The 60,948-nt window shown below is 37.2% G+C and overlaps 4 protein-coding genes and 1 long non-coding RNA gene across 5 annotated transcripts; 2 read left to right on the top strand and 3 right to left on the bottom strand.

The window, feature by feature from the left end:
• The first annotated feature begins 8,746 nt into the window (after positions 1-8,746).
• On the top strand, positions 8,747-11,726 carry LOC105044924 (myb-related protein 2). The gene is made up of 7 exons (XM_010923021.4): positions 8,747-8,922; positions 9,020-9,230; positions 9,341-9,417; positions 9,554-9,611; positions 9,691-9,778; positions 9,851-9,920; positions 10,671-11,726. The coding sequence occupies exons 2-7, from the start codon at positions 9,023-9,025 to the stop codon at positions 11,424-11,426; spliced, it is 1,257 nt and encodes a 418-aa protein (XP_010921323.1). The 5' UTR covers positions 8,747-8,922; positions 9,020-9,022; the 3' UTR covers positions 11,427-11,726.
• Positions 11,727-14,545: 2,819 nt separating this feature from the next.
• Positions 14,546-15,911, bottom strand: LOC105044923 (uncharacterized protein At5g19025-like). Its single transcript, XM_010923020.4, has one exon. It carries the CDS (start codon positions 15,296-15,298, stop codon positions 14,642-14,644), a length of 657 nt encoding a protein of 218 aa, XP_010921322.1. The 5' UTR covers positions 15,299-15,911; the 3' UTR covers positions 14,546-14,641.
• A 1,776-nt stretch (positions 15,912-17,687) lies between these two features.
• On the bottom strand, positions 17,688-25,494 carry LOC105044922 (uncharacterized). Its single transcript, XM_019850612.3, has 9 exons — positions 25,242-25,494; positions 25,054-25,171; positions 24,915-24,970; positions 20,417-20,545; positions 20,177-20,224; positions 19,998-20,095; positions 19,038-19,107; positions 18,847-18,957; positions 17,688-18,088 (listed from the first exon to the last, which is right to left on the bottom strand). Exons 1-9 carry the CDS (start codon positions 25,419-25,421, stop codon positions 18,032-18,034), a joined length of 867 nt encoding a protein of 288 aa, XP_019706171.1. The 5' UTR covers positions 25,422-25,494; the 3' UTR covers positions 17,688-18,031.
• A 4,357-nt stretch (positions 25,495-29,851) lies between these two features.
• On the bottom strand, positions 29,852-31,042 carry LOC105044921 (uncharacterized). Its single transcript, XR_012141220.1, has 3 exons — positions 30,858-31,042; positions 30,645-30,697; positions 29,852-30,154 (listed from the first exon to the last, which is right to left on the bottom strand). It is a non-coding gene; the product is annotated as an uncharacterized lncRNA (long non-coding RNA).
• Positions 31,043-48,725: 17,683 nt separating this feature from the next.
• On the top strand, positions 48,726-53,777 carry LOC105044919 (cyclic dof factor 2). Its single transcript, XM_010923016.4, has 2 exons — positions 48,726-49,000; positions 51,769-53,777. The coding sequence occupies exons 1-2, from the start codon at positions 48,803-48,805 to the stop codon at positions 53,161-53,163; spliced, it is 1,593 nt and encodes a 530-aa protein (XP_010921318.1). The 5' UTR covers positions 48,726-48,802; the 3' UTR covers positions 53,164-53,777.
• The last annotated feature ends 7,171 nt before the right edge of the window (positions 53,778-60,948 follow it).

The raw sequence follows: 60,948 nt of genomic DNA, 5'->3' as shown, positions 1-60,948 counted from the left end.
TATCTATCTCATATTATCATATCTTAAACCATATTATGACATCCCGAGCTATATTACACCAGAATGTCATTGTTTTTTCTAAAAGATAGAATATTTTCGTCATATAAAATTTTTAAATGAAAAAATCGATCTGCAACTATTAAATGTGCATTGAAAAGTGGTGACTATGTAGATCAATCGAACGAAATAGTGTATTTCATATCGAATTTTTTATGCGACCCACGGTGCATAAAGAATTTCTCAAATGTCCCAATACTTGAAAAATGAGTTTCTTGGACAAAGGATACAGGGATAGCTGTTCAACTCTGTTTTTATTTGAAAATACAATGATATATCGCTATTAACAAACCAATGCTACCCATGTCTTGCTTACATGCAAGTGAAAAATGTCCAAGCATCACTAAATTTATACTATTATTTAAATTATATATGCACACACCCCTTGGAGTACGTTGTCTTTTTTTTTTTTTTTCCCCGCTTTTCTCAATCAAAAGGATGGTTTGTTACAAAAATTTCCACGCATGCGTGCGTGTACATTACGCGCATATGTGTCTGCGCGCACGCGCATGGAAAGCTATACCCCTGTGGACGCCACCTAAAATAAATTAATTCTAATTCAACCCCCAGAAGTCAAATTTACGTTAATATAACGCAAATGAAACAGTAAAAACTCACGTGCTCACGCAAAAAACACAAACTTGAATATAAAAGGCTACTACCGTACGGTGATTAAGACCATAGAATGTGCTTACTGCCCCTTCAGCAGAAGAACCAAGGAAGACATAACCACAGGAAAAAAGGGAAACAAGTACCTTAGATTACAAGTTCATCTAATTTCATCATTAAATTGGAGCTAAGAAAAGAATTCAGATCACTATAGGTTCTAATGGACACGTGAACTAAAAGTCCCTTCATTTTCTTCTTTTTATCCGATCCAACTTATAATTGTTATAAAAATTAATAAAACTAGCTAATTATGAAGGGAAAAATATTCAGAGCTAAAACACCAAGACCCAACTAGAATTTGGACAGAAAACTAAGCTGCCTGACCAAGCCAAACCAAAATAACCGGCACGCTCTCTCTCCCTTCTCTTCTGCTCTTCACTTCGCTGGGGAAAACTTCGGCATAGAAACAACTAAGTCTGCGAATATGTCCACCATTATAAGAATGAGAAAGTATTGTGCACTGTATGCGATACAATAAATTTAACATAAGTGTACCATCTAATTATCTTAAAGCATGTAGCATCCTTAACGATGGAACATATATTTAATACTATCCAGCTTTTTTTTTTCTAATTTTCACAATAAAAATATTTTTTCTCTATACAACAAAAAAAAATAATATTATTACTTCATAATACTTTTTATGACTTCTCATATATGACGTTCTGAGCCATATATATAATTTTTGTATATATATGATATTTTGAATAATATATATAATTTTCTGATATCTTATATGATTTTCAATGAATATATATGATATCTCAAACAATATATATGGCATTCTATAAATATATATGACTTCCTATGAGTATATATGACATCGCGAACAATATGTATGACTTCTTGTGAATATATATAATATCCGAAACAATATATATGACTTCCTAACACCTTATATGACTTCTTATGAGTATATATGACATCCCGAACAATATATATGACTTTCTGTGAATATATATGACATTCCAATAATATATGACATCTTAACGTCTTATATGACATCAGAAAATCATATATATTATTCAAAACGTCATATATATTCATATAAAGTTATATAAGTATTATAAATAATATATGTTGTTCGAGATGTTATATATATTCACAAAAAATATATATATTATTCGGAATGTGATATATACTTACAAAAGTCATATAAGGCGTTATGAAACCATATATGTTGTTCAAGATGTCATATATTTGAAATATCATATATACTCACAGGAAGTCATATAAGGCATTAGGAAGCCTTATATATTGTTCAGGATGTCATATATATTGTTTAAGATACCATATATATTCATAGAAGTCATACAAGATATTAGAAAGCCATATATATTATTCAGAATGTTATAAATATATAAGAAATCATATATATGGTTTAGAATGTCATATATATTCACAAAAATCATACAAGGCATTAAAAAGTAATAGTATTATTCTTTCTTTGTTGTATAGAAGAAAGGGTATTTTCGTCATTGAAAATTAGGAAAAGAAAAAAGCTGAATGGTATTTAATGTCTATCCCATCTAAATGCACTACATGCCCCAATATTATTGGACATTGTGCTACTATTGCACCGCATACGGCACAAAAATTACTCTATAAGGATTGGCAGATGTGGGCTATAGAAATTAGTAAGCTGGCCCAATTGTGGGTGAGCCAATCAGGCAGACTAACTGGGCCACCCCAATTAAAGTGTTAAATGCTGGGTCTGGACTGGCCAAGCCTAATCAGAATCATTTTTCGAGTGGTCATCCATGAATCCAACAGTTCCCAAGAACAACTGTGGATTGGGGTTCATTGGATTTTTTTCTGCAAACCCACATCCCTAATGATGCATCAAGTATTATTTGAATTAGTTTTTCATGAGTGCAGTTTTCCATTTTGCCAATAATTTGAATTATCTCATGGTGCAATTAAGTATTATTTGAATTAATCTGCTCCATAGTTCGCATCTATGGGGGCCTTGGAGATCATGGTTTGGATGTAAATCTTGCCCAAGAAACAAACTTGGATCGACTTATAACATGATATCGAAATGTCGGTCACGCTGGTGAAAGAGATTTGGACATGGTTTAGAAGCTAAGAATGATAAGCTGCTAATGTTGGGCCTTAACTTTGGAGGGCATGGGCCTAAATCGATGCGCGACTGCCACTGCATGTATCCATCTAAAGTGAGTTTCTAAACAGTTTGCTCTAAACCAAATAAAGAGTTCTCTCTCTCTCTCTCTCTCTCTCTCTATTATATATATATATATATATATATATATCTGGTACAAATTCAATTCGAATTTGGAGGGTAAAGAGGGAAAAAAAACATAAGAAGCCAAATCCATCTCTTGCCCCATGTCCCCTTACTAAAGAAATGGATCTTCTAGATCTTTGTCCATCGCAGTCTCTTTCCTCTAAATTGTGTGTAATAGAGAACGAAGCAAACTTCAAGTTGACTGAACCTTTAGCTGTCCATCTCAATAATCAGCGAGATCACAATATCAAATCAATTATGTGCACATCATGAATTAAATGAAGGTAATAAAAATTTTAGACCGTTTGAATAAAGAGACTTTGGCATGAATATAAACGATTGACGTTTCCAACTTGGCTTGGTTATGGAGATTATATTATAAAAGAATATTGCCGTGAGATCTCTCATGACATGCACATGAATAATTCTCATACCCTGTCGCAAGAATAATTGGAACAACTTACAAAATTTATTACGAGCACAATTTGGTTGATTATAGAGTTGCCAAATCAGCAATTGTAGTCTTAGCGAACCTTTCATGCGTACATAATAGGCATTGAAGAACGATGCCCACCTTAAAAGTACCACCGTTTAGACGGTGTAATCCAATCTCTAATAATTTATAAAATTCAGAGATCTTCGTCACAGCATCGAACTTCCATAGCTGACAATTTCTTACTCATTACGAATTCGTTCAAAATTATAAATAAGTAGCACTTGACCAAGATAAGATAGGTTTTTAAACTACCAACCTATCATGTTGGAGCTTGAGCTATGGGAGCTCATTCCTTGTGCCGAGGGGAGAGAGAAGAATAAGCCGGAACTTTTGAATCGGATGCTGGAGGGAATAATAATCCATCCATCACCCAGAAAAAAATCTGTTGTCTTGAAAGCCACGGAAGTAGCTTCCTATACCCTGATTCCAATATCCCAAATTCCATAGCGCGTGGGCGATGGAGTCCACACACATTTCAGCCTCTCTTTAGCTCTCACCATGGAATGGAATCGGACCCTGTTCTCTACCTCACTTTTCCTCCTCCCTTTTTTTTTTTTTTTTTCAAATGGATGTATACCTCACGTCTCCTTCTTCTTTTCCAATGGATGTATCTTCTTGTAATTATATATTGAAACACAACAGTCTACTCAACTAGATGACGAAAAGAAAAGCTGTAATGGGAATGCGTTTAGCAAATTAGATAAATATTGAAACAGGTATTCCATCGGAAGATCATAACCATGCATACTGTTTTTCACGTGCATCACACATGTCGCACTCTGGTAGTGTATCTCTCTCTCTCTCTGTGTATTTTGTTATAGTTGCGTTTGGATAATGACATAATAACGACATAATAAATATGTAAGAAGGAGGACTTGAGATGCTCCATTTGGAAGGATTATTTTAGGATATATTTAGATAGTTGGACTTAAAATTTTATAAAATTTATAATCTAATCATCAAAAATATAAAATATAGGCCGGATTAAGCCTATTTTATAACTATCCAGAGCTTGAGTGGACTGGTCCGCATCCCATAGGAAAAAAAAAATTATTTATTGAGATCATTATTTTTCTCTTTATGTGATTGGGACCGGTCCAGTCAAAAGGTGATCATGGATAGTTGTAAAATAAATCTATCCCAGCCTATAATTTTGTATTTTTAGTGGTTGGGTTACAGATCTCTTAGAATTTTGGATCTAACCATCCAAGCCGACTCTTATTTGCAGCAATATGCTCAGGATTTTACTCTAGTAATACCTTCTTCAATTTGAATGTTCTATATTTTTTTTTCCCAATAAACCAAAATGCATCGCACATATTCAGAATGAATATATCTCAAAGTCATAAGATAAAACATCATAAAACTATAAGAATAAATTGAAGAATTCATTCAAAGCATGCCGCTAGAGTGATCCACAATAAATGATGCTATCCAATTCACCGCACTTTTCAAAGAGACATACTGACTCGCTGGCCTCTAGATATTCACCAAAACAGGGTAAGTCTCTATCTGCCGAACCTGTTCTATATGTCATTTTAACCACCCCACATGCTGCCTAATACTTCATGGCAGTCACGTAGCACATGACAGTAATTTTGATGGAGTACCAATGATTAGATGGACTGAGACTTACTGTTTATCTTGGCTTAATCTAAAGAGACTATAGACCTTGACCTATATTTATGACCCCAACTATCTGAAGTACTAGCTGACATAGTAAACACTAATCTATCTTTTTATTTATAATAATAATAACTAAGCAGTTTGTTGTGATCATGGATCAAGAGGTTGAATGACTTAGATGGTTGGCTTATGCCTCCGTCGTATAACTCATAAGCATCTTTAAACTTCAATGGATCTTTAGGCTTCAACGGGCTTGGATCATTTAGAGCCTCACGATTTTATCCTTTAAAAGATGCCTCACGTTGGAAGAGAATGTTTCAATCCATATAAGCCATATTCTCTCTTGACTCATAATCGATGTGAGACTAAAGAAGCTCTCTTTACACCACAACACAGCCTCCAGTTAAAGACGGCGCCAATGTTGTGGTCATGAGTCAAGAGGTCGAATAGCTCAGATAGTTGGCTTATGCCTCCGCCTTCGCATACGTGAGGTATTGTCCGCTTTGACTCATGACCATCTTTAGGCTTCAGTGGGTCTTTAGACTTCAATGGATCTTGATTATTTAGAGTCTCACGGTTTTGTCCTTTAAAAAATACCTCACGTTGGGAGAGAAGGTTCCAATCCATATAAGCCATATTCTCTCTTGACTCATCATCAACATGAAACTAAAGAAGCTCTCTCTACACGACAACACAGTTAAATAGAGAGTGATTATGTTCAATATAACTAGAAGAAATACGAGTTTATCTCCGCCTACACAAATCAATACATGAGCTAGAGATCTCAGCAGTGAGAAACCATAATGGTGGCCAAACAGAGAGAAAAGACTGCCGACGGTATAACTTGCAAAGGGCGGGAAAAAAAAAAAAATCCAGCCAAAAAGCAGGGGCTGCCATGCCATGTTGCTGCTGCTTGTGGGGTCTGCAACATTCTTTTTGGTGATAACTATGACAGTAGTTATCAGACACTGCTGCGGAGATATCTCAAAATTTGTATTTATTTCCCTATACCTGGACCACTCATCTCTGAGACACATGAACTGCAAAACCGCCACAGATCTCTTGTTGCCAACTAGTCTTCTAAGTTTCATATTTGTCCCCCCCGTTATCCAATTATTCCGGTAAGAGGTTTCCACCAACTCAACCAAGTTCATAAATACTGATAGGTCATGCCACAAATCTTTAGACTCGCAGTCACTTCATTTTTTTCCCCCTGATGTAATAGCATATATTGTGCATTCAAGATACCTTCGAACAGTAGTCAGTCTATGATAGTTTGTTCTAAATTTAATTTTGATCTTTGAGTTACCGAAATAACATATAAATATTGCCAAGTGTTTCAGGATATAGCCATATATTTAGAAACCTTGTATTGGAAATAAAAATTGATATAAAACTGCTTCAAGTAACAGCATATATCTGATTCCGAAGCAAAGGCATGTCTTCCTGTCAAGAAGGACAGATCAACAAGTGAAAAGAAGCCATAAGCCTGCTTATTCTTTTCATGGATGAGAAGGATTCTTTCAGCTTTGTCAATTTCCATCTTATTCTCTTGGGTGGCGATGGGGCATCATCATATGCCATAACGAGCATATTTTAAAGAAATAAGCAGTGATAAGAACTCTTAATGCCTGGATGTAGCCTTATTAATATATAAACCAATTGCAAGCAAGATATTCTCCATCAGCCCCAAATATAGCGACCTTAAGATGAGGGGCGATTTTTGTGCAGAATCTCACGCCCATGCCAAGAGAATCATATCAATTCCAGCAATAAAAAGATTCTTGATATGTGTGATGGCTGGTTGATCTCATTTCTGGTGGAGCAGAATATCAGTGTCTTGTACTTTTCTATCCTATAATTTGTTAACGAGGTCTCAATCTATAAAAGCATTGTCCATGACTTCAACAGGAAATACTTTCAGATACAAGGACCACCACTTCAGTTTTCAATGAGGAAACAGTTAAACATGGTTTGAATTTTCAGACAAAAAAATAGAGACATACATACCAAAATACTCTACAAGAGTCCTCAAGGACCACATAATTTTTCCAGGAGGAAACAGTAAAGGGTTGAATTGTCATAGAGATGAAAATAGTAGACAAGAAGTTGCTGAGTAAACCAGGTATTTATGCAGTGAACGAGGGTATTTATGCAGTGAACGAGCTGGTGAACCAGGTATCTGATATACAAGATGAGTAAGTTTCAAGCAAGAAATCTGAAGCAAACAAAAATCGCAAAGCATAAGACTTCCTCACTTTAACATTCAGTCAGAGCAAAAGAGTTCATTGCTTGTGTGATATAAGGAATTAATCACCTGTAGATTCTAATAACCAATTTTGTATAAAAAGAGAAGACAGCCACTGATGCAACCACCACCAAGGATTGACGAATGAAACATACATGAAGGACCAGGCCTCTGCCCTCCAGCATGACAAAATTGAAAATCATTCAACGCTGTCAGGTTAGTAATCAATAATTATATGATAGGTTCTGGAAAATTGATAGTCTAGCAAGGAGCTAGAGGTTGCGAAAGATTAGTCGCTACCATACGCCCTTGTGTAGGCCCCAACTTTACTCCTCATTCCTGCTTGAGCCATGGCAAGGACCATGTGCACATAAATCATACACATCTACGGCACATGGATGCTGTACACATGCATGACCAACCTTTTTATTCATATAATTATGCTGACATGGACAAGCCAACTGGTCTTTAGACCCAAGCTCTGAAGTATGAAAGTACGCATAATATCTTTTTTATTTTCATTTTTCCCTCTTTGCTTAAAACCCAGTACAAAATTTGGTATCGGAGTGTCTACAGCATTCCAATGGATAGCCTCTAAGTCCCTCATCTCCTTTTCTTTCTTGACATTTGAATAAGTACCAAACTTGACAGAGGAGACAAAAGAGAATTGCATGCTCATTCCATATTCCATTCCTTGCTTTCAAGCTATCTCAAGGGAGCATCTCTTACAGCATAGTTTTTTTTTTTGAAAAGAGATGTATCCAATTCTGCTTCCGGATGCGCCCGGTCAAACAGAATTTTCAAACTTCTATCATCGACTAATACCTATATTCCTCCACCGACTCTATCTGCTGAACTCTGAGTCTGTACTGATCACAATTACTTGTATCATTCAGGCTATTTATTAGGATCCAAAAGCATCACAAACCAACAACCAAACATGTCCCTTCAAGTCCCAAAGCAAACAAGGTTTCCACGTGCGATGGACCCCAGAGCTTAGTTCTAACATAAAGTTCAGGAATCTGGCAGCTTTGCAAGGTCTGAAGACATTACATGACAGATATCTAAGTCAAAAAATTCTCCTCAAGAGCATAAGGTTCCTTCTTTTCCTTACAGGGACCAACGTAATAGAAAGAATTGATTTTTATGGATCTATTCCTTTACACACATTACAAGTGAAAGCTGTTCCACAGAGTTGCTAGTGCAGAATAAAAGTGGAAGTGTTGGCCTGAGAATTGACAACGAAGTTGAAGAATAGGGTCCACAGATAGTAAAAGCAAGAAGGACAAGTCTCTTTTGGGGTTGCTGTGAACATTGGATTGGGCTGTCTTTTGTTCCAATGATTCCAGATTCTCCCCAAAACTTCCTTATAAGAAGAGCCTTGGAGGCATATCTCGCCATCGAGAGGAGATACAGAAGCTGAAGTTCATTTTCTGAACAACAGAAGCATTAAGGATGTTAGGTATGCATGCATTAACTTTCCATAAATACAGGTGACAACCTCCAAGCAAATCAGGCTGTGAGATATATGCAGATCTCAAATGGATAATAGGACCTGAAAGGCAAAAGGAAAGAGAGGTAAGAAGCAAAAATTCTAGCTAGTATGTTGTTACTTGAGCAGAGATGATCTGCCTTCTTTATTGATGATCTTAACCTGATGTCATTTTATAAGCAGAAGATGTATCATCATCATCATCAAGGTCACAGCAACCTCCTTGCTTCTAGAACAACCTTTCCTCCAGAGAGGCATTTGTTTTTGCAAGGCGGAAGTGTTCCTGGGGAGTCAGGACTAGTTCTCTCAACTGATGCCAAACCTAGATTGAAATGGACACCCGAGCTGCATGAACGTTTCATAGAGGCAGTCAATCAACTTGGTGGAGCAGATAGTGAGTATATGAAGAAAGAGAATTTCAGAAGAAATAATGTAAACATAGTTTACTGTAAAGACAAACGGACCCTGTCCTGTCAGCTAATTTATGATCATTGTGTCTTGCAGAGGCTACCCCAAAATCAATCATGAGGCTGATGGGCATTCCAGGATTAACTTTATATCACCTAAAAAGCCATCTGCAGGTGCTAACAGACTTTCTGATTCTTGTTAGTTGTTTGCACTAGACTTATTATTTATTGTTTGACACTTGCATTGGATTTTTTGATTCTTGTTTCACGTTCGTATTATAGGGACTAAGTTGATTTTTTGGGTTTACAGAAATACAGGCTCAGTAAAACCCTCCAAGCTCAAGCTAATGCTGGAACCACCAAAAATGGTAGGGCAGCCTCCTAGAGCTTTCCTTGAATTTTCCAAAATAGAAGAAACAATTTAATAACAGATTTCTTCTATGGCAGTCATAGGTTGCACACTTGGAGCAAATAGGACAGCTGAAGGCAATGGATCACTCATAAGCAATACTACTGCAGCATCCCAGACAAACAAGTAAGAGATAGAAAATACTCTAGAATGTTGTTAATCAACAAAAACCTTCAACTAATAGTTTGTCAATTTCAGAACCATGCTGATAAATGAAGCACTTCAGATGCAAATTGAAGTACAGAGGCGACTGCATGAACAACTTGAGGTAAGGGCAAGATATCATAGTTCCATTACTAATTGATAAAAAATAAGAAAGTCTATAATGTCTCCTTTGGAATAACATATTCTAGATTTTTTTTAATTAAATCAACATATAATCTCCTGAAACATCAAAATAAAATTAAATGACAAAAGCTTCGTTGTTGACAGGCACCCAATATTATCTTCTAGAAACAGACTAAAATTGGATATTCATTCTCTCTTTTTTTGATGGAAAAAAATTGGATATTCATTTTCATTAGGAAAGGCATGCTTGTTTTTGAAAAATCAATGGAAGGATTCAAAAATTCTTGTGAACTGTTTGTCCTGATGTAACATAGATGGTACAATGTCTGGCCTTGTTATGGAGAAATATATACGTAGGAGAAAAGTTAGAGAGAGAAATGCTAGAGATAAGAGGAGAAATACAGAGAATAATTGGCAGCTGGTTTCTCTTTACCATCACCATGTTCCACCTAAACTATTTTGTACTTTTTTTTTTGTTTTTTAGAGGAAAATAGTTTTTGCTCTTTAAAACTTACTTGCCATGTCATTAAAAACCTGTTATAATTAAACTATCTTTGGGTTATCAATTCAAAACCCATTTGTTCGGTTCAGGAACAAAAGTGGAAGACTGCCATGTAACACTATTAGAACATTTTGGCCATTCAAATTGAGAGATATGGTAATTGGTGTCGAGCTGTTGCCCTATTCCTGACTCCATATCTTAACTGAAACTTATTTTGGATTCATATAGGTGCAAAGACACTTACAGCTCCGGATAGAGGCACAGGGCAAGTATTTGCAGTCAGTGCTTGAAAAGGCCCAAGAGACTCTTGGGAAGCAAAATTTGGGTTCTGCAGGGCTGGAAGCAGCCAAAGTGCAATTATCTGAACTGGTTTCTAAAGTCTCACATGAATGTCTTAATACTGCATTTCCAAGCTTGGAAGAAATCTCTGGCCTGCATACCCTGCAAGCACATGGTGCTCAGTTTACTGATTGTTCGGTGGATAGTTGCTTGACCTCATGTGAAGGATCACAAAAGGAACAAGAAACAAATTATGTTGGCAGAGGATTGAGTACCTATCCTGGCAATTCACCCATTTGCCTGCAACAATTCAGAGCAGATACTGAGCTTGAACGGGCTCAACCTGCAAGGCATGCAGATTTCAATGAGCAGAAGACATTTTCTTCATTCATTGTACAAGATTCAGAAGGTACTGCTCTCCCTGCCCGGAGGGATTCTAGAACCCTATCAATTAACAAGAAGGCTCAAAGAGAGAAAGGAGACAGCAGCACTGTTTTCGAGGCACAACAAAGAGAGAGAAACAGCGAAGATGCTTTTCTTGAAGCAAGCAGAAAGAGACCTGCAGTCCTGCAAGAGAGGGAAAAGGAGTCAAATGGGTTTGGCTTGCCAAGTATGACAACCCAACTGGATCTAAATGCCCATGAAGAAAATGAAGGTCCTCCAAATTCCAAACAGTTTGATTTAAATGGCTTCAGTTGGAGCTGAAATAATGGCATGAAAGCAGGTCATGGCAGAGAGAGATGAACTGAAGGGATAATGAGAGGTTCATTTGTACCAACTCTTACATATACCATACATATTGCAACTGCAAGCTCTATCTTATCAGCCATCACAGTTAGCCAAAAATAAGTGATGGATATGGAGATGAAAGTTGATTAACAAAATGTATTTTCCAGGAAGCAGCCTGAGAGTGCATTATGAACAAGTGTGAAAGAGATTGTCCAAGGGAACATTATGTTCAGTTCTCCAAGGTTTGTCAATGGCATCATTGGAATGTTTTCCTAAGCACCATGGCTAAATCTTTGACCTCTTTTAGTTTATCAAAAAATAAACAGTGAATTCATATTCCCAGCACTACTCTAAAATTATTGCAATAATAAAAGTTAAAGATATTCTCATGATATAGCATATAAGAAACTTGATTTTCTGTAACTCAGTCATCAAAGTGTCACTGACTAGGATAGTAGAACCACTCAAAATCTTCAATATTTGTACTTGGTCAAATAAAGAATTATGTACAGATTAATCTCAAAAAGCAACCAAACACTAATTTTAGAATTCATATTCACATCGTCCATTTCAGAATGGTTGCTACACCAAAGATAAGGTGCTTACTCATTAAATAGCAGAAAATATATTCAATCTGAAGATAGCATGCAGATTTAATAGTACCGATAAAAATCAGATAAGCATGGCAGAGTTGGCAGTTAGTAGGTCGACTATATATTGCTTTGCATGCCAATACTGCATTTTCACTAGATCTTGTCAGCCGTAAGGGGGCTAAATGCTCCCAATGGGCACACACAAGTTCACCTCTAGAAATAATCTTACAGCCTTGCTTTTAGAACTATCCTCATTACAAACTAAAGCAATAACCACAGGGTATGATGATTATTAAAGTACAGGCAACTGAGTCAAATGTTCCTGCTCCTATCTTAGCACAATTTCCTAAAACATTTAAACCCACCATGGACATAATTCTAGATGAAATGACACCTACACAAATACAAAATAATACAAGTTAAAGCAACCATAATGCTTACTGCTGGATGATACCTTATACAACATCACTCAGCTGCAATCCAGATGCAACTATCTTCCATGAAATGAATCCAACACAGTTAAAATAATATCATTTGGATTTTCAAGCTATACATTTGGTTGCAGAACTCAGTCATTACTACTGCATTATGTATCCTTGATGTTGTTAAAATTATTTTCATTTTTTATCTATCATAATATTTCACCATAACAACAAAATAGCACCTCACAGTATTCATGTCTCAACAAAGAAATGCAGCATACAAGAATGCGACACCATCCAATAAAAACCCCCAAAACCATGAAGATTATTGAGTAATTCAGTGCATGCAGATTAACAAAATAACTCAAGAACTTGGCCAAAATTATTTCCCTTTTCTAAAAATAACAAAATCTTACAATCAATTAGAAACTTTGAGATGGAGGATTGATCTTCACTATTTGGCATGTATTTGTCATGAACTTCATGTTATTTAATGTAACATGGAAAGTCTAGCCTGCATTTGAACCAAAATGGCATGCATACAGAGGTTGTCTTGACGAAAATGAAAAAAAGTAAAGACAATTTTTTATGTAATCATGATATTTTGCAACTTCTCAATGGAGTTGCAAACATAGTCATACATCAATATTCCACCTAAATTTATTATTCTTTTTCTATATGCAGATTATTTAAATTAAATAGGTATCACTCAATTCCCTTGAATCATTCAGACTTAGATGTCATACGAGAGCTTGATTTATGTCCTGTATCTGCCTATCTGACAGTGATACTGTTTTTTCATTTTAAAAAATTCATTTACAAATAATTAACAAAATCTTATTATAATAAAAATTAGATGTAACATATTACAGGGTACAAGCAAAATCTTCTCAATGGAAAAAAGAAACAAAAGAAAAATTTGACTCAAAACAAAAAGATCAAAAAAAGAACTTATCTTACCTATAAGGTAATATATTTGTTTCACTTGCTGCCTTCCGCATATCACCGCATAGTAACAACTGGCAAATACATTTTCAACTATCAGCCTTCAAAACCATGCTCCTTTTTTTTTTTTTTTTTTTTTTTTTATGGTAAAAAGACGATGCTCTTTTAGTAGTATTGTTAGATACAAGGGACTGTACAATGAATGACATATAGTTCTATTGTGCATACACATAAACTGAATATACAAAGTTTCTCTCTCATACTACATGGGAGAGGTAAGACCAGTAGCAACAGAAAGAAAATTGGCAATAAAGTTTCACTGCAACATTCCAAATCTTGCTTTTCAATTGCATTATCAAAATTGAGATTCATCTCCCCAGCTTTTAGTAATACATTCAAGCATTCTTATTGAGAGATTGTGCATTTGCACATCCATCATTGAAATGTCATCACCTTATTACCTCCTACATGGTAATGTCATACACTGTCAAGTGTCAATCAATTGCTGAAGTCTGCAGAACTTGTCATGAACAACTGCTTGAAAAATTACAAGATTTTGGTCTTGCTGGGATAAACTTCAGCAGACTTCTTGGGAGAAAGAGTTGCACCTAAATTAAGATTTGTTGGGGACATGACTGTAACGGCAATGTATGCTGGAAATTTTGAAGGTTATACAATGGCAGAATTTGTAAAGCACAAATTTAATCCTCATCTTTAAAAACATTTAAAAGGTCTTTCCATACCACTCAAATGAAAATGGAACTCAACAGAATGCTAGTGTCCAATCCGCAAAACAGCACAAGTTGAAAATCTTTTGGTGCTCCCAAAATTGAAAATTAACAATATCCACCAGAAAGATGAGCTAATCTACTTCAGCAAGATGCCACTTTTATGCTAGATGATGATCAATTACAAAAACTGGAAAGTTCAAAGAAGATGAGGTCACCTTGATTCTTCAGCACTAGGCAGTAATAGCTAGTGACTGCAATAACAAGTCAGAAATATACTAGCTTGTGAACTAATATTAAGATCAAATTAATCCAAAGGGAAGTGCAAGAAGGATCCAAGACTACCAGCATGTAACAATTCCCAGAGCACATTGAAGCCACTAAGTCAAATTCAACATGAAGGAATATGAGTTATAAACGACTGGCATATTATTATAATCCAGGGTTCACAGCTTATTACTATGAAAGAACCAAATAACAGTAAACAAGAAATGTAAGACGGGCTACTTCTTAATTCTACGAACTTTCTTAGGCCCCCAAACTTCCATTCTGCCCTCCGGGCATCCACAAGGTGCGCGAAGAATAAGAACAGTACGGCCATTCGTGGGCGCCATCTTCTTGAGCTCAGCTTCCAATTCCTTGTGATCCTCTCCGAGATCCAACGGGCGGCCCCGCAACACCTCCTCCATCGCAGGCGGCAAGCATTTCACACACTTCTCCGACTCGAGCTGGATGTCGAATTCAGCTGCCTTGCGGAGACCTTTGCAGTATGGGTTCCCACATTTCCTCGACTTGAACAAAATCTCCCACACGGCGAGCGCAGTGACGAGCATCAGAACGAATGCGGCAGCATACGCGACCGGGGCGTGATAAATGACATCGCCGATGAGGTCATAGGTTACGGGCACGAGCTCGGAGGCTCCATGGAAGATAAACTTGAAGCATGGGAGGGTGAGAACACCGAGGGCGACGAGAACCAGGAGCAGCATCACGACGTCGATGACAGAGAAAACCGAGTGCTCGCAGAAAGGATGGGACAGAGGGTTCGAGGGCTTGCTCCCCTTCGTGAGGGGGTGGTTTTGGTTGTTGGAGTCCGCCGCCATGATCCGGCGCTGCTGGTAAGCTCTGCAGAACTCGATCAGGCTCCGGCAATCAACCATTGCTGGCGAATCGATCGATCACAATACGGCTGCGTGTCATGCACAAGGACTGATCCGTCACAAAGAAAAACCCTAGAATTTATACTTTTTTCTGAGCTCTTTGTGGTAACAAGATAGCGGAAGAAATCGAATGAAACAGTTTTGATTTCCCCAAATCAAAACGAACTGATGCTCCGATAATTCCAAGAACAGAGATTAATCTCACGTACCAACCGACTCGAATTCGATCGAAATCCACCAGGAAGCTCGTAAAGAAAAGAGAAAGTTGCTAGAAATCGATCGCGGGACCGAAGGATGGGATTCTCTAACGCGAGATTTCCTCCGTTCGACTTCCTTCCTCCTATCTCGGCTTGTTTAGAGGCCGCGAGCAGGGGAATGCGACTCGAGTCTCGACTTGATTCGATTTGACGTCCAAATGCCGTGCGGAAAAGGAAGGAAGGCGAGGATTTTTCAGGCAGAGAAGGACAGAAAGAGAGAGACTGATTGGGTAGCGGGAATTGAAATGATCACAGCGTATCCCGCGGGATGCGAGGGAAAATGGCAGTGAATCTTCTAGATCCACGTCAGCTGGTACTGTATCTGGAGATGACCGGATATGGTTAAAAGGCATCGCCTCCAAGGGGGCTGTTTTTTTTTTTTTTTCGTTAACGAAACCATGACTTTGTATGTTTTTTTTTTGGTGACACATGACCTTGTATGGTTGACGTTGGGATCTCTCAACATAGCTTTTTGAAATTAAGGACTAATTATGTACGTCAGCAAGAAAATTGACACTAATGCCTGTCTATTTGGTTGTCATTTTATGATCTAGTGTGTTAAACTTGAAATTTTTTTATTATATCTTGTGTCACTGGTTTTGATGGTCCTACCATTGTTAGTCCATGCCTTGGATTGGAAGCAAGGGGCAGTAATGTAAGACGGATCGATGGTCGGATGACGATTGGAAAGTGATTGATCACCTGGTGGTGACATCGAAATATGGACTAGGATTCGATTTGCTCTTAAATCCAGTTGTTTCCTTATTAAAATTTTCATGCATATCTCTATAAAGTCCAAGGGAGAATGTTTGTCAAACTTTTTCAATGAACTGCAAAGCACAAAATTGACATTTAGGTTGGTGTTTTTTCCTTCAAAAGAGTATCTGGCTGGACAATTACTTGAAGCATCCGATGAGGAATTGGAGAGGAAGTGCATACGTTTTCATGAGAACTCAATCCACCGCTAACATAATCTTCTAGAAACCATCCCAAATCCTCTTACTTTCACAATTTGAAGCTCTAGGCCTCCAGGACACCATACTCTTCCACCTAGAAACCAGCGGTCAAATTGAAGGCTGGTTTTATATGAATGGTATAACGCCCCCTGGCAACTTGATCAAGATGCCGAGTGTTTCCTCTTTTTTTTCTTTTTTTTTTTTTTTATAAAGAATACGTTGTCAAGTTCTTAACTTACCACACATCTCCGGCTTACACACGTTTTTTGCTATTATCATCAAAATCGAAATTGAAATGAATTAAAATGAAAATTTAAAATTATCATATTTTTTTAATGTATAAATTCATAACTAAAATAAAAATAAAATTTAAATACTAAAAGAAAGTAAGGATTAGATTTTGAAGAATCGAGACATTCTCATTCTCCTACGACATATATCTTTGACTCCCTTCAATCAAATGGCAGGGAGAGAAGTCACTCAGCCCAACCCACCCCAATCAGACATCCTAAGATTTTTATTGTGGCACGTAATAGAGAGGCATCATACGAGGCCTCTCCTTGACTAAAATCACACGCAAAGAACCCAAAAGAGAAGATGGGGACATTAGCTGCATTGCCGCTAATTTATCTTAACCCAAAGGGAGGCCACAGAATGCTACGTCAAAAAAGAGAGGACGTCTTCCAAAGTCCAAATCTCCTCGATCGTAAGCCCAAAGATAACAAGAAAACTTCGTCTCTGCGCGCACACCAGAAACAAAACTTCGTCTCCGTCGGCACACGAGAAAAAAGAACGGACCACGTGTAGGCCATGAACCTAGACGTAAAAACGTCTTTACAGAAACCAAGCGATCAAGTACTTGGTACTTTCGTTTACCAAAACAAAAAAAAAAAAAACTTGGTACTTTCCACGTGATTTCGGCTCATGCTTTTAACTTTGAATGATGTTTTAAATTCATTTCACCAGCATCGATCCAGAGAACATGTCACCTGGAAGGGTTGGAGTCACCTGATCAATATGACTAAAGATATTAGCTCGCACAAGGCTCAACAAATGAAGGCGTAAATCCAACAAGGGTTTAAACATTGTTGCTAGGTGAAAATTATCAACAGCAAATTAAGCCCGGCTAATTGACTTGGCCTTTTTGAGCTAAATAAAATATAGAAGAAACAGGTGTAATAAACTAGGAAGTATTAATCATAACGCTCCATTCAAATGACCCAGGCGTTTGGAGGAACATGCAACCAGGAATATTATATCAATTTTCAAAAATTCTGACTTAATATTTTCGAAGAATATCCTAATCATCTGCCACCAGGTACAAGTCTCACCCATTTAAGATGATCACCAAAAAGGGGCAGACTCGAGCTCGCACTTTGATGCACTTCAATCTTCCGGGTGGGAGAAACCAACAGTAAGAGAGGAAGATCACATCCCCGTAGCATAGCGTAAACAAGGATGGGCACCCTTAGCCATGCTCTAAACAAATCCCTAGATAAGTTGATGCAGACTATCCTTTTCTAGTCCTCTTCTTCATCAAACTTGATCTTCTTCGGTGCTGGTTGAATGACACCAACCTGCGATACACCGATAAAAAGGAGAAGCAAGCCATAAGCAGAAAATCGTGGACCTCTACCTTGTAATAATCAAGAAACAGCATCCAACTTTGAAAACGTCATATCTGAGCTAAAACAGCTATACCGTCTTACTTGACCCAAGTTTTATTACAGTCACTGTCCAAACGAGGAAGCTGGAATGCACTTAAACAGGAAACAAAATGCTAGCGTTAAATTAAACTCGTCCATTTGGCAAACCAGGATTCTTGTCTGCCAATCATGTATAAGCTTATTGTTTCAGAGGACACAGACAGGCACTGAGTGTGCTCCAAGCTTCAGCTTGTGAAATCCACAGTAACAAGTCCAGAATAAACTCATTGGGACTGAAGTCACTTGTGCATTCACATTCACTGATTCAAATGTTGATAGCAGGTTTCCAGTTAAGATGACTGGTATAGTATGTTATTTATGCCAAAACTCTCCTCATTAAACTTTCCATGATAAAGATTACCTGCAACCAATCTGGCAGAGAAACAGCATTTACTTGCTGGTTGCCTAATGTTCCAGTTAAGATGACCGTTATAGTATGTTAGTTATGACAAAACTCTCATTAAACTTTCCATGATTAAGACTAACTGCTACCAATCTGGCAGAGAGACAACATTTACATGCCTGTTGCCCAATGTCTTATGATGTTTAATTTTTTTCAGCAAATGAATAAGATTCAACTTCTTCAGAACTCAAATAGAAATAGCAAAAATATGGAATATTTTACTTACAAAATCTGGGCATTCATAATCAATACCAGCAGCCTTTATCTGCTTACGCCGCTTCTCATCTCGTTTTAAAATTCCTTGCACCATCCGCTGGTGTTCTTCCATGGTTCTTTCCTGAACATCAGAAATAAATGATAATACAACCACAGCACAGCCGAGCAGTTAGCCTCATAATCTAAAAGATTTAATATTACCTTGTTATGCCGTTTCCGTGCAATTGCTTTCCAATCCAATGGTTTGAATCTTCGGTTTACTCCTTTCCACCTATAATCAAAAATTGGAAGAAAAAGAAAACTATAACTAACATATAAACCACACAAAAAAGGCTGACATACTGACAATTGTGAGAATGTACAAAAGTCAGTGATATGGCCGAAGTATTTATTTTCAGATGATTAAGGTATGTCTTATTTCATTTTTACCACCATCAGCTAAACAAGACAATTGCATATACCATCAGTTCATACAATACATAAAATATCATATGCATCAAATTTATTATGACCCCTATCATAAATACAGTCATATATGGGCGCTATCACAACTACTGTCTTATATGGTGCCCGTGGAACTGCCACAACAACATATAGGTTATACAAGCCAATTATCTAAGCGTCTTCAAGTTTTTTAAAGTATAATCAGGACATTTAAAAAACAAAATTCTTTCAAAAAGAAAAAAAGCTAACTGTGAACAGAAAATCTTTTAACTAGTACTGATTTCAAAATGAGCGAGGGAGACAACATTTAAACTTGGGAAGAACACTGATTCTTTTGGGAGCACCGCATGGTAAGTTCCAGTTCCACTCGGAAAATCCTTGCAACAATATAAATTCCAGGAATCGTGAGGTAGAACTCAAAGAGTGCATATCAGTATTTCTCATGTTACCAAAAGCAATTCTAAGCATTGGTCTCTCTTACAAGTTTATAATTACTACATAAAAAGTGTTTCAGCTCTTAACTTATAAATCTCACAGATTTTCATTTCTTATTCCTATCAACTGCAAATCTGTCGGCATCAATTAATAATAAGACTGCATTAATAGTACTACAAAGTTGCACAAAATTCAATTTCAATGTCATTCAGGCCAAAACAATAGGATCACATCTAGTTCTAAACGACACTTCTCACAGATCAATTGCACATAATGGCTTACAGTTTTGGATGAACACGCTCTTGTGGAATAAGACTGAGTTGGAGATTATGCTCAAATAGTAGGTAATTGTTCATCTCATCAGCCACAACCTTGGCCACCTGCAAGTTACAACATGTATCACAAAAACAATATCTTTTATTGAAGACAGCATACAAATCTGCTAGAACAAAGTCTCTTACCTCAGGGTTTTCAAATTCAAGAAATCCATAGTGTTTTGATTTTCCTGTCTAGAAAATATGAAAAGAAATTGAAAAGAAGTAGAGAAATATTAGTGTCAGTTATATATAAGGTAAAATGCTCAATTAAAAATACATATATAAGAAAATTGCTTTACAGTCAGAAGGCATCATTTGGATGTTCTAACATTGGAAACTTTGTTCCATCAAAGAGAGAGAGAGAGAGAGAGAGAGATTGGAAACCTTGGCTTGGTCTTTTCTACATATGTCTGGTGCAGGCATGCAATTAAGTATCAGAGCTTTCCAATATCTAAGAATCGCAGTTGTCAAAGAACCTAGGTGATCCCTCCTCCAGCCCAAGGGATTAGCTGACTGCCTAGCAAATAGAATTTATACAAAATTCACCAAATAAAACACCTTTATATATTTGAATTATTAATCAAAACATGCTTTTTGCTGATAAACAGTCCATATTTGGGTCATATGCATGAGCTTTACTAAAAACTAATACTTCCAATATCACAGTTTTATAGTTGTCCTAAACTTATAAACAATATATAAAAGCATGCCAATAATATAAATGCATAAGATTATTATTAACAAGAGGATATTACTAATACAACTAGTAACAACACTAGTTATTGCACTATATTAAAGCTCCACATTGTAAGGAACTAAGGATATATATCACATATAAATCCAGAATAAGTTTCTAAGTTGAGCAGAAAGCTTATGATGCACAAATAGAACTCAATGATTGAATAAAAACCCATTAAAGATGTAAGCAAGAATCTCTTAGACAGAGGAAAATAAATGAACTAAATCAGGCAATAAATTAGAAAGAAAATTAGGAAAGAAACTGAAATAAAAATATAAGAATGTCATTGATATAACCAAGGTCCGCAATCTCAGTTCCAAGCACCATACTGGTACGTTACTAGTTCGATGTCTTATGATACAGTACCAAGACATTTTTTATTCACTTTTTATCATCATACTGCACGAAACAAGGCAGTATGGGCTGGTGCTGAGCAGAACCAAGTCAGCCTAGACCAGTACAGACTGGTTCCTGTACCGAACCAGCAAACCAACCTGGTTCTGCACCGATTCAGTATGGTATGCACCGAACCAGGCAGTTCGGGTTAGTTTTGCAGTCCTTGGCTGAAGCAATATGGTGATGTTGGTAAGATTATCATGGGGAACACCATGGAGAGCAGGTAGAGGGAGTCCTTGGAAACCCCTGTAACAGTATCATTTAGTCCCTCACAGCCAATGGTAAAAGAAAGAAAGAATGGAAAAAAAAAAGCCTCCTGTTTTGGAGAGCTTCGAACCTACCATTCTCCTTGGGGTTTAACAACATCAACAACAAGAAGTGGAAACTGGAAAATGAAAGAGAAATGGAGAGTAAGAGAAAAAGTGGAGAGATAGAGTGAGAGAGGGAGTGAGGAAAGTGAGAGATTTATTGACGAGAGAAAGAGAGAGAGAGAGCAGTCACCATCAACCATGAATCACTGTACAAGCCTGCCGACCACTGGGAAGGTTGGTTGAGAGTGGAAAACTTCGGATGGGAGGAGAAGCCCATTGCTAAAGTTTTCTCAGATGAGAGAATGATCTAATGGATCAATCCCCTTTGCTCTCTGTTTTTGTTTTCCATTTCCCTTAACCAGTTTGACCCTACCCAGTCTCAAGTCAACTGACTCAAGTTTGGCTTGCCACCATAGCCGATAGGTTGAGATAGGTGATTGTCAAGCAAAATCAGGTGGCACAGGCGACTCTCGCTCACCCAGCTGAATGCCTAAAACATTATGTGGTGGCCTATATGGTGGATAGTTCAGGCTGGCCTTAACTAGGCGATTTGGGCCTAGTCAGGTGCCCAGGCACTCGCCTAGGTGCCCTGGTGGGCGCCCATAACAACCATGAAAAGAATATTTTTGCTACAGACCAGTACCCAAGCACAGTATACATGTTGAAAATAGCTGAAGATGCAGAAGTCATACTTTGGACATTCTGACATTGGAAACCTCGGCTTGGTCTTTTGTACATGGATTTAAGTACATGTGTCAGGTGCATGCATAAAATATAGCATCAGACTATTCCAATATCTAAGAATATCTTTCTACAAACCAGTATCCAAGTGCCATATCCATGTCTGAGTGTGAGGTATCAGTACTTAATGCTAAACCAAAGGGTCTTGACTCTTGACAAGGTTGGGAGTTGGTGAATGAAAGCTCAACACCATAAAGCATTAAGCAGACTAAGGAAAATAAAGAACAGAATAGATGGAAAGGTGAATGAGAGATAACTTCACTATGATGCTTAATTTTAATCAAAAGATAAAAAAACCATATCATATATAAGAACTCAGTCCAGATTATAAGCTTTACTTTTTTATTTAGCACAGGTACACAATGCAATTTATGAGAAACAATTATATCATAAGCACAAGAAAAATAGCAAAGGAAAAAAGCTGGACAATCTAGAAAAGATCAAAACCAGTACAGACCTTTCATGATAGCGCACATATGGAGAATAAAGACATTACTTTTTTAATAATAACATTACACAGTTGATCAATTAACAACCTTAGACCATATTAAAAGCAATTTCCTGAGAAGCTCATAAATAAAAAGGAATTGTATAAGCTATACTTTTCTGAAGTAGTTATCTTTACCGAAAACAACCTGAAAATCTGAGATGTTCTAGTGAGGCATCAACGCATACATCTTGTAGGAAGTTAATGGAGATACTTGGTAGGAAAATGTCAGGTTCAATTGAGCAGAAGAATAAGACTGTTTGAGGAAAAACAGTGGAATTCATTAGGAAATGACAATAACTTAAATTGAAGAATCTCAGCATAGATCTTGTACTTTTCACTCCTAAAACTTGTAAAAACAAAGACAAGATTATCAGAGTGTTAAATAGCAAAAGGAGCACAAGTTCCAGCACGTGGCAACGGTTCTTACTCTTTCAATAGTTCGGATATGCAAAAATAGCTCAGGCTGATAACTATTACAAATATTTGATTTTTCCTTAGTTAATGCCAAATACTGCATTTGTGAATCAGTCCTCCCATGTAAGAAATGCAGCAATTCAAATATTCCTCGGAACTTGTAAAACAAATATGCCCCTCCTATATTTACTTGCTATGCCGCACAATGCACATGAATTCCTATGGTATATTTATTTAGGGCTAAGTTTAGAAGTAGCTAGAGTTTTCAATCATGTGCCTTCAAGATGGCAAAATGCAAAAACTCTGAAGATTTTTTAGATGATCAATAGCAAAGTTCTGAAAAAGAAAACATGATGTCCCAAGACAAAGGAAAATTAATGCTGAGGTAGTGTTGGCCTCTTCATAACCATCTGGTAAAATGTCATCTATCATACCACTGTATGACTATGGAGGTGGAAGCTTTCTTACTGTCATCCAGACTACAAAACTGTTGAAGCCTATTTACTATTCGAAGTTTAATAATTCTCCTATTTGGTGAGTCCCCAATTCTGCTGACAAAGCCCAGATTGTATCTTCTTCTTTATCATTTTGTAACTTTCCTATAGTAACAAGAGCGAAGCATTGGATGTCTCACTAAACAGTGTTATTCCTTTTCATGCTGCATCAATTACAGTTCTAAAACCAAGTGCTCAATGCCTCAACCTATGGAATTTAAAAAAAATTGATAGATGACTTTTCTAATACCAAAATTTGATTTAATTTCACAGGAACCCTTGAATGTTAAGAATCTCGTAGCTACAAAATGTGGAATCTTGATTTCAGTTAACATTTTGTTGCTTATCAAACTAACTTTCGAACTGAATTTGATATGAGAGAGAATAATTACATCATTACTCATTCCCTTGATATCTAATTTAGTATAAAAAAGGTGATGCATATCAATCAAAGCTCAATTAAGTGATTCGAACCAATTCAATTAAGCAGCTAGCTCAATAAAAGATCGGATCATGCACAATCTTCATTTTAACCCACAACAGAAGTGCCATCAACTGGTTTAAATTGAGAGATCAGTTGTTTACTGCAAATTCTTTGATGTAATTGTAAAGTTGTTTGACTTTGCACTTTAGACAGGTAAGAGGAACTTCTTGCTCCAACATAAATAATCAAATTTCACATTTATTTCAAAACTATTGCAATCTGCTTATGCAGGAACAGAGGTTAGGGTTATCAAAACCGGTTACTCATGCAAGAACAGATATCAGGGTTCGGTGCAAGTTGTGCAAAAGAGTCTTCTTTGCATAATCAGGCTTACTTGTTTCATTTGACACATTTTAGACTGCAAAATACTTTGAAAAGAAACAGCATAAAATATTTTACATAAGATTACTAAGTCAGAAATTATAAATTTAATTAGACTAACAATCAAATAATTTTGAATATTACACATATAAGTATACAACAAATTTTGCAACAAATTCAAATCAACTACTATATCATCACTCAAACAATTAAGTAGATGAAATGATCTCTTAACTTTTTAACAGGCATTTACATATTTAAGCAGAATAAAAGCTATTTAGCATAAAAAAGGCCACAGCTTTAATCGATTCAGCAACACAAAGCTACGTAAGAAGCTACACAAGCATTTAAGTGACCATTTTAAGTAACAGCTACAGATGCCCATGAATGAACAAAACCATCAACATTCACATCCACAGTTTTGTGCCTCCCAGGCGAACATGCTCATGTGGCTTAACATTTGACCAATTAAACAACAGCAAAACAGAGTACCTTCCTGTTGCGTGCAGTCCTTAATCTCTTGATTTTCCCAAATTGCCGAAAGAATCCTGTAATGATTGCAATTGTCAATATCCCATCCAAAAAGAACTAAGTTTTCTTGTTTGTTTCCATGCAACGCAAAAATGAGTACCTTCCATTTGCTCCTCATAGAATCCATGAGGTATGTGACCAATATACAACACCGTCGCGGTTTCTTTCACGGGTTCTTCTGGCTCAGAAATTTTCCTCCCAGGACCCCCTTCTAAAGGCTGGAAACAAAGCCATCATAAATAACAGAATAGCTTAGAAAAGAACCCCATTCATGAGATTGAAGCATACCAAGAAGTCAGAGGATTCATTGGCGCGCCGGGAGATGGATAGCTGAGAAGAATTCTTCCTCAGCTTCTTTATCAAAGCCTTCTTCGCCTCTGCACCCATTCCACTGCACCATAAAAAAATCACAAAGGTGTGATAAACGATGTGAGGGAAAAAACGAGTTTTTTTTTTGCAGAATTCCATATAAATTATAGTGAGGACAAGAGAAGAACTAGGGAAAAATCAATGGAAACACATCTAATCGGAAAATAACAAGAAACTTCCAAAAGATGGGGACATCAATCCGAATCACGTTCGGTCGGCCACAAACAGATTTAAATTTAAATTAAATAAATTTATATTATAAATAAATTAATCTATTTAATTTATTTAAAATTTAAATTAGATTTAAATTTTAAATATTTAATCTATTTAATATTTAAATCTTGTTGAAACAAATAATCTATTTAATCCATTTAAGATCTATTTAACATATTTAAAATCTATTTAATTTATTTATGATCCGCTTAATCTGACTTGTTTAATCCATTGAAGATCTGTTTAACCTATTTAGAAGCTACTTAATCTATTTCTAATCTATTTAATTCGATCTATTTAATTATTTTAATTAATTTAATTTAATTTAATTTATTTAATAAATAAATTAAACAATCAGATCAGATTATCTGTTTAATAAATAAATAAAATTTAAATTTGAATTTTTGATCTGTTTAATAAACAGATCAGATTTGGATTGATGATTTTTTAATTCGATTCGTATTGATCCGATCCATATCCAATCTGATCCGACCCAATTGCCACCCCTATCTCAAACTCTCCAAGCAGCGAAATAGAACCCGACTAGACCTATGCATACATCACGTAGGGCCAAGGGGAGGTTGGGCTGAATCCATAAAATTCTTCCAGGCCCTGGCCCATCAGGGCCACAAAAGCCCAAAATTGACAAGATAATAATTATTTTTAAAAAAGAGTTAATATCAAGATTTCTTGTTGTATGGCAAGTGGCCTGATACTTTCTCTCCTCTTTTTTTTTTTTTCTTCTAGAGATGGCAACGAATTATATACAAGTTGGATCGGTTAATATCCGTATCTCTTCATAGCTAAAAATTCTACTAGTTTATAACCCCATGTAATGTATGAGATGTAATTTTTTTAAAAAAATATTTTATTTTATTTTATTTATTTATTCAATTTTATTATATATATTTTTTAAAAATAATTAAAATAATAAAAAATATATTTTATACATAGTATAGATTATAAGTTATCAGACAAATCTTATGACATTCGACAATCCTGATTCTTCAAAGCCCTTCATAGATATATTATTTTTTATTATTTTTATCTTTTAATAATTTTAAACCTTTAATTTCCATCTCTCTTTTTTCTTCTCCTTCGATCCTTTCCTCGCACACCCCCAACTCTCCCAATAACATAGTTGACAAGATTGCTCGTCGGCCACTACCACCAATGGCAGTGATATTTTCGAGCTCAAATAGAGTAAAAATATACCAATACAGTGATAGGTGGCGGTTTTATGAGACATCGATCAGAAATCGGTTAGTGAACATGCCTCCAACCGATGGCTTGTGAAATATTTAAATTTTAAAAATTAAATTTTTTTTTCTGATATTAAAATTTTGAAGATTTAAATTTTAAAATATTTTTTTAAAAAAATTAGAAATATAAACTTTAAAAAAAAAATTTCATCTCTTCTTTTACTTCTTCTTTGATCCTCTCTTTAAGATTGGTGTCTCTAATTTGTGGAGTGTCGGATCATCAGTGTCAGTTCTTTGAATATGAAAGATAATTGAAAGTTTACAATTAATTAATATTATCTAAAAAATAATTTATAATTAATCTTGTCACATATTGTTACCATGTAGAATAACTATCTTTCATTTTCAGCTAGTGGATCTCAACCGTTGCTCCTGGGTTTCTTATTTAACCACCAAGTCTCAATGATTCATCAAAAAAAAAAAAAAACTAAGAAGTCTCAATAGTAGAACCCACAATAATCCAGGTCTTCATTTTTATACTCTTTTTTAGAATAATAAAGGATCTTGTGATTTTTTTTTTCTTTTTCTTTCTTCCTTCTTCTTCATAGTAATCAAGAATGTTCATTGTTATCATCTTTTTTTAGAATAATCAAGGATCTCGTAAAATCCTTCTTTCTTTTTTTTCCTCTTTTTCTTTTTCATCCTTCTTCTTCCTCTCTTTTTCATGAAAGAGAGGAAGAAAAAGCTGCTCCGAGCCCCACTGTCGCTGCAACTGCTTCATGCATGCTAACACCATCGCTTGCAATGTCTGTTTCATGTGCGTCAGTGCTGCCTCCGCTACTGCACCAACGGATGCCAAGGGTGTTGGAGTATTGCAAATGGAAAAGATCCGGATGTGTGTCTCAAGTATATGGGTTGCCCGTCTCGAGAGCACAGGTCATGCATCTAGGTCGGCAAGAAGGTTCCCCGACATATCTCAGACTCGCTCCCATTCTATCCAGTCGCACATCTTATGTAGAATGATCGAGCCTCCTGCTGCGCCATGCACTACTGCCATTGCTACACCACCCTCGACAACGTTCGCAATCGCACTTGTGCACCACTTTCGTAGGCGCTGTTGGCATGCTGTCATATCCACCGATCCCATTGTCCGTGGGCATTCGAGGGTTGGTACCTGAGAACCCAGACTCCTCTCCATCAACGACTCTAAGATTTCTTAGAATGGAAGCCAAATAAAACTACCAATCACGATACTCCTTACCCACATATCAAACGGAGGCTCTGTCAATGTAGATACCTCTATTTTAATATATATATATATATATATATATATATATATATATATATATATATATATATATATATATATATATATATGGGTATCAGGTTGGGTCAGATAGATAAGAGGGATCGAATCGGCTCTAAAGTTAATACTGGTATGGATAATATCTCTGTTTTCATATTTGAAACAATCTGAATATATATAAAAATTTGAGGATCTGACTAATATCCATATCCATATCCATATTTGGCAAAGAAAAATAGATATAGATCTGACTAATATCCATACATGTAACTCTATATAATTTTATATAGTATTTATTAATTTTAAAAAAATATATATAACCACATAAACATACTATCAACTTGATTTATCATTTATTTAGTAATATTTTTGATTATATAGTCATAAAGTTTAATTATCTAATTTATATTCATAATTAAATCTATACTTCCAATATCTGAATTGTATCCACATGTATTTAAAATAAATATGAAAATAAATTTTTGTATCCGAATAATATCCATATCCGTATTTGTATTCATCAGAGAAAACAAATATAGATATAGATACGTTGGTATCGATCCGACCTCAGTCCTAATCAAATTAGATAAGAAACTTATCGTGTAAATATTATAAAATAATTATAATTTTGAAAGAGGATTTAGATTAAGGTTATATCAGATTGGATTTGAGGTGGAGTATACTATTATCTATATTCGATCCGGATCCACTTCGAATATTTTTTTTTAGAATTCATATTCATTCCAGATTATAATCAAATATCCGATGGATAGGCTAAAATTATTATTTTTATTTTTTTCTTAGTCAGACTTGGGTGCAGTACATGTGCTAGGATTAGAGCCCGGCATTCCTATTATATCTTTTTTATTTCTTTTAAAAGAAACTATTTATTCCTTAGCAAATGCTTGAACTTGAATTAATCTAGCTTTGGCTCAAGATGGCTTCACTTCCTGGACGAACCATGCCTGCCTGAATGGACTTTGGTTTCTGCCATGTTCAAGAAGGCTCTCTCTCTCTCTCTCCCTCCCTCTCTCGTCATGTAAAATTTTTGAGAGAACTTTTTATGTAAACTAATAGCTGAATGGTCTGCCTTGTCCTGCACTCGTTTGAATCATAAAAGAGCTCCTGAGATTCCCATATGTGTAACCTTAAACCTAATGTGATAGCTTTTCTTTACAATTGGTCTTGCAGACTTTCATAATACGTCCATAAGCCGCCCAAAGCACGAAATCACAAAATGTTCTTGCATGGTTAAGAGCAGGTTGTCAGAAGTATCTGCACCTTGAAAGACCACCATTTAAACAACAAAGCCAGCCCCATGTAATAGAAAAAGGCTTGCCCCTGAGGCTGAGCTATCTGTGACATTACTCAGCTCTCCAGTAATCTCCTTCCAAACATGATTGGGAATAGTTAAAAGAGTAATTGGGGTTCCCTGTTTCTCGTACAGCCGTTGATAAACCTCAAGTTATTGCACTGAACTCTCTCTCTCCTTGGTACTACAACATGACATTTGCCAACTATTTCCATACTCCTCTGAACTCCTAAAATCCTTGTACTGTTTGATTGATTTTAAGACGAAGGATGATGGAGAAAGCTGCAGCAATGATCATCATCAACCCATCCTAACTTGGATTCCTTTAGGTCCTTGCACTTGACACGAGGATGAACGCTGCTAAAAATGCTTTCCCATTGTAAACACCATTAGAGCTCCTAAAAAGTTTCTGTAGATTTTTTCTCAAAGAATAAAGGCGCATGTTCATGTACGCAGGCTCAGAGAGAGAGAGAGAGAGAGAGAGTCAATTGGATGCTTGTCTACTCCGATCGAAGTCAATTTATTAATAGGGAAACCAGTCTCAATTGTACATAAAACCATGAAATCCAGTCACAGAAACTATGATGACTAAACGTTGCCATAGTCTTCAAGCGATGATCACTACCAGCCTAATTTACAACAGAAGGATAATCTATTGAGGCTCTAGGATTTAGGGCCCTGCAGGATTCTTAGGATCATGGCGGCCGTTTGCTGCAGGTGGATGGTAGTCATCTAATTCAATGTCCATCCTTCCATTCACAAATACCCCCTTCTCCTCAAGTGTTTCTCTGGTGGTCACCTGTGCCAAGAAACGTTGACTATGAGCATGCAAGTGAGAAGTTGAAGCAGGAATTTATACAGTTAACTAGTCATTTTTTATGTTAAAAAAGAAATCATAGCGTAGCTATAGGATGAGCGTGACGGAAGACCAATATTTTTAGAAAAGCTAGTTTAATGCTAAGATTTGCCAAATAGTCGACAAGTTACAACAACACAGGCTTGTTCCATGCAGTAAGATTCCAATCTTCATCTCTTCCTGTGAAGGGCTGTGTCTTTCCCTATTTTTAACAGAGATATTAGAGCTAAGAAAACTCATGACAACTAATACAGCCCTAAGATATTGTTAGATACAGGCAATAATACCGCCATCCTCAACAAATGAGGAAGTGAGAAGCCCTTCTTCAACCAGATCCATGCATGCGCGCTTGCGTGCGTGCATGTTTGCGTGTGTGTGTGTGTGCGCGTGCGCGCGAGAGAGAGAGAGAGGGAGAGAGGGAGAGGGAGAGAACCTGGTCTGCAACCTTTACTGTGACTGCTCCTTGGTTGCTTAATGCAAGGCTTCCTGCAAAGAAAACCCATGGAAGAGATTATCAGTTTGATTCTCAGATGAAATAACAATAAACCATATCACTGGCGGAGGGTAACAGAACCCCTTTTTTTTTTTTTTTCTCTCAACAAAAAGAAAAGAAGAAGACAGGAGAATCCAGGAAGAAGAACAATACTAGATAGAGGCACTGCATCCAGAGGAAGAAGGCATGACAAGAGCAACAACGGTGTCAAGAAGAAAATCAAGGGCTTTTTCTGATTCATTTTGTGCAAGAAACTTCTTTCCTCCTAATCCAGATGGATATTATATTAAGAAGAACCTTTGCTTGTTTTGTCAAGGGTGGCTGCTGGTGGTGTTGTTGTTTATATAGTGCAGCAAGAAAGGCAAAGGCCACATCTTGTGGTCAACTACCCCTTTATTTTTTCTTGGTGAGTGTGTTCAGATCTTTCCAACTTTCCATAATACCTTTTCTTCATGCATTTTCTCCTACTCCTCCTTTCTCTTATTCCTTTGTCTGAACGCTGATGACAAACATCATTCGAGTCTTGTATATGCTTCAAAATCTAACCCATCAATAATTAAAGTCACTCTCCAGTACAGTATATGCGTGACCATGAATTTGTTGTATTCACTAGTACTGTACCCACTCAAGAGCAGCACCATATGCATGTCACTGGCAATGAATGTTGAAGTTGCAAAATGATGCACTAAAAGAAAACTTGGAGAAAAGGGTCAATAGAAGTATCAAGTATTTTGGTAGTGGTTTATGCGGTCGCTTGTCCTAATTTCTACCTTTTGGGATCCATTTCATCAAAATAAATGATTAAAAGTCCGAGTTCGTAAAGCACTGGAATTTTCTAGTTTGTCCTACATTTTTCTTGTAAAATGAATGCGACTTACTGTTCTAGTCTTGGCTTTTGAATGAGTTGGTATGCATTTTCTTGGAAGCTAGTATCAGAATGAGATTTTAAAGATATTCTGATGGAGATGCGCTGACCTAACTAGAAGATTCCAGTCACTGAGGTGCTAGTTTCCTGAACGCAATTTCTTTTGGTAGTCTAAAGTTTTCACGTTTTGGCTGGTGTCCACGAAGCGCTAGTGGGTCTTGATTGGATTGCATCCAACAGCAACCCGTCCTCAAGTCATTTTTGAGCTCCTTCCAACTCAGTAATAGCTAAACTTTGCTCTAAAAACATGATATTTTACTTATGAGATATCCAATTAGGAACTTAGAAATTCACTTGAAGAAACTGAGTTTAAGCCAGAAAAATGATGAGACAACACCGAAAGTGCCAATTCTGCCATTTGCTTTACAGTTATCGAAGATTAATTGAAAAGAATTCAATGCCAAGTTTCTGCGATGCAAAGTACCAACAGGAGCCATCTTAAGAAACCGCAGAGGGATTAGATTGACAGGCATTGGTCCCAGAAAACTAGTTACAAGGTATTCAAGAGGTGGCAAAAGCTTCCAATCCTAATTCTGTCTAACAACACCATCATCAAAACACATCCATTCTGTGGACAGAAAATGTTTTGTACATTTAAAGGAAAGATTTACTGAAACAAACTTTCCTTTTGACAAAATAGAATTACTGAAGCAACAGACTGTCTGGAAGTCTCTCATCTCCAATTCATGGACATAAGACTGCAACAAAATCATGTAGGACTTAATCTCTAGACCCATATCTGGTTTTGTTCTAAATAAACCAAAAGTAGGGAAATAAATCCTTGCGTGACTATATGCAATTCAATGAATGAGTCCTAGCATGGGTATCCTAAGATTTGTTAAAGGCTTTAACAAAAAAAAGTTCGTGGAAGTACACCATCTTATTCTCCTACTCTCAAATGTCATGCCTGTGCACATACATAATTCAGCAAATGATGAATGACACGTTTGCACACATACATACTTCAGTGTACAACATCATGGAAGACACTGCATATGGTGCAAGATTCAGTGTATGAAGATCTTTTTGTTAGATATTATTATTGAGTACTGGGATGTTGGCTTTTGGAGTGCCAGATGTTTGGTATGACTGTTGAGGGATAAACGGTTCATCCATGTTATCCAAAAGGTGATGGGGTATTGATGGAGAGTCTGGCCCGCCACGAGGATTTGTGCGTTCCAGGATCAAAAGCAAAGAAGAGCACTAGCGTGACAGCAACTACCAAAAAGGTGGTGGCTGTTCATATAGAAAGTCCAAGCCAAGGGAATCAAATATCCACTTTTTTACTTGTAGAAGTTGGGGTTGGTCATTACTCTTGACTTTGGTTGTCAAGTGATTAAGTCCTTACACTGTCCCATATCTCTTTTGATGATATAATGACATGTTTCCCTAGTATGTATGTTTAAAAATTTGAGAGACTGAATTTAATAATTTGGAGGGGCTTTGGTTGTTGGGGACCATTTGAGTGGTGCCAAATTTTGCAAAGATGGTACACAAAACTGCGGTTGTTTGGTGCTGCAGTGATAGTAAAGTTTTTAAAACTAGATAAAGTTCCCGATCCTGCAGAAATCCCATGAAATCCTTCATATGGATGCATATGAGGTGGTCTAATTTACAGATGTTGTTTCTTTACCCAATAAGTTGTGATAATGGAACCACACCTGAAAGTTTATAGCCCATCTTTATCCAAATCAGAGCACTTGGGCCAGCTGCCCCATCTCTCAGAGTGTCTTCTTTATCTAGTGGGGAACTAAGAGATGGAGAAGTGTCTTTTGCTCCCACAACTCATTAGTGACTACCATCCTGTTTGCCTTTATCCCATTCATAAAGGAAACACACATATAGAATCTCACATTATGATTATGTCATCCTTCAAATGCTAGTTATGTTTGAGTTTCTTGGTAGTCTATCCTTGTGTCTCTGTGTTTCACAACCTTCTGCCAATGTTTTCTTCTTCTTTAATGTATGCTTACTCAGCCAAACACCTTCCTAGGCTTTGCTTGCAAGGACTATTCCAAAAGTTCCAGTAATCAAAATTGTGGAAGGTAATTTAATTATTTCCTTCTGAAGGATTAAGCTGAGGTCCTCTTCAAGTTTTTGACTTCAATAAACCAAATGCTTTGGAAACTTGCCAAGATTAAGACTGGGAGAATTTTCTGGAGTCCACCATCAAGTCAGTCATGGAACACTAAGATTTCACTGACAAGCAATCCCGATTTGATATCTTTTATGGAGTTTTAGAACCACAGAAATCACCATCAGCAAAGATATCCCATGACAAAGTTTCCATTTGAAAAGGGAGCATTTAAAAGTAAACCATGCCGGCCCATAGGATTTATACCCAAGGGACTGACACCGTTCAGCATATTAGATGATAGATGCAACCACTGACAAAGCACAGGCGTGTGGAACACTAAAGAACTATTAAAGGCCAAAAACAAGCTAAGTGGGGAATCTTCTTGTTCTGTGTTCCAACTGTACCAATGATCTCTTCAACCTTGCATGTAAGTCTGAGCATGACCAATGGCATTGTCAAACACGTCCTGGCTCTTTTCAGAGCTTGAGGAAGAATACCAACAACACCTGAACTTATCATAAACCAACACTAATTATCTTTACACAGAGGATGTCATTTCCTTCAAGATTGTGATTGTGGATGACTGATGTTGGCTGAGGTGGCGCAACATATATATTATCTTGCTAGTCGTCATGGTACCCTTCATGGAAAATTTGGCTGTCTTCAAATTCCATGAGAACTTGTCGAGTGATAACAATTTAAAACTGCACAGAATCTCCATAAGAAAGAAATGCACACTCCAATAAGAAAATATACTACGAGATCAGGAAAAAGTGCAGCATATACAATTCTCTCTCTCTCAAAAAAAAAAAAAAAGAAAAAGAAAAAATATAAAGGGCAGATTGGTGCACCAGGCTCCCAGCATTATAGAGTCTAAAGAGGGTCAGATATATATAATCTTATTCTTATTTGTGGATATTCTGCTTATGTATGTCAAACCCATAACCTCCAAGTCATAACAACTTTACTAGCACACGAGGCTCACCCTCAAAGAAAAAAAAAAAAGATTTGCAAAAAAAAAAGGCATGTGAAACTGTTGAGGTCTAATTATTTAGTGAAACACTATCAAAGTTTCAAACTTGAGACTGTCCCCCTGTTCAGTATGTCCCCTGTTCAGTATGAAAGATTGATTGGAGGAAAGATGGACAAAAGATGAAGGATGGATGAGGGAGAGGATTGATGAATCTTACATTCATCCTTTCATACGTTCGATGAAACTAAAATATGAAAAGATAGATGAGAATGATTCTTCCTTTGTTCAGTATAGAAAAAAAATGAAATGAAGGATGGATGATATTTGTAGATATTTTTACTAAACTATCCTTTGATACAAAATATTATTACTATTATTAATTTAAAATATTTATTTATAATAAATAAGTAGATCAATATATAAATTATAATCTTTATAATTTATAATTAAATAAATATTTAATTTAATTTAATAGATAATTTAATAAATTAATTATATATGAATAAATTTATATATATGTTAGTTACATAAATGAATAATTGGTTTATAATTCAATTTAAAAAGTTAATTAATTTTATAAAAATTATTAACTAAAAATAGTGAATATAAATAAAAATAAAAGATATTTTTCATTATTTACTTATAATATATGGAAATTATATGCTGAAATTAGATTAATTAGTAACAAAATTTAATAGTACTAGGTAAATAGTATGGGTAAAATAAGAATATATAAATAAAATAAATAAAAAAAATATTAAAATTTTGTCAAAAAATTAATAAAGAATAATTTTGTTAATATAAAAATTCATACTTCATATACTCCATCCATCCTTCCATGCATTCCCTCAATTTAGGAAGATACAAAATAGTGGGCTCAGATGGATGGATAATTCCTCTTTTTCATTTATTTTTACTATTTTTTTTTGAATTAAATGGCAAATAGATATTATTAATCCTTCCAATCTTATTCATCCTTCCCCTACCCCAACCAAATACAAGGTAAATGCTATCGTCAATTCACACGAACAGCATACAAAGTCAGCCCATTCATCATGAAGCTTAGAAAAGGAAAACAAGTTATCATTTGGTGAATATTGCAGTGATACACCGACACCATGGCAAATAATCAAATAAAAATGAAAATGAGAGAATACATTGTAATAAAAGACTGTTACGATAATATATATAATGGCAACATATCTTTCTTTCTCAATAGGGAAATTCACTCTCATTTTTTTAAATTACTTCTTAGAGTATCTGACACCAAAATCCTAGATCATAATGATGCTACACAGACATGGATATGAGAATTAGATTCAGACATGTGTTCGAGTACCTGACTAAACATAAAAATTATGGAATTGCATAAAAAATTAATAAAATTATATAATTATTTTAATATTATCTAAAAAAGTAGAATAGATTATTTAATAATGGCTTTTACATGTGTATTTTTCAAACTTTTTAATTTGTTAATTAAGAGATACAAGAAAAAAGGATATTTTACAAAGTTGTTTCAATATATCTACATCCCCCATCAATCACTTAAAAATAGAAGTTCACTTTCAACATTATTATGGTGCGTTGAATTCATTATTGGAAGAGTCAAACTATTCATATATTTTTTTTATAAAAAAAAGGAAAAAAAGAAGCTAGGATCCAAGCATCAAATAAGTTTCCATTTTGGATACACTTCCGGCTATTAGAAGTGTTAACTTGTGGATCTATTTGTAAACTGTAAAAGCTAGTAAAAATAATTAAGTATCTGATACCTGACACATATTCATTTCAGATACATATTTTAATACGTATTCTTGGAGACAAATATGAGTGTTCATGAAATGTAGGATAATAGCCCCTTATATTAGAATTTGTGTTAGGGCCTAGATGCTTTGCTTCTATGCAAATTTTTAGCATTACTACTATCATCCATAATCCATATGGCTGTAATAATTTTTTTTTTTTGGTAATGGCTATAATAAATTTTTTGCTATCATACCTCTTAGATGTTTCAACAAAATAGAATATTTTTTCTCGGCTAAAGCTCTATCCTCCAACTAGATGCACAAATCTTTCTAATTTGGACCTATCCGCATTTAAGATTTTAGATTATTATACACATTTTAGTGTCGTCTATGATCAATTTGCTTACACTTCAATCCGCAAGATCATCCTTTAAACCAACATCTCCAAGCTAGCCCACAATCTGGAAGGTCTCTAGACTCCTAATACTATTTTGTATCTAGTGGTGAAGCATCTGAAACAACAGAAATAGGAGGGTTTCCCAAGGTACTAACATCAAATTTTATAGACAAAGCTAGTTTTTTTTGTTTTTGCTGACCAAGTTGTGCTCCACTAACTTTTTTAAGTATTGCAAGACAATTATACCTGTAGAACTCTGCATGTGGATGACTTCTTTTTTTTTTTTTTTTTTTTTGGTATTCATATCATTCTCTCATAAAATGAATTGATGAATGTAACCATCTTTGTCTCCATAATTTTTTAGCAATCCATCACTGCTGTACTAACTTAGAATTTCTTTAAAATAAATAACTTAGATTTCCACTTTTTAGTTAATCATATAGAGTGAGTTTGGGGCATCATAAAATATTATTATTTTATCCTAGATATGAAGTCCGTATTTACTCCCCATATAATAAGTCTGCATGTTCTTCCACTTAAGACTTATTTGGCTGACAAAAAGAAGAGAGAGGAGATGTCGAAGGATCTTTTTATTTGATTGAAGTTTTCAAAAAAACTTTAAAAAATAATATTTTCATAAAAATAAATTTTTTATATTTTATGGGGAAAAATATCTATATGCACATGATTTTCCAATTTTCCATAGGAAAGGAATTGAATTTTTTTTTCAAAAATATTTTTAAATTTATGAATAAAATGAAATAAGATCTTTTTTTTCTATATAGGATATAATGGGTACGTTATATAACTTTTTTAGAAAAGTAAATATTCAATCACGTATAAAATATTCAAAAATATATTATTTTTTTATAATCAATAAAATATATCACAATTATTTTTTTAGACATCATATTCTTAAGAATCAATTTAACTGAAAAATATTCCAACGAAATGATTTTTTTCTTGAGAACCAAATTAGCTTTATTTTTTTTTTAATTCAAATAAAATATTTATGATAAAATTTAGCAATAGATAAAGGGAGAAATTTTTTATGCATCCTGAGTAGTACAAAATCGTATGTACCATCCATGATGATTGACTCACACACAAACTGATGATGCGTGCGTCATACACCTCCCATAACGCACAAAGAATTTCTCTAGATAAGGGCCTGCATTGCTGCGGTGGAGGAATCAAAGTGGTCCATTAGAGGCACCTTGGCCCTCTCACTTCGAAATGCACTAAAATTCCTTTTTGACTGAATAGCGTTTTGGTGGTCACATCACGGCAACTAATCTGAAATGTCAACACTTCCAAAAAAAATTCTCCATTTTGGAAGGTTCATGTTTGGGCAATCAAACACACCTCCGATGGTTGTGGTTTATGGCCTCCAAATTTGAATTATTTTTTTAATTATTTAAATTTAAATACTCTATCATATCTTAGATTGAGATTGTATAAAAAAATTATTATACTATTTTTACAACATCAACCATTAGACCATATCTTACATATTAAATACTCTAATTTTTTTTTTTTCATTTGCTGGGACAGATCTTGTAGTGGCTATTGTACAATTCAATGATGCACATCCACCAAAAATACAATCGGAACTTCCGAATCTTTTCTTTTTTTTTTTGTTATTTTTTATGATAAAATATATAAATTATGCACAAACTCGCACGGTTTGTATTTAAGTTGGTGACAAGAGGTTCAATTGGCGTGACCTTGCTTTATGTACAAAGTGCGGTTAAATGGTCAACCCTAGGAAATACCCAAAAAAGTTATATACTAGCTAGTGATCTTGGTTTGAAACAGATTTATACTATAGTAAAAGAAGATGGGGCTCTCCGTCTATCCCATCTCAAGGGAAAAAATAAAATAAAATAAAATAAAATGTGAAAAATTCTGCATCTAGACTTCCAATCTCTTGTCCATGTATAGGTAAAGCGTTCATAACTCAAGTGCTTGACTTTGACTCACACAACAAATACGTCTAACGTGCATTGTTGGTAAGCTATGGGCCTATGGCATACAATTTTGTGCCTTTTGAAAAGTTGCCTTGACCTTGTGCACAATATGCACCACTTCACCTATCTACTATGGCTTGTTTGCGTTATTCTATCCCTACCTAACGCTGACCGAACAAATTTGTTGGTACTTTTCAGTATTTAAAGGTATCTGAATTATAGGCATGTACATATAGTGGCACGTAACATCAATTTTTTTTTAAGCTTGTGTCTGGTTCGGGTATAAAATTGATAGAAGATTTGGAATAACTTTTATACCTACCAAGTATAAACACACCTATCCAAAACATAGTTATGCCGGTCAAATTTCGTTGCAGCAGGCATAACTATTCCAAGGGAGGGCGATCATGAACGGTTGCTTGAACGTAAAAAAGAGCATCATTCCAATTATCTTTTACTATTCAAAAAATGAAATCTCAAAAATAATTGGTATAACTATTTCAGGTAGTATTTGGATACTCTTTTTTTATTCCTGAAATAAGAATATAAATTTTCAGAGAATAGCTATTCATCCTTGTTATTTCAGATTTTTGTTTAATTGGAATTCTACTATTCCAACGAAAATAAGGTACAATTAATACAGTGTTATTCCATATACCTAAAATAAAGTGCAATTAATACTCATTAAAGACCTAGAATAAGCTATTCCATAGTAAAAACCTAAAATAAGCTATTCTATGGTCCACCATGAAATAGCTAAACTAGGGTAGATAGGAATAAAGGAGGGTTGACGAGAATTGCTAAATCAGGATGGCTAACCACGTCTTTTTCACCTATTTGGGAGAATAAGATGGAATAAACCCTTATTCCATCTAAAATTGGGACATCCAAATACTATCTATAGATAAACTTTTACCATACTCATTTTTCTTGCTTATGAGCCAAATGAACCCTAAAAAATCTAAGATCGCTACCATTTGAACTTGAAAATTCTAGAAATCACCTATCTTTGTCAGTTCCTAGATCGTCAGTGTTACATGAAAATTAGAACTGGTCAGATGCATACTTAGCCTTTACTACTATATGCACGCTTTTTTTAGATCGACACTTTCCAAACCCCATGTTGTGTATTAGTCCCAACTTCCGCGTACATAGGACTGATGAACTGAATTATAGTAGAAACATTGCATTAATCTTCAAGATTTTAAAGGGAAAAAAAATGCTACTCCATGCTGAACATCAAACTATTTTCTCTTTAATTATACATGTTTGTCTATATACGAATCATCTTATTGCAACTATTTTCTCTTTATATACAAGAGAGAAACAAAAAAGCGTAGTCAACAAAATTAAATTGTAGTTATGCATCTAGTGTGAAACCATGATATTAGCTAACTGACATTTTTTGGGCATGCAAGATTAAGAAAATTTTTTGTTAAGATAACTTGACAAGCCAGCGAGATATTCTAGAACAAATTCTATACCAACAACTCCAGCATACAATCTTGAATAAACTTGACGTCTTTCTTTGAAATTGTTCCCTTGACTGCAAGAATCGGATAAATATGCTGCAAATTTAAGGATTTCTGTTGAGCACTTGGTATGGCGACTCATCGGGATCTTAAAATTTAATATATACTTCATTTACATGATATTGATATTTGCTTCATTTATTTCTGTGGCATGCTATATTTTGTGAACATGTTGAATAAACCAAAAATTTGTTCTTATTCATTAGGCAAACTCAAGATGTTTACAACTTAGGAGGGTAAACAAAGCCACTATAATTGATAAACTAAATCCCATGAAGAGGATGAGAGACATAATTCTTTTTTTTTTTTTTTTCTTTTTCTCTATCTATAACAACTAATATAACTTAATTATAATCTTATTCTAAAATACTCTAGGCATAGGGCAAGATAGAGTATGTAACTTCCATTATTTTCGTTAATAGCTAACGACAATAATCAAAAAAGAATAACCATTTAATTGAAGCCTTGCTTGGTATCTAGAAACCATGAGCCCTCTGCTAAGCAAGCCTAATCTTAATGCATGAAAAAATCAGTTTATAGAATGTGGTTGAAAAAAGTCCTCCACAACGGAAGAGGTTTTGAGTTCACTTCGATCCTTTTTCTTCATTTGGTTATAATTTTTGTTTGAAACCTGAGGCTATTGTTTTCCAAATATTTGACCTACGCAACCCTATCATATGATAGTCCCATTGCTAATTAAGAAAAAAAAAAAAAAAGCACATAAAAACAATCATAGGGCTGTAATTGGACTGCTCCATGGATGACTAAATTTTAAGCCGGCCCAGGTAAAGTCTTTGAATGCGCTTGGTCCACAATTGGCCCATTCAAATACACAAAAGATTTAACGTTTGCCTATGGAATGGGTCGTGGGCCTAATTTTCCACTGGGCCCTAGCATACCTGAAGGTATCCCATTGCCTCAGAAATGACACCCCACGGGACGAACCAGAGCATTAAACCAAGATGATCATCATCCACTCTTTCTTGTAAACAACAAAAATTTAAGAAAAACAAGTGATCACAATGAGAGCAAGAGTAAGTAAGTGATTGTCTCTCCATAATTCGATGATCGCAACATGTTATGGAGTAATTATTGATTGGAGCAGGCCCACCGCTCAGCTGGTAGACCAGTCCAACTACGAAGCAACATGCAAAAACACGGATAAAAAAAAGAAAGCCGCGCAATATACATGAGTTTGTGAATCTTACTGAATAGTTGGACTGGTCCAGCAACTATGGTGGTAGATCTGGTTCCACTAAAAATTACACCATGTTACGAGGAAAGTTAAACTTTTAGCACTTTTTTTTCTTTTCCATGCTGCGTGTGAGTTCAACCCTGCATACGAGTACTTGGGTTGGTTTTCTAGTGAACCTTGGATTTTTTTCATTTAAGGGATTTCTCCCAATCCTTGGGCCAAAACTTTTTAGGAAAACATATCAGACAGGAGGAAAAAATGCAAAGAAGAATTTGGGACAGGGGAAAGCTAAACTGCCGGTTATGGCTAATCCTTCAAATACTTCAAGTAAGGAACAACAAGAAAATCAAGTTATTCAACAAGATATTCAAGATATTGAGCATGACAGGGCAATAGTTGTATTGAAGGATACATTGGGTTTAAATCATTCAACAGAGGATAAAGAGAATGATATGGGCTGTGATCAACCAATGGAAGTACCAATTGGTGATGATTAGTGTGATGTTAATCAGGAATCTAGTAGTATAATCTTTAGTTACATCATCCTTTTGTTTATGTTTTCTTTGAAACACGATTATCATGTGGTAGTTTATCCAAGGTGCGACTTCATCGATCTTCCGCCTAGTTGGCGCGCTTTCATGTGGTAGAGTCTCAAGTCTCAAAAGTGATATTATTGCAATTTACAATAGGATAATATAAAAATTGATGTTTTAAATAGAAGTCTTAACAAGTGATTTTTTTTATCATAGAGTCAAGAAAACATCCTTTGATTTTGTTAACTATCTGTGTAGACCCAGAATCCTAGCATCAATGTTTATTATGGACAAAGGCTTATGCTATTGTCTGTTAAGGTCTTTTAATGTTAATTACTGGAGATTTTAATTGTATTGATAAGTTGTCAGAAAAAAAAAGAGGTTGGAAGCCTTTTAATGAAAAAATTGTTATACGGGAATTCTTTCTTTCATATCTTTCAAAAGCCTATTTGATTTAAGATATTCAAGTGTTTATTTTACATAGAATAATAATCGAAATAGTCAGTAAAGATGTAGGAGAAAATTGATAGAGCTTTTGCTGATAGAGGATAGATTCAAAATTTTCCTAATTACTAGATGCATTATCTTTTTCGAATTGCTTTGGATTATTATCCTATTATTATTGAGATTGCACTTGAAACCTCCTGTAAATAACCTCTTTTTAGATTTGAAAAATTTTGATTATACTACCTCCATTCTTAGAATATTGTTCGTCATATATGGAATATTTCTATGAGAGGTGGTACTATATACTGCTTAACTAGAAGATTGGAGTTTCTCAAAAGAAGATTGAAATTGTGGATGATTATAGTAATTTATATCCACTTTTAGCATTCTTTGACTATTTTGGTGTCTTGCATATTTATCAAAAAGCTAGTAATGTTACTGATTGGATGGCATTTTATGTGGCTAATCATATCAATATTTTGGATATTTCATATGAATCTTCCTTTTTAGTTTTTCAATCTTTTATTTTTTGATTCCCATAGATGTATTTATTGACATTTAGTTTAATTTAATGCGGCTATTTTACCAAACAAAAGAAGAGTTGGTTAGGCAAACATATTCTATAAAAGAAATTATATATATATATATATAAAAGATAGATATGCTAACAATACAAATTTGAATTAGTTGTTGACTAGGTTTTGCCCAAGGTATGATAAGACTGTTCAAATATGAATTATCTCATTACTTATTTTTCCTCCTCAAACCTCTAGTAATTATCTAGAACTATAATCTAAAATTGTTAAGCACATGAATTTCAATATATATATATATACACACTCACACACACACATACATACATATATGCATAAAAGATAGATGTGCTAGCAAAACAAATTTGAATTAGTTGTTGACATGATTTTGTCAAAGGTATAATAAGATTGTTCCAATATGAATCATCTCATTACTTATTTTTCCTCCTCAAACCCCGAGTAATTATCTAGAACTCTAATAAAATTTTTAAAAACATGCATTTCAAAATGGCTCTCTATAAAAATGAATTACAAAAAGAAATAAAAAATTGTTGCTGAAAATAAGTTTATAGGAATACATAAGTAAAGTGAAAAAAAATCATATTTCTCAAATTCGATATCCCTTTTCTACTGCTAATATACATGGTCAATCCTTGGCTTAGTGCAATATGTCATGATCCATGAGAGCAATACACCAATTGATTCACTAATTAATGTCATGTAGTTTCAACATAATGATCATTTCATCAAAATTCATCTCATATGGTTCTGTTGTGCCTTCTCTTCCTTTTTCAAAGACTTAAATATAACAATAGGAGCTGCACGTTACATCAAATTCAGAACTCAAACTAATTAATTTCCGATAATAAGATATGACCATTTATTAGCTCAATTCAATTGGTTCAAACCCTGTAACCTACACCTAGGCAAAAGTTTGGGCAAATCTGTTATACTTCTATCAAGTTAACTTTCTTTCTTTTTTCTTTTATTATTCCCTTTTTCTTCCAAAGAAGCACCTTTACAAAAGACTTTTTAAAGAAAAGTTTAAAAGAAGTAACATATATAACAAACTTTGAGTCATGAATTCACCAAAAGATTAGAAAAATACCTCTTATCAACTTCCTTTTTCCACCTTTTATATAAACCTTTTTTCTTTTCCCTTTAATGAAGCCACTTTACTAAAGGACCTTATGCATCTAGGAACCACTCGAGAGGTTCTATGGTACGAGATCAATTGGCTTTTTTTAACGATCTGGATTCTAATTAGTAACCCACTTTCTCCAAACAATACGCAAGCTGCACTGCCTTCCATGCATTGTCCTAAAAATCTTCTTATTGTCTTTAATCAAAAGGACACAAAGACCACGTGGAAGTCCCTCATCTATTCCCTGCCCAACTGAACTACTAAAAGCCAGCAACCCATAAAGCTAAAGCTCTTACCAAAAAAAAAAAACCCGTAAAGCTAAAGCTAGGAGATATCCAAAACTTGTGGCTTCCGACATGCCCACTGTCATGGATACCAAGCCTTGCTTTTCCCTACCCGGATCCATCCAAATTAAAGCTAAGAGTGGGCCACGCAACGTGACTTCTACCCAAGCTGAAGGAGGAGGAGGAGATTGCTCCATCTCTCCCAACCCCAGCATAGGGATAGAGTTTGTATCTTCTGTGCGAAAGAACAGTTCCCTTCCTTCGCATGAATCCACCGTTGGATCATGCAATGGTCGCTTTGAGATTATGCGGATAGATGAATGAAAGAGTTCGGACTGCTTTAAGATCTCTATGATCCAATGATGGATATTACAAAAGAAGACCGATCACTCTTTTGTACGAAAGATATATCCCGAACCCAGCCTAACTCTCTCTTCATCCATCAATTCCTAGCTTTTTTTTTCATGCCCCGGACCCTGGCCACAGCTATAGGCATTGAGATTCTACATTATTGGAACAGGAAGGCTGGTTGATATGTTCTTCCATAGATATGGACTTGCGTGGATGGCAGGGCTTGACGGTGACATATTTTTGGGCCCCAGAACGTGACCCAATCCTATTTGGGTAGGGACCATGTGACCTCTAAGATTTTCCACAATTAATTTTGGTGGTGCAAGGCAGGACCACAAGAATAAAAAAGAGTGATGAGCAATATCTTATTCGCCATGTCATCTTCACGTGAACAACTCGTGGATATGGCACTCTTCCTCAAGGATATCGTGACACGTGGCACATCGAGGGATCCCTTTTGACAATGTTGTCCATGTGTGAAAGGTGACTGTGAATTAGTAATCGACGAGTCGTCCAAAAATGGAATAGACAATGTGGAATATGGTTGTGACTTGAGGGAGAAGATTCTTCCTCCTAATATTGATCAATGCATGAACACTATGTGGGGTTTGGAATTCGAATTAAAATAACATCCTTGGGAATTAAACAAGCATGTGAAATAACCAAGTGGCAATAAAATATAAAGTAAAATAAAGAAGAAATAAGCAAGAAGGCGCACTACATAAAAAGTCTTTATGGATGATGGATTGTTGAACAAACAATGGGATGGTTGTTTCAACCAAAAGTAAGGTTTTTTCTTTATTTATTTAGAGTTGCATTTTTCCTCTTATTGATTAATATTTATTAATTGATTTATATTCTGGTACATAAGATCATAAATAAAAAAAATTACTCGGTAACAAATTAGCAAGTATTCTACTTATATATCTACAAATCTTTTTTTTCCATATATTCTTTATAGCAGTGACACTTAGAGTTATTCTTTCTTACTTACACTTTTTTGTTAATCTACACTTAGAGTTTTCTTTCCATATATTCTTTATTAATCTACACTTTTTTGTTTCAAGCATCTAATGATATAAAAATACTTTATCATATTATCTTGGACTTTTCGGTAGAATGTTATTGTCTTGGATTTGACCCCAAAAAAAAATAAAAGAATAAGACCGATGTTATAAATTTCCAAACTTTACCTACAAGAAGGCGAAAAATCAACGAGCATTGTTCATGTAACATTGCATGTTGTCATACTTAAATATAATGTGGATCAATATGGTACATGGCACATGTAAGTGCCCGTAGGTTAAGCTAAAAGGAAAAAAACAACTAGCAATCCTACATAAACTAATTTAAAAGTTTACCAAAAAAAACTAATTTAAAAGTTAATGAAGTAAATAAAAACCAAGATCGGCTAATAAGATAATTGAACAATTTTTTCAGGTCGCCCCGGACTGACCGATCTGGCGCGTGCGGTGGGAACAGATAAAACCCACCTACAAACGTGTGCACAAAGATGCCCAATGCTCAGCGACAAGAGCTAATAAAGTAATAAAAAAATAATAATACGACAAGCCCCGGGAAAAAGCTAAAGGTGGTGCGCTTTTTCTCCTTCGGGAAAGCAGCCCAGCTTATCGGCTTATCCTTCTCTAACCGTTCCGCGTCGCTGTGTCGGTTTATGACCGACTCGTGCCCGTTGTCCAGATCCCACAGCGGAGATCGCGCCACGTGCACGGTCCGTCATATCAATGGCTGCCATTGCCGGGATTAAGGTGACGGCTCCGGTGGCCAGAGGGGGCCTTTTCGCTTTACCTTTTCCCGTGGGCCCCGCGCCCAATGAACCCAAAAGCGGTGACGTGGATGCGTCCGGGATGACCGGCCTTTTCCGGTCCCCCATTTTCTGAACGTGTACGGGAGTTCGTACAGAGTGTTTCTATACGGAAATAAGATCTGCCGTTGGTTTTGATAACTAGGATAGGTACATGGTGTTCCAGCATGATGTTTTGTATGCGGACTGGTCTAGAAGGCTGCGGTAATTTTATTTTTTTTCTTTTGTTAAAAGGCTGCGGTAATTTTTTTAGGAAAGAGTAAAGAAGCGGGGGGGGGGGGGGGGGGTGGGGGGGGAGAGATGGGAATAGAAAGTTTCCACACGCCATACTGTCTTCGCTTTTTAATATTATTGGGATTGCTTGTCCTTTGTGGTCGCCGAGGAGCCTGCCACTGAATCTTCTTTGGAACAAGGAGGGTGAGGGGAGTGCATCCGAAGGGAGAAAGTGCTGCGTTCATTTGAGTCTATTTGTGGGTGGCCCTGTTTTCTGGATGCATTCCATCTGTCGGTTCTGAAAATCCTTGCACAAGACTTGGGAATTGTACTTGGGCACCTGTTGATGGCACTCAAAACTCATACCCTCCCACTGACATGGCCTCCATTCATATGGCGTGGTGTGCTTAGGTGCTCGAAGCCCAATTTAGATGCATTTTTGCTTTCATCATATATCTAACGAATGATTGACCCATGAAATTCTCAAATAATACATGTGGTATCTTTTGCTGGGTACATGTTCTACAATACGGTAAGTTTCCATGTCTTTTCTAATGCATGCTATGTATCCACTTGGAGCCAGTAGCCATTTTTTACTTCTTTATTACTTACATACTGTATATCAAAAAAAATATTTATATTATAATATATATTATAATGATATACTATTATTATTTAGATTGTATAAAATCTATTTTTTATATATAACATTAGAATAGATTTAATGTCAATGGAGATTATAATTATTATGGTACAAAGTAGGGATTTTATTAGTTGTACAATGATTATGAATCAAACAAAACTCTAGCTTATATAAAAGGAAACTATTTTTTTCACGTGATATATCTTTTAAAGAACAAAATCGTGAGGTCCATCAGTCTAAACGGATAATACCTTATGCACCGAGTCATGAGTCCTTGACTGCAACAACAATATTTCGACATCTAAAAGCTTTGATCCCACATCATCTGAGTGTTGCAAGTACCACACGACTCCCTATAATCAAAAATATAAAATATTTATTATTTGACATATATATATATATATATATATATATATATATATATATATATATATATATGTATATATATATATATGTATACATACATACATATACACTTCTACTTATAGAAAATCTCTTAACAGCCTAGCATATCCAACAATGACATATATTTAACCAATAATTCATCATAATTATCACAGAATCAAAACAAAATACTTGGTTGAATGTGTTGCTCAAATTAACCATGGTTTGCTTTTAATTAGTCTAAATATTTTTTTTTTGGAGTAAATTTTGACCAAACATCATCCTCGTTGGATTATCTTTAATCAAAAAGGAGTTCAAATAAACCAATGCTATGTGAACCCCTGCTACGTCCATGACATTATCTGTCCGGCGATGGTAACCAGAGAAGTGCCACATCATGCATAGGCTGAGGCTATGAAGTCAAAGAAGCCTAAGAGAGAACAAGAGAGAGAGAGAAAAAAAAGGATTAGGGGGAATGAGGGGAGTAGTCCGGGAGAGGGTCCAATCCAAGTGTCCACCTTGTCATTATCCACGCGTCCAGTGGCAACCCCGCAATGTTCTCCACCTTTCAGAATAAAAAATTCGGAAAAAAACCCGGAAAAGCGAAAGGGCGCCGGTGGCCCTCTTTCGACGGTGCGCATCATCGCCCTTTCCGCCCCTCTGACGTCACCTCGTCGATCCTCAGCCACGAAAACTCGTGGCTCACATTCCCCCTCGCTGCTGACTCGGACGCCAGCTCGCATCCGCTGCCCCTGACCGGCTACTCCCGGTCACCTCTTTCTCTCGCTGTCTCGCCACCCCGGTTCCCTTTTTTTCCCTCATTTATTTCTAGTTTTCTCCTGTCCGCCCTTATTCCTCTCCGTTTCTTTCTTGCTTCTGTTTTTTTCTCTCTCTCTGGCGAAGAAGGGGAGGAGGACATGCGATATGGTTGCTGGGATTTGGAAACGGAGATTGGACGGCGCTGAAATGTCTGAGCCCAGGGATCCGGCGATCAAGCTCTTCGGGAAGACGATCCCGCTACCAGAGAGCCTGCCGCCGCCGCCGCCGGCTGAGGCGGAGGATAAAGAGGCGCGGCCCACCGATCCGGCCCCGCCACCGGATCCGGCCGAGGACGGCGAGAAGGTGAGACCAGATGCCCGTTCCTCGTCTTCTTCGCTGTCGTTTTCTAGGGTTTGGATTCCGAGCAGAAGTTTTTTTTGTTTTTCTCCAAAAAAGGTTGCTTTTCTTCTGTTTTTTAAAATAAAGATTCCTTTTTGAAAAATTTAGACAGGACCAGTGGTTTGTTTGGAGTATCTAATGATTTTGTTGAGTTCCTTTTTGATGTGTTTTATGTGATTTTTTTTGGCTTTTTTTTTATTAACTGGGGAAAGTTGACGAGAAAGGGATGCTTTATTTCGGTTCTTTATATTTTACATTTGACAGCAATAGAGTTTTGGTAAATCGTGATCAATATATGGATTTTGATGTATTAGAATTTTCGTTACCTATTTTCTGTTTTGCTATGGATTTATTACTTTGGAGTTAGATATATGGTATTTGTTTCAAAAGATGGAATCTTTTTGGTTTTGTTTCTTCCGTGAGACATTTTTGGATTTCAATAGTAAAACCCTGAACCCTAATTGTAAGCACCGGCCCCAACCTGAGGTAATATGGTTAATGTGGAAGGGTTTCTTTTTCTCGGTACTTGTATATCTTTTGGGTGTTGAATGGATTTGAGAACCACTATGGAATAGGTTGTGATAGATGTTAATGCAAATTTCAACAGAGAAAGAACGATCGCTGTCTGCAAATTTTGTTTGAAGTTTTGGTTCTTGTAGCGTTTTTTTAATCCAAAAGAAGAATGGATGAAGCAAAGGATGGCCTTGTGTTATATTTGCCATGATTTTCATGTTAATAAGTTTTTATTATCATGTTAATTTTGTTTTATCTGGTGAGCCTAGATCCAACATATAAGAAACAATACGTTTTTTTATGTTGAGGAAATTTCATGCCCGCAACTTATTAATTGAAGAAAAGAAAGAAAAGGGAATAAACATGGCACTGAACATGCGCATATATCCAGCATGTGAGGAGAAAGGGCCATGTTAAGAATGGGATTTTTTGTAGGCCGAGCCATGTAGCTCTAGATTGGATACATGTCAACTGATTTGTTGTTGTATGAGACTTTACTGTTAGGTTTGAGTTTTAGTTAGAAATGATCTCCAAGTCATGGATTGCAAGTATTAATCCCCTCTGTATGATGTGTGCGCTTGATGCATGCATTAGTCTGCTTCAATTTTCCATCTGCTGGTAGTTAGCCTGTTCCTCTGAGGATTAATGATCCTCACCCTGCAAGCTATGTGGAATGATCAAAAGTGGAATCTAAAGGGAAGCAAAAAAAAAAAAAATGATTAGGAAATTCTTACCTTTCTTCAGGTAAGTTTGAGGCAAAATGCAAAAATTTAAATTAAACGAGAAGTAGGGATGCACTGAATTTTTTTTTTTTTTTAAAAGCTGATTTGCACAATACAAGATTTCACTTAATCAAATATGTGAAGAATATAGTATCATCTAAACAGAAGGGTGTTGTTGCATTAGGAGAGGTTGCTAGTAAGTGTTAAGGCTCCTTTCTCATCTTGTAAGTATGTATTTGACAAGATATGAGACATACAAAAGTTGCCCACCATGTGAAATTTGTGTTTCATAAAAGAGTCAAATCATGGTTGCCTCCTTTCTTCAGGAGATGACCTAACTTTGAATCATTCTGTGGAAGTTTGCCACTGCAAGAAATGCTTAGAGGTGGCTTTGATGTTGCAATACAGAGCAAGCACAAATAGCAGGTGCATATTATATTGTCACTCATGACATTTAGGATTAGTTAATGTGTTAGTTTATTGCCTAATCTCTATGAGGCTAGTTAACATCCTTTGGGAGAATCCCTCACTCTGTATAATATATGGTATGATCAACAACAAACATATACAAAAACCCAGGAAAAACAGAGCAATAGCTTCATTCTCATATTTAAGGAAGTACAAAACATCCATGTATAAATTTAAATTGCTTAAGAAGAGATGTGTGAAACTGTTGTAAAGCTGAGTTGCATGATATGAATGGCATTGAAATGAAGACACAAGTACCAGAAAATCTTTCTAAATAGGAGATTGATTGCATGAGGAGTAGCTTATGCTTTGAGGAGAGTTATTTATACTTCAGCGTCAACACAACATTTAGTTTGCATGAGACATGCAGAAACAGTCCATTGCAATGAGCACATGAGAATGTTTGGCAGAAACGAGTTAGAGGCAGCCTTCTTCTGGGAGTAGCGAACAGAACCTTGAATTGCTTTTGTGATAACTCCGCAAAGTTGTTGCCAGAGGGGCTTTTAGCACTGGGATTGATGTGGCACCTTGGAGCAAGTACAGTTCATCAGTTTAAGATGGTGTTGGCTTGCAGTGTAGCCAGTATAAGTTCTGTTTATGTATTAGCTTGCCACAGAATCAAGTTGAGATTTGTTAACTTTCTAATTTGATAGGGGTCCTTAACTCCACAGTATTACTGTATGAAAGAGGAAATTATAAAAAACAAAGGAAATAATTCATAGGATTATTTTCTTCTGAAAAATTTCCAATAATCTGTTAGAAAAAAAGCAGAAACTGGATATAACTATTGTTTAAAAGCTGAGCTTGTACGGTACGATCATGTTGTAAACTGAGAGATGGAGAATAAATAGCTTACTAAAATAGAGGGTTTTTGCTGCATAAGCTAAGTTAATAGTGTCTGTTTCTTTGTGGACTTTCTTCTCATCTTGGTTTAGAAATGCTCTTGATTAGTTTTTGTTGATTGTGCTAGTAAGCTAATAGTTAGTTTCATTTCATTACAAAGTCAATTGTCTTGATCTTGGATTTCAGGATACATGCAAAGAAAATACAGAAATGGAAGTCAACAATCCAAATCCAGATGTTCCAGAGGAAGTGAATCAGTGTGACCCACATAATTCTGGTTTGCACAATGGAAATGGAGATGACAACGAAGGACCCAATCAGGATGAGAAAGTAGCAACAGATTCCAAAGCTGAGCACGAGCATGATAAGACTGAGGCTGACAGCTCCGGCCAAGAGAAGGTTTTGAAGAAGCCAGATAAGGTTCTGCCATGTCCTCGCTGCAACAGTATGGATACCAAGTTCTGTTATTACAACAACTACAATGTTAACCAACCCAGGCACTTCTGCAAGAATTGTCAGAGGTATTGGACTGCAGGAGGGACCATGAGAAACGTTCCTGTAGGTGCTGGAAGGCGTAAAAATAAGCACTCTGCCTCACATTACCGACACATAATGATGTCTTCTGATGGACTAGCATCTGGTCGAGTTGTTGCTCCTGATCTAACCCCTCACCAGGCTCTTCCCTGTGGGCCTTCTGTCTCTATGAGGCCTATGAAGGGAAATGGCAGTGTACTAAAATTTGGACCAGAAGTGCCACTTTGTGAGTCCATGGCCTCTGGGCTCAATCTTGAAGAACAGAAGAAAAATCCTGATTTTGGCTCTATTGCTTCTGGTGAAAACAAGGAGGATCCCTCATGTGCATCTTCAGTGACAGCCTCCAATTGTGTGGAAAATGGATTCCCTGAAAATGCGGTTCCCATGGAACAGAATGGTACTCAAGGATATTGTAATGGATTGACTCCCATGCCTCATTTGCAGTGTTATCCTGGGGCTCCTTGGGCTTACCCTTGGGGTCCAGGATGGAACAATGTTGCTGCCATGGCAGCAAGTAGATGCTCATCTGAGCTTGTTTATGGACCTGAGAATGGAACCCCAAGTCCAATTCCATGGAGTCCCCCATCAATGATGGCGGCCCCTGCTTTTTGTGCACCAACCATTCCCTTTCCTTTTATGCCAGCTTCATTTTGGGGTTGCATGTCCAGCTGGCCTAATGGGGCATGGAATGTAACATGGCTTGGATCTAATGGTGGCATATCGTCATCATCATCTACAAGCAACAGTGGTTGTTCAGGCAATGGCTCTCCAACCTTGGGTAAGCATTCTAGAGATGCAAGTTTGCAGGGTGAGGAGAAGATGGAAAAATCTTTGTGGGTTCCTAAAACCCTGAGAATTGATGATCCAGATGAGGCTGCAAAGAGTTCTATATGGGCTACCCTTGGCATAAAGCCTGAAGAAGGTGGTATCTTCAAACCTTTCCAATCCAAGGCAGAAAGCAAGGATCAGAGATCAGATGCTGCTCAGGTCTTGCATGCAAATCCTGCAGCATTTTCCCGCTCTCGGTCCTTTCAGGAGAGTACATAAGAGAGTAACTCAGGGATATTCTGAAGAAAATTTTGCAGAAAATTTTCTTTTCTTAGTGGGCTATACTGAAATGGTTGTTACTTGTTGAGGATGTTGGAGCTGCTTCTAACTTGTGGCTTCAATATGGAAGCACTGTTATATGTACCTATGATAGCGGATCATGACATCTGACAGATAAAGCCAGTGGTGAAGCTTACTAGTGCTGTCTTTGCTGCCAGGGGAAATGGCCAGGTTTGCCAAGATCTCTATAATAATGAAGAATTCTTGTTGTAAATAGTAGTGATAAAGGTTTCTGTTTATAGCTTTTACTTCATAAATAGTTTCTTTAGATGCTGCTTGTCCTGTCTCATCAACTGGAGTTGTCAACATGGTAAGTGAATCAAGAAAGGAAGATGCGCTTTATAATCCAGCCTGAAGCTATGGAAGGAAGAGTGCAACTTTAGAAACCAAAGATCTGATCTAAACCTTATCCCGTATGATATAAAGAAATAGAACTTTAATTGAGTTTTTGTAGAGTTTTCTTTTGTTTGCTGAAGCATCTACAATCATGATGTTTGTATGAGTTTAAGCTGGACTGTTGAATTCTGTGTTGATGAGTTTACTTTTTATTTTCACAGTCCCTCTTTGCTATTCTACTCTTGTGTCTAGTTCTGGCTTTTAATTATCAAATTTTTTTGTGATGTGTCTTATGGAATTTGAATATTATCCACTCTGAATTTGATGCTTCCTACAAATTGAGCTGTCCTTGGCTTCATCTAAGAGGCGTTCAAGTTGTGATTTACTGGTCTGCATATTGGTGGCTGAATGAGATCAGCTTTGCATCCACTATTAAAATACAGAGTATTTCTACAGCAGAATCTTCAACACTTATTAAAATTCTGCTGTCCACTGTTGAAATATTGTGCCATTATCACATCCTTCGAATGGTACTTCGATCATTTTGTTAGAGCACTGGAAATCTGATTGCACGTTCTCATATGGTTCTGTCTGCTATGTCATTCAGTAAGATGTAAATAACTTTATATGGTTATGTGCCTCAACCAATCTGTCTTGGCCTCACGTGTCCAGGTGAGCAGGGTTTTACAAGCCCAGTATTTCTTTGGGATGCACCACATTTGTCTGGCGGTAGCACTTGATAGTTTGATGCCCACTTGTATTGCATCTTCTGCTACTTCTTCCATTCCTAACTTGTGTACTTCTAACTTGCAGTCAATCTCCTAGTCATGATGTCTTATGCCATATAAATAAGCTAATACATAGCTGCAATGTAGTTGCTTATCTACACAATGTAACACTGCCTATTTCAGCCTAATTTAGATTCACCCTGCCATCTTTTACATTTCAATATTTGGAATTTTCTATTTGTTTGCTGTAAGTAGATTAAGTTGTTTTTGATAGCTAGTCTTAGTTGTGTTTTCCTTTTTCAGTTATATTCTGTATCGAATTCCTTCAAGTAATTGGGATGTTTTTTTTCTTTTTTTGGGTGGTAGTGGTGGTGGTTTGGGGGTGGAGGTGGGGGCAAGAATCAGGCTAATTAAGTCATCTATATTCAACGAGGCCATCAACAAGAAACATCCTGGCAATTGAAATGTACGAGGCTATATGCACAAACAGGGTTTTATATGATATACACAGTAGTTTTATCTATTCTAGTATTAAAAGGAACCTCCCAAGTGCTGCATGAGGCTCTGCTCAGGGTTCATCTGTGTCCACAGCATGTGCATTGCATGTGCCAAACTTTAGTTCTTTTTGAAGAAGATTTCAATATGAATTGTCTAGTCCCTTTTCTTCCAAGATTCAATGACTAGTTAAAATGATTTCTCCTCCTATTAATGTGTAGTTTCATAAACAACTATATGGCAAAAGTTGGACTTAACTGTTACCTATTCTTATAATGATTCATATTCCTTTTTATGACTCCTTCACTCCAACATCCTTTCAGTCATCATCTCACATTCTTTTACTAACATCATCTTACATCTTTTGGTAATCCTGTTAGTTTTGTGACATGTAAGATGCATTAAGCTTCATGTCAAACTTTTCTTTGTGAAAGGCAAAAATAGGAAAACATGCTGAAAGAAAGAGAAAAGACAAGCCACATAACATGCGTCATGTGTGTTTCCCTCCTAAGTGGCCTATATCCCCTAGTTCTAGCGTAACGGAAGATAATGCCATGAAGGGATGTATCTGAAAGCTTCTCTTAGTTTATATACTATGCCTTGTGATATATTAATCCCTGACCTAGAGGTCACCATATCATACATGTTCAGAAGGACAGTAAAGAAGATCAAATAGGATCATCTCAGACAAGTTGCAAGCTTTTTTTTTTTCCATTTAATAACTATATCTTTCATCTGCTATCTCCATCTAATATTTATCTTTTTCATCTTCATCCTCTTCCATATATACATCCGTTTGTCCATCTCTATTTCACAAAGGAGTAATGGCTTACGAGCAATGTGAGTTCTTTTTCGTTTGAAGTGAGAGTTTTACTGGGACTATACAATTCACGTTTCATTGATAGCATACAAGGTAGGGCATGCCACAAACAATCCCATCTTGGCTTGTATTATGCCTTTGCTCCTTTCTGTGTGCTCTCTTATCTTTGCAGCAGATGCATCATCAAAGTCCGATGCATGTTGATTTACCCAAGCAAGTTTCTTCTATGGTAGAACAGAGAGCCTTTATTAAAATTTCTCCTCAACTCTAATGCACACTTCTGATTGTCTTTGGAAATAAATGTAATTGACAGAATTTGATTTTCGGACTTCTCAACAGCTGTAAGGATGTATTCGTACCAGAATGAGATCTGTGTACCTTCTTGTTCCAGTTTCTTTAATTCGCAGGGCTTAAGAAACGCCTTACTACATTCGTTTGTCAGTAGTAAAATGACAATGCTACGAGGCTTTTCTTATTTACACATCCTTTACATGCTTGTTAACCAAGAAGTTGGTTGATTTAGAAAACATATGCCTGCCGTCAGGCTTTCTTTTTATGTTGTTAATGTCTATTTCTAGATGGACGCAAGAAAGCCTTTTCTGGACCCAAGAAAACCTTTTCTTGTCCCTGGTTTAGCTAGCTTACAGGCAGTGTATTCTGATTGATGATGGACCTCAGTGCTGCTTTTTAGATGGCTAATCTGGGTCTCCTCCCTTTTTGTGTAGATGTGATCCTGGTAACACTTTTTCCCTGCCCTGTTGGAAGCCATGGGAATGGAATACTGTTTCTTTGAAGCAACTGCCCGTTGTGGTTAACAGAGAAACCTGAGTTTTTTTTTTTTGGTAAGGAAAAGCTGAGTTAATTGAAGGAGACTTTGTACCATACCTTGAGTTTGTGTGAAAGTAGGCATGTAGGTTTGTAGGTAATCAGAATGCTGATTAGAACTTATAAAATTTGAGTAATTATTTCATGTGAGATTGTTTAATGGGTCTCATGCAGTGATTAACATGAGAATTGTAACTACAATTTTGATAGCTGATGCGTGTGTGATGCCGTCGCTGCCATGGACCTCAGAAGTCCACGATAATCCAATCTGGTTATTCAGATAATCTAATCTGAACTCCAAACCAGCTTATTCATGCGAGCCGAGCTTGGATTGAATGAATAGATGGAGATTCAGCTTATTTGTGTGAGTTGTCGAAGATGGAGCTCACAGAGTTATGGCATGTAACTTTCATTTATCAATTTATTAGAGAAGTTCTTGAATTATCCATGATTCTTTCCCTGAAAATATAGTTCTCCTATTATTTTTTTAAAAAAATAATTATATATTGTTGTTGCGGCCAATCTCTTCGTTACCTAATCGCCGGAAACGGGCACCTGCAAAGAAAGTCCTCACTAACCGGAGATGTCTCCAGCGGGGATCCTCCGACGCTTAAGTCAGAGAGGAGACTAGACAACAGTGGAAAGAATCAGGGGACTCTGCGAGAGAGAAAGAGAGAGCTTGAGGGCTTGAGAGCTTGAGAAAGCTTACCAAAACTGTTATCTTATCTCGTTTTATAGTAGAATACGGTATGGTCCCGTCATTAATGGTGCAGACAACTGCGGAGTTGTCAAATCGTCGGAGGTTATCAAATCGTTGTGGGTTGTCAGGTTATCAGAATTAATCCATGTCATTGACAGGACAATGCTCTATGGCGGTCGTACAGCATGTCCTTGATAGGACAACAGCCCATAGTAGTTGTACGACGTTTGGACGGGCTGGCCGACTATATGTCGGTATTTGGTTGCTAGGACGTCGGGTGATGACTCGAAAACACCATTTTGTTGATCTGGTGCCTTGTGGAAGTCGGACGTCGGCCGCCACCTCCGACAGTGAGTCGGTGATATGGGTTCGGCCACTCGGCTGGTTGGAAATAGTATTGGCCTGTTTAGCCGACAGACCTTTGACCGGATGTTGTCGGCGGTCATTGTCGGAGTCGTCCGTCCATCCAGTGGGTAGAGTCGGACGTCAGTCGGATCGTTCCAAGGATAAGTCGGCGTATAGGGGTCAGTCGGTATATCCCAACAGTTGCCCCCCACTCCTGAGTCTGATGTCGTGTTGGCCCGCGTTACCACGTGGGCGACGACCTCGGACGAAAGGAGTGGTTTTCCATCAGGTCATGCCCCGACTCTGCCGACCGTACCAACAGACGATCCGACGTCAGACGTCTCATTGGGAATGCAAACCGCCGTCGATTAATTAATTTCGAGACGCGATTTTTTCGTCACGCATTGGGGGGCTGTTGAGCCGGAACCGTTCAAGCGGATGGAGGCGACGTGGCTCGATCTGGGGTAGGTGCGTCAAACCGAGGGAGGGCCCAGGCGCTGCCACATGTCAACATCCGAAAAATCCTCGTTCGGCTCACTTTCATCTCGACCGTCGAAGGACCTTATATATATGCGGCCACTTGTATCCAAAGTTTCACTTTTTATTGCTCTGTTTCTGGCACTGAGGCCCTATCGAGTTGTCTCCCAGTCCCAAGTAGCTGTTCCTGTCCTCTTCCTTCGAAAACTCTTCTCGAAGCTTTTCATTCTTGTCCCTTTGCATCTTCGCTCCCTTTGCATTTTTCTTTTTGGTCTCTTTTCTTGGGGCTAGCGTTATGGCTAGAACCTCTCTTCGAGGAAGTCAGTCGGAGAACCCGACCGATGATTTTCGATCGACCCCGGAGGTGGAGGCTTCTTCACTTTCGAGGCCGAGCGTCGAACGGCTTAGAGAACAATATAGTATCTCAGAGCAGTTTCGACTTTTCGCCCCTGGGGCAGAGGGTCGGGTTAACAACCCGCCTCTGGGCTAGATGGCCTTTTACGTTGAGGACCTTTGGGCTGATCTTCGCTTTCCGATTCTGGAGTTCGTCCGGAATGTCTTGGATTATTACGGACTTTGCCCGACGCAACTGGCGCCGAACTCAGTTCGACTAATAATCAGCTTTGCCTTGTCGTGTCGGCTCTTGCTGACCTTTCCCCGCATCTCTCTCTTTCAGGCGTTCTTCGTCCTCCAACCCCACCCAAAAGCCCGAGGGTGGTGGTTCTTCAATCCTCGGAAGGGCCTTTCATTCATTATCGATCTTCCATTGTCGATCCACGGATGGAAGAATCAATTTTTCTTCACTTCTTCTTCGCTACCCTGGGGGTTTCCTTCTCGCTGGGGCGACCCTCGAACTCAGCCAAACGAAAACAACCGAGTGGAGGCAGAAGACCGAGAGGACTTTCTCTGACTGAAGGATATGTCGGTGCCGAAGCAGAGAGAGCTCGTCACCGAGCAAGCTCTCTATGACGCCGGCCTAAGCTTGGTTCCCCGCTTAGATACAGTTCGGTCTATTGGTCGTCTTTTAACTTTTTCATCCATCTTCGGACTTGTGCTAATCTTTCGTTGAAATTGCAGGCATGCCACCGAGAGTAAGGCTAATAGATGCCGACATTCGACAGCACGCGGTGAGGAAGAGACCGGTGCCCTGGACCGGACCTTCGCGACCACCCAAAAGGCCCCAGACATCATCCCCGACTGCCATTGCGTTGGCGGCTGCGCAGCCCGACACCGAAAGAGCATCGGGCTTTGAACTAGTCATCGCCTTATCGACGCCGGTGGTGCCAACCGAGGCACCGCCCGTGGAAGGGGCGGTGGAGGGGGCAGTCGAAGGAGTATCGGTGGCCCCGCCTATGGAAGAGGTTCGGGTCGAAGCACGTGAGCCCGAACGACCTGCGGTGGCTCCCGTCGTGCCCTCAGGAGGAACTCAGTCAAGTTCAAGCTTTCCATCCTTCTCCGATCTCTAGGCCTGGGCGACTGATCGAGGGAAGGCTCCGATGGCACCAGCGGACGACACAAGGTCAGCGGACCGCATCGCATCGCCCGACGTTCGGGTTTCCGAGGGAGCGTCGGCCCTGGCCAACCATAATTTGACCAGGAGGTTGTGTCAGGCAACCATTCTTCCGACCGACCGGGAGCTCTTGAAGAGTTGGCAGGTGACCGAGATGCTCTCTTCTTTCTACCCAACCATGATCGGGGTGAGTTCTTCTTTTTCTTTCCTCTCCATTATTATTTTCATCATTTTATTTTTCTGACGACCGGCCTTCTACTTGCAGCTGATCCACACCATGTCCGAGTTGGAGGCCGGGTATCGGAGGTTCGACGACATCCGGACGGCCTGGAAGGATAGGGCAGAAACCGTCGAAGTCGAGAAGGCGACGCTGGTGAAACAGCTGAAGCTGTCGGTCGACCGCGAAGCCAGGCTCGAGGAAGAGATTTTCCGACTCACCGATGGTCTGGCTACCTCAGAGGCCGAACTTCAGTCGGCCCGCGAGTAGGTCCAGCACAAGACCCGTTTCGTTCATCGACTGCGGCATGAGCGGGACGGTTGTATTAGTGAGCTCGAGGCCGAACGCGAACAACTTCGGATCAGCCTGGAGAATCTGGTCAAGGTCGAGGAGAACTTATCCTCCACTCAAGCCGATGCCGACATAGCGAAGGCGGAGGCGGAGTCGGCCAAAGAGGCATTGAGCTGGGCAATGGAGGACTTCCGCGGCTCGGACAAGTATCGGGAGGAGCTTCTCGAGAGTGGCTTCGCCTCCTACCGAGTGGGGTACGAGGATGCTCGGGATGCAATTCAGGGGCTATACCCTGAACTCGACCTGAGCAGCGTCGCCCCTCCGGGGTCGGAGGACCAAGCCACAGAGGAGGAGGCCGACCCAATGCCGGATGATCAAACGGCTGTGGAGGAGGCTGTCCCATGGTCGGTGGAACGAGCTATCGAAGGTGAGGCGGCTCCAACCTCCGATCCCACTCCGACCCGAGTGGGTACACCGACCGCTCCCGAACCCTTCCCGATGCAGGAAGTTGATTCTGACGAGTAGTCGGAGTGTCTGCTTCATCATTTTTTTTTTAAATTTTGTTTTGCCTTTGATACTTATAATCGGACTTCGGCCCAATTTTGTAAGTCTAGCTTCAACTAAATGAAATCGAAGACTTTTCGAATTTTTTCCTGCATGTGGTTCAAAATGTATGTCTCGTCGAGACATCCCCGAGTGTATAGGTCGTAGCTCTGACATATCTCGTTAGGACGTTCAGTAGGATCTAGCGTAGTTAATCAAGATAGTCAGTAGCGTGCACCATGCTAAGGGCAGAGCAAGCCCCGATCGCAGACCAACGTCCTGACTGTCATACAGGTTGCGAGGATCCGATGGTCGAGAGTCATTCAACGCAGTTAGCTCGGGTGTCGACTGCAGGTCGACGGTAGGTCGACGGCAGGTCGAGCATCAGTCGCCCAGACCTTGGTCGGGCGTGCATGTCGAGCCGGGTGTCGATCAATC

The sequence above is a fragment of the Elaeis guineensis genome, chromosome 5 (genome assembly GCF_000442705.2).
Source record: "Elaeis guineensis isolate ETL-2024a chromosome 5, EG11, whole genome shotgun sequence".
In the NCBI taxonomy this organism is placed as follows: Eukaryota; Viridiplantae; Streptophyta; class Magnoliopsida; order Arecales; family Arecaceae; genus Elaeis; species Elaeis guineensis.
This window is presented reverse-complemented; position numbering and strand designations above follow the sequence as displayed.

What these genes read in the sequence shown, in the direction of transcription:
- LOC105044919 (XM_010923016.4), top strand. Translation starts at nt 48,803, where the DNA reads ATGGTTGCTGGGATTTGGAAACGGAGATTGGACGGCGCTGAAATGTCT. An exon ending in CGGCCGAGGACGGCGAGAAG is followed by an intron (nt 49,001 to 51,768) that starts GTGAGACCAGAT and finishes CTTGGATTTCAG; the next exon opens with GATACATGCAAAGAAAATAC.
- LOC105044922 (XM_019850612.3), bottom strand. Translation starts at nt 25,421, where the DNA reads ATGGAATTCTGCAAAAAAAAAACTCGTTTTTTCCCTCACATCGTTTAT. An exon ending in CTATGAGGAGCAAATGGAAG is followed by an intron (nt 24,971 to 25,053) that starts GTACTCATTTTT and finishes CAATCATTACAG; the next exon opens with GATTCTTTCGGCAATTTGGG. An exon ending in GAGCGTGTTCATCCAAAACT is followed by an intron (nt 19,108 to 19,997) that starts GTAAGCCATTAT and finishes TTTTGATTATAG; the next exon opens with GTGGAAAGGAGTAAACCGAA.
- LOC105044923 (XM_010923020.4), bottom strand. Translation starts at nt 15,298, where the DNA reads ATGGTTGATTGCCGGAGCCTGATCGAGTTCTGCAGAGCTTACCAGCAG.
- LOC105044924 (XM_010923021.4), top strand. Translation starts at nt 9,023, where the DNA reads ATGTATCATCATCATCATCAAGGTCACAGCAACCTCCTTGCTTCTAGA. An exon ending in TCAACTTGGTGGAGCAGATA is followed by an intron (nt 9,231 to 9,340) that starts GTGAGTATATGA and finishes TGTGTCTTGCAG; the next exon opens with AGGCTACCCCAAAATCAATC. An exon ending in ACCTAAAAAGCCATCTGCAG is followed by an intron (nt 9,418 to 9,553) that starts GTGCTAACAGAC and finishes TTGGGTTTACAG; the next exon opens with AAATACAGGCTCAGTAAAAC.